The sequence below is a fragment of the Medicago sativa genome, chromosome 5, assembly GCF_051527215.1.
Source record: "Medicago sativa cultivar Bolivia chromosome 5, Bolivia_mono, whole genome shotgun sequence".
NCBI classification, from domain to species: Eukaryota; Viridiplantae; Streptophyta; class Magnoliopsida; order Fabales; family Fabaceae; genus Medicago; species Medicago sativa.
The window spans coordinates 4,243,402-4,295,089 of NC_140753.1; the positions used below are offsets into that span (position 1 = coordinate 4,243,402).

At 33.4% G+C, this 51,688-nt stretch overlaps 1 protein-coding gene, 1 long non-coding RNA gene and 2 pseudogenes across 37 annotated transcripts; 2 read left to right on the forward strand and 2 right to left on the reverse strand.

Moving 5' to 3' along the window:
* The first annotated feature begins 5,234 nt into the window (after positions 1-5,234).
* LOC146919300 (uncharacterized) lies at positions 5,235-22,960 on the forward strand. Of its 34 annotated transcripts, none has more exons than XM_085712589.1 (9): positions 5,235-5,856; positions 7,085-7,200; positions 7,280-9,063; positions 9,710-10,571; positions 10,691-10,982; positions 11,141-11,302; positions 11,823-12,005; positions 12,262-12,318; positions 12,956-13,494. In XM_085712589.1, the coding sequence occupies exons 2-3, from the start codon at positions 7,142-7,144 to the stop codon at positions 9,015-9,017; spliced, it is 1,797 nt and encodes a 598-aa protein (XP_085568715.1). In that variant the 5' UTR covers positions 5,235-5,856; positions 7,085-7,141; the 3' UTR covers positions 9,018-9,063; positions 9,710-10,571; positions 10,691-10,982; positions 11,141-11,302; positions 11,823-12,005; positions 12,262-12,318; positions 12,956-13,494. The 34 variants fall into 34 exon arrangements, with proteins under 34 accessions (XP_085568715.1, XP_085568712.1, XP_085568709.1 ...); XM_085712609.1 differs by lacking the exons at positions 5,235-5,856; positions 11,823-12,005; positions 12,262-12,318; positions 12,956-13,494 and adding exons at positions 6,169-6,548; positions 21,422-21,604; positions 22,226-22,278; positions 22,408-22,556; positions 22,683-22,960 and having other exon boundaries at positions 9,710-10,982; XM_085712590.1 differs by lacking the exon at positions 5,235-5,856 and adding an exon at positions 6,169-6,548 and having other exon boundaries at positions 9,710-10,982; positions 12,956-13,228; positions 13,365-13,494.
* LOC146919301 (uncharacterized) lies at positions 15,395-16,561 on the reverse strand. The gene is made up of 2 exons (XR_015011431.1): positions 16,348-16,561; positions 15,395-15,619 (listed from the first exon to the last, which is right to left on the reverse strand). It is a non-coding gene; the product is annotated as an uncharacterized LOC146919301 (long non-coding RNA).
* A 780-nt stretch (positions 22,961-23,740) lies between the features above and the next one.
* LOC146919302 (putative sodium/metabolite cotransporter BASS5, chloroplastic pseudogene) lies at positions 23,741-29,520 on the reverse strand (annotated as a pseudogene). The gene is made up of 4 exons (XR_015011432.1): positions 29,232-29,520; positions 28,188-29,137; positions 27,714-28,054; positions 23,741-27,502 (listed from the first exon to the last, which is right to left on the reverse strand). The product of XR_015011432.1 is annotated as a putative sodium/metabolite cotransporter BASS5, chloroplastic pseudogene (transcript).
* Positions 29,521-34,387: 4,867 nt separating this feature from the next.
* Positions 34,388-35,300, forward strand: LOC146919303 (dehydration-responsive element-binding protein 1E pseudogene; annotated as a pseudogene). The gene has a single exon (XR_015011433.1). The product of XR_015011433.1 is annotated as a dehydration-responsive element-binding protein 1E pseudogene (transcript).
* Positions 35,301-51,688: the final 16,388 nt, after the last annotated feature.

The window sequence follows — 51,688 nt, forward strand, 5'->3', positions numbered from 1 at the left end:
CCAATGTGGGCTAGTCCACTCCTCATAATCTTGTGAGAGTTTCCACTATGATGCTTGAGATAACCTCTCAAGTCCTGCACCTTACAATCTTTGTTCATCTGAACAATTACAACTCTGTATTCTCTAAGTCTCAGCAGACTTGCACCTTCTTTCTAAGTTAACCACTTAGACTTTTACAACTTTTGCTCAAACTAACACTTTAGTACCCCTAAAGCTAGATGAGACTTTGTTACAAATTGTATGGAGGTTGAATGTTTGTGAATCAAACAGAAGAAGATGAAGAAGAAGTTATCTATAAAAGAGATAACAGAGAGAATTGATTTACACTACAAAGAAGGTAAAAAGAGCCTTCAATGATGATCAATTTAATTGCAAGAGCTTCAAACAAAATCAAGTTGTTTTCTTGTATGCTTTGCAATGATGCAAGTAATGTTGAGCCTTTAATCTCTATTTATAGAGTCTTTGGGATCATATAGCCGTTGTAGGGTGTCCAATGGTGTTACACCATGTGTCCTGGGTCCCACAAGCTTTTACTTGAAATTCTGGGCAAACATTCTGATCACTGATGAACATCAGAATGTTGTTGCGTTCATGATGATCTTCATCTGGGTTCATCATGTATGAATGAACACATGAATTTCTGGGCGTGTCATATGTTTCTCATATGAATTTTTGGGCAATAACCAAAGTATGGGCTTTTCCAAATACATCAGAAAGTTACTTTCCCAAATTTGCCTAGGGACTGGTGCAGGAATTCTGCATCTTCATGCCCATGCTTTGAGGGATTGTGTGGTCCATGTACTGTACCAACTCCCATGCGTGTCTATCTCTGGTGGAGCAGGACGGATTTGCTTTGCTTTGCCTTTTTGCTTTTCACTTATTGTACTGTTCATAAAGTAAGCATGTGCAGAGCTGAACATTCTGACCATCAGAATGTTCCATTTGTTTCACTTAGGATGATTTGTAAGACTACCATTTGATGTAATCAAATCCTAATAGTGAAACAACAATGAAGAGCAATGATATTAACATTTAGGATGATATTTCCTTGTGGAATATTCCTAGTACATCAATGTTCATAGTCTTAAATGAACATTGAATATCCTTTTTGACATAATCCTTGTATGTGCCTATATTGCTTGATTGATCCATGCAAATGTACTTTCCTGGACATATATTCATGTCACATGTGCCTTGCATAACCTTTATCAATGTTCTTGAGATTCTTGGCTTGTATAAGAACAACCTTCTGATCTCTGCCTGAACATTATGATCTTCGAGCAACATTCTGATCTAACTTTCTGACCTCAGTGTTAGATCATGAATTCAAATGTCCTTTGATTTCTTGATTCTTGGTATGATTTAAACCTTGTTTCTGTCTTAGTTAAACACTCAAGAGCACAAGTTAAATACCAAAGAATTAATCAAAGTCCATTAATTATTTAATCATATTGGTTTATTATCTTTAAAATTAATTAGGGATTTTGCCTCAACACTTTCATGTTTCTTTTATTCCTTAATGTGTATATGTAATTTTTTTATGTGAATTAGGAAAATAGGATAAAGGAGGCTTCTATTTTCATTTTTGTTTCATCATTGTTGCTCAAGAAGTTTATGAAAAATGGTTGTTCATCGTCACTTTCTCCAAGCAACTATTGAATGATACACCTCTTCGGTTTTGTATTACTAGTTTTTTCTTTTTCTGTTTTTTACGCTTCATCTCTTGGCTACATTCATTGGTTTCTATGACATGATAGAGTCTCAAGCTACTTTAAGATTGATCAAATAGTTTAACCCTACTTTTTTCATAGATATAATTTTTCATGAATTTATATAGGTATGTAAATACCTATAGCAAAAAATATGTATCACTAAACTTGAGTCATTCTTGAGCAAATAAAGTTCCACATCCTTCTTAATCTATCTACCTATCTTTTTTTGGTTACAATCTATCGACCTATCTACTATATCTAAACTTTTTTTTTCTTCTTTTCTACTATATCTAAACTTGATTAAAAGAAAATCTCGTATTCTCATTCTTTATCTAAACATTTCTATCATCTCTACTAATAATTAAAAATCTCAAATAATGTCTAATAATCAAGTAAATGTACGTTAAAAAGTACTTAAGGTTACTTCACTGTATAATAGTAACTGATAGAAAATTTGCAAGTATACTAACTTATATCGAAGTAATAAAATTTATAAGATTCGTATCCACAGAGTCTGTTTCAACTTCTACTCGGGAATGTCATTATTATTAAGGATGTTGTAAAATGGGGGGTGCACTGATGCAATTGGTTTATATTGCAAATGTAAATAAAATGGTTAAGGAAAAATTGGTTTAAGAAATAATATGGAGAGATGACTAGGTCAATCAATTCATCTGTTCTTCACTCATTAGCAACCTGTTTCTTAAGTTTACGAACACTGTAAAGTTAAGGACAAATTAACAAAATAGCTTAAGTCAATCCCTTGATCCTAAGCCCTCCGTCCTGATTATAATTCCCTAATTCCTCAGGTGAACCTATATTCATTCAAGGTTTAAACACGTTAATTTAAAATTCACAACCTAACAACGTTCCATCCCTAGGTCGTCCGTTAAGTTGAACAGTATAAATATGTCAGAGTTAAACGTTGGTGTTAGTAGTCATCTAAGCTCTATAATCGATTATATTGGGTCAGAATCATAAAAGCATTAAGAACGATTTATACTGAATAAACTAGAATGGCATTCATAAATATTAAGAGTTACAAGTTACATAAACATGAGCTAGAACAAAATCATCTCTTAACCTAATCACAATGGATCTAGCTACTCATGGCTAAAGCACAAATAACTAATATAAAAGAAGGATTCATTACATGAAATTGGCAACCGGATATGAGTTTTGATGGTCTCCCACCTTCTTTCCAGATCTCCAGCTCCAAAAGTCAGTTTCTTTCTCCAAAATTTCCGAACCCTTGGCTCAGAACGCAACTTGGCTTTTATAGGAAAATCTCATATACGCTGAAATCGTACTCCGATGTTGTAAATCGGAGCACGATGACTTCATTAAAGTCATATCCTAGCTGGAGCGTCTGCCAAATCGTAGCCCGATGCTCATAAATCGGAGCACGATTTTTTTACGAGATAAAATGTCTCAAACTTGCAGTAAAATCGTAGCCCGATGCTCATAAATCGGAGCACGATTTCTCCTTTGCTTGCAACATCAAATGTGTCATTTGTAGCTTCTAACTGATGCATAATCACCTGATCTCAGCAAAAAAATACATAAAAACTATAACAAAAGTGCTATATGACCTAGTGTCATCAGTAACCTTTTTAATTGTTGGTTTTATTTCATGTGAGTTCAGTTTTAAATTTAAATGTCAAAAAATATTTTCATAAAAAATTTCAAATAAATAAATGATTTGATTATAGTTTTATGTAGATGATTTAATGTCCACAACTGTAACAATTCCAACATAAGGTTCAGAAAACCAAAGATATATACAATCATTTATAAAGTTTAACCGTTTTTAATTGTTGGTTTTATTTCATGTGAGTTCAGTTTTAAATTTAAATGTCAAAAAATATTTTCATAAAAAATTTCAAATAAATAAATGATTTGATTATAGTTTTATGTAGATGATTTAATGTCCACAACTGTAACAATTCCAACATAAGGTTCAGAAAACCAAAGATATATACAATCATTTATAAAGTTTAACCGAAATTGTATAGCTTTAGATTCTTCATGTATATATTGTGTCTCCAACAAGATAAATATGTGGCTCTCTTTCTTAATGTAAAAAAAGCATCATAAAATCCTATTAAAATTCGTTAATTAATCGGTGTCAGAATTTTACTCACCTTAACTAAATAACAAATTTCTACTGTATTAGACATTTCAAAGACTAGCAAAAATATGAAAATGTAACTGTTCAATTTCTCCGAGTTAGGAAGATTTGGGGGAGGTCAACTTGTTTATCCGTGGAAATAGTCCTCCTCCATTGGAAGACTAAGATATATAATATCTCTTTTAAGTATCTCTTTGTTATTTTCTATAGCATTACTTTTTATTATCTTTAAAACAAAATTATTTTTATCATTTTGTTCTTACATCTATATTACGAAGATTATATCGTACAACATACCTCCTACCTCAAAGGGTGTTCAAGAACTAATATTAAGCACTATTGAAGAATCCATTATTAAGAATATTTGAAAACTCATGAGGAAGATTATGTCAAATAGCATATCTCCTATCTCAAAAAAGTTTTCATTGGAACTAAGTCAATTGTGACAACAATGAACTAAGTCCAAGAAATTATATTTTAGAAATCACATTGTTTGAAATATTTAGGAAATTGTGTTTTGTCTCATTTAAGTGTTTTTCGCAAAGAAGATAAGTTTTCTTTAGGTTATAAGACAATAGAAAGTTTTACACATATTTTAAGTTTTTGTTTTTTAATAAATTTCACATGTGGATAAAGAAACACTTTCCCCACTATAAATTTGATTTTTTTTACATGCATCCATATGACACCGACAATTTTAATTAAAGTAAATATATTTTATGTTTTAAATATTTAATATACTTTTTATTTATTAAATAAAAGAATTGAATTTGTTTTTTCTTTTAAACCAAAATTGAGCGTAATTAAATAAAAATTTATAATAGAGTGGATTATATCAAGATTGTACTTTTTTAATTAATTGTATAAATGTTGTTAATTTTTTTATTATTAAGATTATATATATATATATATATATATATATATATATATATATATATATATATATAGATTTTTGAGTATAACGTGTGGTTGTACAATTTAATTTAAAAACAATTCTTTGATTTAATAAATAAATAATATGCAAGATTTTTAATAATCTTTGATAAAATCAAACAATAGACACATTGTACGAAAAAATAAACACATTTGGATGAAACCCGTGCAACGAAATTACCTTTTTTAGGCACTAAACAAACACAAATAACTTCGGATTTTTTAGAAATCTCAAAATAAAATTTCTAAATTTTCTAATACAAAATCTATTTTTTTTAAAAGCTAAAATAAACATACCCTCAATAAGGTGACCTATTGATCTAATGTTTTTTTTTGTCTTTTGAAAGGACCTATTGATCTAATGTTAAAAATCAAGAACTTGTGTACACTATGAGCCAAAAAAAAAAAAAAGGACAGATACGCAACGCAACAAAACTGAAGAGCAAGTCTATAATGGAAAGACATAAGTTTGCGGTAGAGATGGCGTAAGTACTACAATTATTACGTTTTATTTTTCCTTTGATTTTGAGTTTTGGTTTGTCATCTTTTATTTATCAAGCCACCCAGTGGAAGGAGTCTTCTTCTCCATCCAACTATTACTTCCATTCACCATTAAAACCACCATCAAGAATTATTCAATCTCAAACCAAAACCAGATAGACCGTCTGGAATGCTATCACACCGTACTGCGCTCGTCTGAGGGATGCGACTGACCGGCTTCCCTAAACACCATCGACGCCGACTGCATTAAATATCATGCATGTCCGATGACCCAACAACGGAATCGCCTCGCCCCAATTGCAGAAGACAACTATTAAATCAGTGTTGAAAGGAGAGTGACTGAGCGTTTGTGGTTAGCATTTCTCAAGGTTTTATTCAGTTTTATTAAAAGGGATACGCTTTGGAACACGTTCGTCAAAGGTACAGGCTTGGTCGTGTATCTGAATTTCTCTTTCATCTTCCAAAATATTCACGTCATTTCATTTCCTGCGAGATTCTCGCTGCATCTACTTACATATCTCAAATTGCTCAACGGGAATAACGCAAGCTGAAATTTTCTACCGTCTCTGTCTCTGTTGGGTAAAACCATTTCACTTCACTCTTTATTTTCTTTTTTAGTCAGGCTAAAGTGCATTTTTTTTCCCTTAACTTTCAAAAACTTGCAATTTTGGCCTGTTAAAAACTACAATTTTGACCCTCTATAATTCAACCCCTTTGCATATTTGGTCATTTTGATTAATTTTGACAAAATCAATGCTGATTGGACATGCCACGCGTGTAATTACCTATTTTAAAAATAAAAAAGCCACATGTATAAATGTCAAATTAAAAAATAAAAAAGAATTAACAATTATCTTATGTATATCATCAATCACTACGTGGAGTAAACCTGGGAATGGCTCACATTTAAACCTCTAATTAAAAAAACCTAAACTTTCAATCCTTCTTCAATCCTTTAGTTAATCTCAATTAAAAAACCTCTAATTAACCGGAACAACACAAATCTGGGAATGGCTATGTTTTTTGAGATGAGAAGTAAATCACGTTTCTCACCAAATTAAAAAAAAATCACAAGAAGTACCATGAATCCCTAACTCATTATCATTAGCACTTCATTCTTCACTATTCTTTATCAACATTGTTCACGGTTCTTCACGATTTCCAATCCCTATATCAACTTTATTCATCAATATTCTTCATCAAAATCGTATTCTTCCTCATCAATTTGTAGATCCATACCGTCTGAGCCATAGATTTTCGGATTTGAATTGGTAAGTTTGTCAAAATTGGTGAAAATAGGATTATATTTATGCAGATCTAGTTTGAATCGAAGCCAACGTCGTTGGATTTGATGCTGGCGGTGGTGATACGGAGCCCCGGCGAGAAAATGAACCCGGCGGTGGTGAATGGATTTGTGTTGTGTTTTTTTTATTTTTTTAATTTGACATTTATACACGTGGCTTTTTTTATTTTTAAAATAGGTAATTACACGCGTGGCATGTCCAATCAGCATTGACTTGGTCAAAATTGATCAAAAAGACCAAATATGCAAAGGGGCTAAATTATAGGGGGTCAAAATTGTAGTTTTTGTACTTAGGGGCCAAAATTGCAAGTTTTTGAAAGATAGGGGAAAAGTGCACTTTAGCCTTTTAGTTATTATTATGCTTTTCTGTTGCTACAAAGTGGAACTGTTAATCTACTATTTTCGATTTACTGTCTTGGTATTCTGCTAATATTCTGCTTATTATTGAAAATTAAGATTTTGAGACTAATTAATTATTTATTATGCTTCCATATGTTTTTCCAGACTGCTCTTTTCCGGTACAAACAGCACTTATCTTAAGCTTTTTTATAAAGTGCTTAAATGTTTCTTCTGTTGTGGATTTTAGAATATCTTTACTTGTTCCTAGTGGACAATGCAAGGTAATATTCGTATAACTCAAACCACTGTTATATAGACATGTATTATGATTGTCATCTCATCGTTTCTTGTAATGCGTAGGTTTAAAGAGAAGTATTTTCCAAATGGGGATGTCTACATTGGTTTTGTCAAGGGAAAACGTATGCATGGCAAGGGAAAGTACACATGGTCAAATGGAACAATATATGAGGGTGATTGGGTTGATGGAAAAAGGACAGGGAAAGGGCGGGTGATATATCCATCAGGAGCAAGTTTTGAGGGTGAATTCTTTAGGAATTCCCGTCACGGTCACGGCACTCTTAAAAAATCCGATGGGGGTATCTACGTTGGTAACTTCGAGAATGATCTTTTCCATGGCAAGGGAAAGTACACATGGTCACATGGAACAATATACGAGGGTGATTGGGTTGATGGAAGAAGGACAGGGAAAGGACAAATGATATATCTATCAGGAACAAGTTTTGTGGGTGAATTCTTTAGGAATTCCCGTCATGGTCAAGGCACCCTTACCTTATCCAATGGGCATGTCTACATTGGTAACTTCAAGAGTGATCTTTTCCATGGCAAGGGAAAGTACACATGGCCAGATGGAGAAATATACGAGGGTGATTGGGTTGATGGAAGAAAGACTGGGAAAGGTCGGATCATATATCCATCAGGATCAACTTTTGAGGGTGAATTCTCCAGGAATTCCCGTCATGGTCACGGCACCCTTAAAAAATCTGATGGGGATATGTACATTGGTAACTTCGAGAGTGATCTTTTCCATGGCAAAGGAAAGTACACATGGTTAGATGGAACAATATATGAGGGTGATTGGGTTGATGGAAGAAGGACAGGGAAAGGACGGATAATATATCCATCAGGAGCAAGTTTTGAGGGTGAATTCTCTAGGAATTCCTTTCATGGTCACGGAACTCATACAAAATCAAACGGAGAAGTCTACATTGGTAACTTCAAGAGCGGTTTTTCCCATGGCAAGGGAAAGTACATATGGTCAGATGGAACAGTATACGAGGGTGACTGGGTTGATGGAAGAAGGACAGGGAAAGGTCGGATCATATATCCATCAGGATCAATTTTTGAGGGTGAATTCTCCAAGAATTCCCGTCATGGTCACGGCACCCTTAAAAAATCTGATGGGGATATCTACATTGGTAACTTCGAGAGTGATCTTTTCCATGGCAAAGGAAAGTACACATGGTTAGATGGAACAATATATGAAGGTGATTGGGTTAATGGAAGAAGGACAGGGAAAGGACGGATACTATATCCATCTGGAGCAAGTTTTGAGGGTGAATTCTCCAAGAATTCCCGTCATGGTCACGGCACCCTTAAAAAATCTGATGGGGATATCTACATTGGTAACTTCGAGAGTGATCTTTTCCATGGCAAAGGAAAGTACACATGGTTAGATGGAACAATATACGAAGGTGATTGGGTTAATGGAAGAAGGACAGGGAAAGGACGGATAATATATCCATCTGGAGCAAGTTTTGAGGGTGAATTCTCTAGGAATTCCTTTCATGGCCACGGAACTCATACAAAATCAAACGGGGAAGTCTACATTGGTAACTTCAAGAGCGGTTTTTCCCATGGCAAGGGAAAGTACACATGGTCAGATGGAACAGTATACAAGGGTGATTGGGTTGATGGAAAAAGTACAGGGAAAGGACTGGTCATATATCCATCAGGAGCAAGTTTTGAGGGTGAATTCTCTAGGAATTCCCATCGTGGTCACAACACCCTTACAAAATCCAATGAGGATGTCTACATTGATAACATTGAGAGTAATCTTTTCCATTCGCAGGGAAAGTAAACTTGGTCAAATGGAACAATATATGAGGGTAAATTATCTGACCCAGGTAAATTATTTTATGCTTTTTAGTATTATAGAAAAACTGATCTAGCATATATTCATGGTTACCGGAATTATTACCTTTCTTTCAACAGTTCTATAATTAATTATTTTAAAATCATAGCCTTGTGTAGAAAATCATTTGACTAAGTGTATTCAAGAAGCTAGATGACTTGGAATCATTGAAAATGGCAACGCATGGTTGTTATATGAAGTTAGAGTTTATAAGTGTATTCATGCGTACTTACTTGCTGCTTGGTTCCCAAATCAAATTAATATAAGAATGATTTATTATGCTATAAGTTGAGTGTTTAATGTTGTAAATTGAAAATTCTAAATACTGACAGAAAAACTTCGGTATGGATAGAGGATGTAAACATGTTTTATACATCTATATAATTGATCTATAACTGAGACAAGTAGACTGTCAAAGAAAATTTTAGTCCCGCTTATCGTCTGTTCAGTTACCGACATATTGGGTTTATTTATTAAAAAAAAAAAAAAGAATATTTTTGATACTCCTTCAACCGTACTCTTGTCGTTTCGGGGGACGTATCCGATACATTAGCAAGAATCAAGAATCCGTGCATCACATGTACTGTGTTTATGGCATTTATTCTCATGTTAATGTGTGTTTTATTTCTCCTACGCAGAGATCATGACGACGTGAAAGGGTGTTCTCAGTTGCTACAGGAGATGTAGAGCTGTAGAGCTAGGAGTTCAGTAGCCTGTTGTTTTTGGAGTCTGCTTTCCTGTATTCCTCTGTGTAGACGTTTTACATCAAGTTGAACTCTATTCTAAAATTTCAATTTTTGAAGTTTATTTATTATTGAATGGTACCAATTCTCAATTTCTCACCTTGTTTAGTGTTAGTGGTGATAGACATCTTATTCACATTTTGTTTAGTTGAGACTTCCTTTCATTGCATGATAACTTAAGACTGTCGGTGTTTAATGTTTGCTTTCACATTAATCATTGAGTGGTATTGTTGTTGCAACTTTTCCTTAGTGCATGAGATCGTTATTTAGTGAACTCAGAGAGCTAGCTTGATGCAATTTCTACCTTGATTACATATTTAAATCATTGAATACCTTCACCTTTTGATTGATTTTGCTTTCTTCTCAATTCTCACTATCATAGAATTGAGAATTTTGGCTCCTTTAAGAGAAACACAAGTTATGAAACATTAGTTTCGAGAATTTTGGCTCATAATTTTTCTCTATTGGCTTTCTCTTTTTTCCCATCGCGTGTCATCGTGTTCACCTTGTGCCTTTATTCTCTCCCTGGTTCCGGAACACTACAATCTCAACTCTCCCACTTCATCCATCGAAAGCCCTCTCCACGCCTTCAACTTTGTCGATGCCAGCCACCTCCATCGACGACATCAACACCGCCGAAGATCACGCTGCCACCGTCTGTTTGCCACTTCACAGTGTAGAAATCGACGAAGATCACTCCAGTCTCGATACCAGCGAATATTCTAGAACATTTTAGAATATATCTTAACCGTTGATGGTAACATTTTGCAATCTCTACTTCAGCTTGTTAAAATGTTGTGGTTAAGTAATTTTTTTTGTTGAATTTGTTAAGTAGATATTTCGCAGATTGAATCAGCTAAGGTGATGTTTATACAGATTGTGATGGATTATTTTATTGACGATCATGTGATTGAAGTGGTTGATTCAGATGTTGATTAAGGTGGTCAAGATAAACTGAACAAGAGGGGGACAAGAGAGATTCAGTATGAAGGAGACCTGTATTTCGCCTTGCCTTTGAAGTATTTAGCTAATATGCATGAGAGTTTGGTTAATGAAGTTAATATTTAGCTTGCTTTGTTGAATGGTATTCACGATAAGTTTATTGGTGTTGCTCTTGAAGCTGTGGGTGGATTGGATAGAAGACTCATGAAGAAATTTCCTAAAAGAGGTCATTTTTATATTCAATGTAGATTAGATTTCATTTGCTTTTAGCTATATAGTGTTGGAAGTGGAATTTTTGTACTATGTATATAATGTTTTATTGCTTAGGGTCATATATGTATTGGTTGTGTAACATTTAATGTATTCTATGTTGTTCCTCGACAGGAACATGTACATATAAGAGAAGAGAATTGGCAACTTCAACTGAGACGAGGACCGGGTTTCCATAACTAGTTATACAAGAAGGAAGCGTGTTCGCTTTGTGGTAGTTAATGGATTGAAAATTGTTGAAAGACTGAATTCCTCACCTATTGATGACGCTGAGTGGTGAGTTGCGTGTTGTGTTTATTTTTTATTTGATGGATGTAGCCGACCGCACTTAGTGGGATAAGGCTTGGCTGTTGTTGTACTTAAATATTATTTTAATTGTTCTATCCTGTTTTGATTGGCAAGATTTTGTGGGCCTTTTTTGTTTGGATTTCTTTGTTTGTAGAGATTGAAAATTGGTACTCTGCTGTTTTCACTGTTATTTTTTTGCTATATCAGAATGTGTGACCTAAGAAATAGTGCTTGTATTTTATCTGTATTTCTGTGGTATACCAAAATTCTATTATGTCATTTTTTTATGAAATTATTGTGTCAATTTTTATTGAACATGCCACAGCTCTCTAATGCTATGCTTGCTTGTTCCCTTTTGTTACATTTTAACGAAGGTAGTTTATTCCTAGCTACTACTAATGGGTGCAATGACAAAATCGGTTATGATGGGATAGAGGTTGAGCATCGATTTCAGCTAACGATTACAAGGAGTACAACCTTGGTCTCACTTGTTTGTTTTTGTTTTTAGGTTTAAAAGATTGACAGGTTGGAATGAAGTAGCGATCTCAGATAACGATTACAAATTCTACTCTCCAAGACACAAGCGTAGGCGTGGTGCATCAATTTCACTTCCAAATTTCCCAGATGTCCCTTTAAGCATGGTTTTGCCACATTTTGGAAAATGAAGTGCTGTTTTTAAGATGTTCAATACGTAAGCTACTGCAGTTTTTTGTGCAATGTCTAAATTGTGCCGCTATGGAAATATTTTACTAGCATGCATTGGTTATGAATATGAATATAAATATAATGTGCTTTGGCATCTGCTGCTGCACAAGATAATGATTGATATGTAATGATGTATATTATACTAAATGGGATAGTAATACTATTTAAAGGTTGCATAAATGGTAATTGCTGCAGTTTCTTGTCCAAACTTTATGATGTTGACTTTTGACTTGTTTTTACAGAGTTATCCTGGAGCAGACAATTCTACGACATTGACTACTACTCAAGGATATCGCTCAGTAAGTAATTTAAAGTTAATATATTATTGTTTTTGTTAGTTTGTCATCGCATGGAATGGATAGTGAATGTTGTTTTTTCACCGCAGTTTGACTTTTTGGTTTGTCATTACATGGGATGGATAGTGAATGTTGTTACTTTAAATTTCTAACAATTTTTTATAAGGATGTGAAACTTTATTTCCCAGCACAAAAACCCTCGGCGTCTATTTATTTTGTTTAACTCAGAGGTATACATCTTTGTTTAAGGAAATAATAGTATCTGGTGTGAAAATGAATGTGTCAATTTCAGAAATGACATACACACTGATCACTCTATGTGCAAAGGACTACATGCAGCAAATACTGCAGTAGACAGGATAATCTAGCACCCTAGTTAAGCTTTTACAAGTGCCTTAAAGAAATTAAATAAAAATTATAATGTAAAATATTGATAGCTTAAATATTTTATTTCTAATTTCTAAATATAACAATTCACTTTTAATTCCTTAATTAATACCTTTTGCATGGTGATTTTTTGTGTGCTCAATTATAACATAATCCTATCCTTTGTCATCGATGGATGTCGATGTAATGAGAGATGGTTGCTTGCTGGTGAGTATGATTCTAAAACTCTCCAATTATATGCATCATTTGTTAGCAAATATGAAGGATTGAAGGTTGATGATCTGTTAATGGCTGAGCAAAAGGAGTGGAATACAAAAATTCTGCAGCATTCTGTATTTCAATCAGTGCAGCATGACAGGCACACATGGAAGGTGGAAAACCATGGGAATTATTCAGTGCAAAGTGCTTTTAAGTTGTGCATCAATGAGTTAATTAATGTCGATCATTTGAAAATGAAAGGTGTGGTTGGGAATTGGGATTGTATTTGGTGTTTGGAAGTTCCATCTAAAGTGAAGAATTTAATTTGGTGAGTGTGTCATAACGTGCCGCCTCATAGAATTCGTTTGAAAGATGAGGAGTTGATTGCTCTCCTTTATGTGTGTTTTTTTTTTTTTTTTAAGAATCGGGTGAATATGTTTTTCACTTGTTTTTTCAATGTGAAGGGGCCAGGGACTATAACCTGTTGCAAAATGGTGATTTGTGAAATGAAATATTGGGTATTTTACAGCAGTTAAGAACAAATGTAAAACGGATAATTTTTTTACTGCATTACGATATTTTATCTCCCACAAAGTGTCTCTTTGCGGTCATTATTTGGAGTATTTGGAAGAGTCGTGATATCCACATTTAGGAGAATGTTTGGTAACAACAGCAGCATATTTTTTGGCGCGCTGCGCTGTTATTTCAAAGCTGGTGCAGGTGCAGCGGCACATCAGTGCAGGTTCGACAGCAGTGCAGGGAAAAAAAAACCAGACACGCCACTGTTGAAATATAATAAAAATGCCTCATTCGCTGTTTAATAAAAAATGGGTTGGCATAGATATGTGTATTAGAGACGGGTTTGGGCGCTTGTGCTTTGCTAGAACGGAGTGTCACTCTCCCATTTGTTTCATTAATGAAGGTGAAGCTTGTGGCCTTCTTTCCGCAGTCTGGTAGGTGCACCATTTGCAGTTAGATGTAGCAACTTTTGAGCTTGACCCAGAGCGAATGGTGGACATTAGACAGCCTTCAAGGAAGATGTCTCGAGTTTAGTGCTATTATTTCTTATTGTAGACATTTGTCCTCTTTTTACCTCTAAATGTCGAGTTTACCACGAGACAAGCAAACGGGTTCATGCTTTAACAAAAGTGGTCGCATCTTTATGGATTATATTTCGGTGACATAACGTAACATGACATTGAACAATCCAATTGTGACACGTGGCAATGTAATCTTTTTAAACATAAAAGGATGTTTAAGAGAGAGAGAGAAAATAGTTGACCAACAATGACAAAAGTCATGACAGCACCTAATTTCAATGAAATTGGTACCTAATTACAAATATCAATGAAACCGTTCTCTAAACAATATCGCTAATCATGTTGCATCATTGTTATTTTAAATGCAAGTTAATTGATATATTTTAAAGTCTGCGAAATTTGCATCCCCAATTATAAAAGTCTACTTGAAGTGATCACGTGATCATTTGGTTTAACTGTGGTTTCTATAGAATCGCATGGATTTTCACGTTTTCTCAAAAGCTTGGTTTTTTAGCCTCACGATTTCCGCGTCCAGCTTGCCTCGAGACATGAAAGTTGCATGCAAAAGCTAATCCAAACACTACATCTTACAGACTACTAATATCTCAAATAATTATAAAAATAAAAACATTATGGTAATTAGAGTTCATATGTGATATAACTAAAGTTTTTTTAGATTATTTTATTTTTTAAAATTTGTACCATCTATTTGATTGTTGGGTAACTTAACTAATTTGAACTAATTTAAGTACTATTCTCGAGAACTACATTATCACACCTACAAAACCACATACAACTTTCTTGTTAAAAAAGAAGTGCATCTTGGATAATATATGTCTCTAAATCCTCCCAATCATATGCATAATTTGGTAGCAAATATGAAAGTGGAGAAGGAGTTAAATTCAAATTTGATTCAACACATCATTTAATCATACTGCTGCAAAAATTCTGCAGATTATGATTATTTCGATCAATGTAACATGACAGGTGGAGAAGAATGGAAACTATTCGGAACGAAGAGCTTATAAGTTGCGCATCAATGAGTTAATTAATGTTGATCACTTGAAAATGAAAGGTGATTGAGAATTGGGATTGAATTTGGCGTTTGGATGTTCATCTTGAAGTGAGAATTTAATTTGGCGAGTGTGTCATAACCTGCCGCCTCATAGAATTTGTTTGAGACACGAGGAGTTGATTGCTCTCTTTATGTGATTTTTGTGAATAATTAGGTGGATATGCTAAAAAAATCCGGATGTGTAAAATCCTTTTTTTTTGTTGAAATTCTAAAATCTAAATGTGTAAAAATCCTTAAAAAAAAAAAAGTTAGCCGCTAAATTGGTCGTGGCTAATTTTGCCATCTCTAAATGACAAAAAAACACGCTCCAGATTTTAGAATATGAAAATCGAGGGAATTTTTAAAAAAAGAGGGGCACGCAATAGAAGTAGACCAAATGTATATAAGAAATTATAGAATTACCGATTAGAAGTATACCAAATGTTTGTACCAAAAAAAAATATACACCAAATGTAATAGGAACAAGCACAACCTGTGTAATGCTGAACACAATTCCTTTTACATCTACAGGCAGTTTCTTCAGCAACAATAATAAAAGTGATGTGAGAAAAACCGCAGCAATACTAATTACTAATATTTGCATATATCGAAAAAAGGGACCATCCTCACCTAGGGATGTCAATGTGTATCCGTGGATACGGGTAATATGATATCCGTCCCCACCCCGTTGGATAAATATGATACCCGTACCCGTCCCCATACCCGTGCGGGTATCTCTATACGGGCAATCCACGGGTATTTAGATACCCACGGATATCCGCGGGTACCCATGAATTTTTGTTTTTTTTTTTTTTTTGTATAAAGAAGAATTCAACTTTTAATTACCTACAAAATTCAACTTTTAAAGATCCATACATAACATATTCCATTCAAATTTCATAATCCATACCATAATCCAACAAAAATAAGGATTCTTACATAATCCCAAGCAAATTCATCATACCAAAAAAGATTAAATCAATTCAAATCCATAAAACAATTAGAAAGCCCTAAAATTAGTTTATTCCTCTAAAATTAGAAAGCCCTAAATTCTAAAATCATAAACAAGTAATCGTTATAAGGAGAAGAAGAAAAGAAAAGAGATGAAGAGAAATTTTTGATGCTCTTGAAACCACACTCATATATATTTTAGTAATTTACGTAATTTATTAACGGGTACGGATACCCGCGGGCACATGTATCATCAAATCCGTGTCCATGTCCGTAAAGTAACGGGTAGTTAAATACCCGTTTAATATACTCGTGGGTACCCGTTTAGCTACCCGCCCCGTGCCCATGACGGATTTTATCCGCGGATACCCGCGGGCACATATTTTTTTTGCCACCCCTGACCTCACCTACTGCAGTTGGTAGACCAAATACATGAAGAGGCTTCACCACAAAATGTCCAACATAAGTAGTCACAAGTTCTGCTGGCTGTTAAATGCCTCCATGAAGTCCTCTTCACTTAATTAACCCCAATTGCAAACATAAAATCCTAGTGCAGGTAAACCATATATGCAAATAAATCATATATGTGTCGTATTCAATGTTCAACGTGTAGATTAATTTACCACAAAGGTTGAGTACATAAGGGTAGAATCGTCACTCAACAAAATATAAGCATGCATAATCAAAGATAGATAGGAGCAAAATTGAAACTGCATATAATGGAAGAAACAACTTGTAATTTGAATGCACAAACACAACCTATAACAAACAGAATAACAAACAGAAATTCATTGCAATTACTTAAAGTATTACAATCATTGAAATAGAAATAGATGCTTATAATTATATTCAAAATTATTTGCTTAGAATAACAAGTCTGAAATAGAAACACAAACAAACCCTAATGTCAACTTCAACTGTTCTTGTTGTTCTTCTTCATCTTCCCATTCTACTCAATCTACTTGTTGAAGAACAATCTCTTAATGAAGATGTGAAGAAAAACGAAGAGGAGAAGTTTGAAGATGAGTTTCTTAACATGCAACCCAATGTGAGCTCTCACATTCATCCAACGTCGCTGAACAGAATCCCTGATGATGGTGAATGAGGAGAAGAAGAAAGAAAAGGCCATTAGTTGTTGTTTTGTTGATACGATTTGCTTGCCCTAGTTTCGCCGAGCTTCGTGCTTCGCTGCTGTGTTTGTGTTATTATGGGATCGTATTTAAAGGAAAAAAGTTGCGGGTTTGGGGTCAAATAATTATACCCGACCCGAGTCAATTGAAGTGGTTGGATTATTGCGATCTATTATTTTATACCCGAACCGACCCGAGTCAATTGCGGGTTCGTATTTAAAGAAAGAAAATTGTGAATCGACAATCATGTGATTGAATTGAAGTGGTTGATTTGGATGTTGTTTATGGTGATCAATATAAATTGAACAAGAGGAGGACGAGAGAGATTCGGTATGAAGGAGACTATTATGTATGAGAGTTTGGTTAATGAAATTAATATTACGCTTGCTTCGTTGAATGGTTATTTGCAATAAGTCTATCGGTGTTGCTCTTGAAGCTGCGGGTGGATTGCATAGAAGATTCGCGAAGAAATTTCCTAAAAAAGGTCCTTCTTATATTCAATGTAGATTAGATTTCATTTGCTTTTAGCTATATAGTGTTGGGAGTGGAATTTTTTATCATGTATTTAATGTTTTATTGGTTTAGGGTCATATGATGTATTATTGGTTGAGTAACATTTAATTTAATGTATTCTAGGTTGTTCCTCGACATGACTATGTGCATATGACAGAAGAGAATTGGCAACTTCAACCGAGACGAGGACTGGGTTTCCAGAACTAGTTATACAAGAAGAGACGCGTGTTCGCTTTGTGGTAATTTTTTTTTTTTTTTTTGAAGATCAAATACTTTCATTAGATAACAGAGGAAACAGTAACATTACATAGCAAGTGAGAAATTTGGTATGGGACAGTCCCCACCCAATTTTTAGAGCCAACTACTTTGGACATTTGAACTAACTCATGAGCAACAGAGTTTTGATTTCTACTAATAGCAGTAACCTTAATATCCTCAAACAAATTTAAAATAGAACAACAGTCTTGGATAATTGGATCAATTGCAGCCATTATAGCCTTGCCATTGATACAATCCACAACAGTAGCAGCATCGGACTCCACCACCACCTTGTTTAAACACAAGTCTTTTGCAACTGAGAGACACCATCTCAAACCAAGTGCCTCTGCCAACATAGGACTCAACTCCACTTCTTCTCTTTTGCACGCAGTAAAACTGACAGCACCCATATGATCTCTAATGACTAGTCCCCAACCGGTAAATCCATCATTAAAACAACCTGCATCTACATTCACTTTTGTCCAGTTATTTTGAGGAGGAAACCAGTTTGCAGCACCTGGAATTGGAACAGATTGAGGAACAGGTTTGTGATTGGCTTCATTGAAGTCACAAATGAGTTTTGTAGCACTGTTGGCAATAACTGCTGGTATGAATTTCTGATCCTCAAAAATAAGCTTATTCCTTGCATCCCAAACTTTCCAAAGCAATGAACAGAAGAGTTGTGAGGCAAATATATTACCACAAGAAAGCCAATGTAACAACCACTCACCAAGGTTCATAGATGGGGGTACGTGAATTCCCATAGAACTGCAAAACCATGTCGCTTTTGTCGAGTGACAATCCATGAATAGGTGCTCAGCATCTTCATCATGTAGGTGACAGATTGGGCATTTCAAGTCCAAATTGATTCCTTTTTTCCTTAAATTGACACGAACAGGCAGGATGTTCTTGACTATTCTCCATAGGAAGTTTCGGATTTTGTTGGGCACCGGAGCTTTCCATATTGCTTTCCAGAGTTTACTATTCAACAAAGAGGATGAGCTTGGAACCTGTCTCACATTTTCCTCGGTTAGAAGGTGGTAGGCTGACTTCACAGAGTAACTTCCATCTTTCTCCCAATGCCAAATGATTCTGTCATCTGGGAGTCTAAAGGATAGTTGGATATTTGTGATTTGGGAAGCCTCAAACTGGTTGAAACATGACGCAATGAGGTCTCTCTTCCAATTCTTTGTATCTAAATCAATAAGATCACTAACAGTGGCTGTTGAGGGGAGATTTTGCACCGGGCCATGAACTTTGAAATTTGTTTGGTCAGGAAGCCATTTATCATGCCAAATTTTGATACTTTTTCCATTACCCACCACCCATCTGGTGCCCTTTTCCAGTACTTCTCTGCCACACATGATGCTCCTCCAAGCATAGCTTGGTTGGTATCCTATGGTTGCCTCCAAGAAGTTGCTTCGGGGATAGTACCTACTATTGAAAATACGGCTCATCAAGGAGTTTGCATCAGACATAAGCCTCCAACTCTGCTTGCCTAGGAACGCCTTATTGAAATTGCTAAGACCACGGAAACCCAGTCCCCCATTGCACTTTGCACTTCCAAGGTTCTTCCAACTCATCCAATGCAGCTTACGGTTCTCATCCGTGGTTCCCCACCAAAATTTGGATAGCATCGCTTCCATATCATTGCAGCACCCCTCCGGAAGTTTGTAGCAACTCATGATGTAATTCGGAATTGCTTGAGCCACAGCTTTAATGAGGATTTCTTTTCCTGCCCGGGATAAGCACTTTTCTTTCCACCCTTTAAGTTTCTTCCACACCCTTTCTTGAACAAAGGAAAAAATATCTCTTTTGGATCTTCCAAAGACAACAGGAAGGCCCAAGTACCGAGAATGATGCTCCACAGTCTTTACTTTCATCTGGTTACAGATCATTTGTTTATCAATATCACGCACATTTCGACTATATGACGCTTCAGATTTTTCCATGTTCACCACTTGTCCGGAAGCTCTTTGGTAGGTGTCAAGAACATTCAATATAGATGCTGCCTCATTTGTATTGACTCTAGCAAAGAGTAGGCTGTCATCTGCAAATTGTAAATGTGAAATTTGAGGCGCACTCCTTGCCACCTTAATTCCGTGGATATTTCCCACCTCTATTTCTCTATGAATCAATCCCGACAACACATTAGAACATAAGATAAAAATATAAGGGGATAATGGATCACCTTGTCTAAGTCCCCTCTCCGGGGAAAAGCTCTTGCTTGGCTGACCATTGATGAGGATTTGGTATGACACCGTTGATATGCACTTCATGATGGTCTTGGTGAAGATAGGTGGGAACCCCATTGATTGAAGGACAGCCTGCACAAAACTCCATTCAATACGGTCGTATGCTTTGGACATATCTAGTTTGAGAGCCATCATCCCTTTCTTCCCTTTCGTCTTCTTCTTGAGCCAATGGAAGCACTCCATCGCTATCAAGGCGTTGTCTGTGATCAACCTACCCTGTATAAATGCGCTTTGCTCTTCATCAATCACTTCTGGGAGGATTCTCTTTAATCTGTTGGCAATCGCTTTTGTGGCAATCTTCATCACTACATTGCAGAGGCTGATCGGTCGAAAGTCTTTGGGAGCTGAGGGGTTCTTGCACTTTGGGATAAGCACAATGAATGTCTTGTTAATTGTTGAAGGTGATTCATCCTTGTTTAAAATATCCAGCACTAACCTTTGGACATCATGTCCCACCACATGCCAATATTTCTTGTAGAACAAAGCTGGTAATCCGTCCGGTCCAGGAGCTTTCAGCGGGTGCATTTGGTCTATAGCCTCTTTAATCTTCTCTAGGTGGAAAGGTTCAGCACACCATGCTTTGTGGTCATCATTCAATCTATTTCTTACCACATTACAAGTTTGTTCTAGGTCCATAGGAAGGGAGGTTGAAAACACTTCCGAGAAATGAGTTAAAAGAATCCTTTCGACATTCTCCTCTCCATGCCACCAGTTCCCATGTTCATCCTTCAACTTGCTAATTTTTTGACTTTCCACCTTTGATTTGCTTTCCCATGGAAAAAAGAAGTGTTCTTGTCACTTGGATTTAATCTGTTAACTATTATTTCCTAAGCTCTATAGGCTTATAGGATGAATTATTTGCAGTTATGATTAATCTATTTTCTATAGCTCAGTGGATATTAGTTCCTTCCTCTTTATTATATTTGAATTTTGTGGACCTTTTTTGTTTGGATTTCTATGTTTTTAGATTGAAAATTGGTACTATGTGGTTTTCACTTCGTTATTTTTTTGCTATATCAGAATGTGTGGCCTAAGAAATAGTGCTCGTATTCTATTTGTAGTTCTGTGGTATACGAGAATTCTATTTTGTCATTTATTTCTTATGAAATTATTGTGTCAATTTTAATTGTACATACGACAGCTCTCAAACTCTATGCTTGCCTGTTCCCTTTTGTTACATTTTAACGAAGGTTACTTTATTCTCTAACTACTAATGAGTGTAATAACAAAATCGGTTATGATGGGATAGAGATTGAGCATTTCATTTGAAATTTGCAAGGAGTACAACCTTAGTCTCACTTGCTTTGTTTTTGTTTATAGGTTTAAAAGATTGACAGGTTGGAATGAAGTAGCAATCTCAGCTAACGATTACAAATTCTACTCTCCAAGACACAAGCATAGGCGTGGTGCATCAATTTCACTTCCAAATTTCCCAGATATCCCTTTAAGCATGATGTTGCCTCATTTTGGAAAATGAGGTGCTGTTTTTAAGATGCTCAATACGTAAGCTACTGCAGTTTTTTGTGCAATGTCTAAATTGTGCTGCTACTGAAACGTTTTACTAGCATGTGTTGGTTATGAATATGAATATAATGTGCTTTGGCATCTGCTGCTGCACAATATAATGATTGATATGTACTTATATATATATATATATATATATATATATACACACACACACACACACACTAAATGGCATATCGCTCAATAAGTAACTTAAAGTTGATATACTATTGTTTTTCTTAGTTTGTCATCACATGGGATGGATAGTTAATGATTTTCACCTCAGTTTGATTTTCTGGTTGCACTGCAGAAATGCAGATGAATTCAATGATTCCATTAAATTTATGTTAGCTCATATATAGACTTTGTCCTTGTGTTTTGGTTGATGTCACTTCTTGATTATAAAATGAGAATAAAATTATAATTTAACACTTGATGTTAACTGTTACTTTTCTCTCTTTTAGCATTTCGGGAAATTGCGTCCGTTCATCGTATTTGCGTGTCCATTTCTTGATTCTGCTACCTTTTGCTTGGGGTGGGTCTTGGGGCTGATTTTTTATCTGTTACTTTAAAGTTCTAACTAACAATTTTTTTATAATGATGTGGGACTTTATTTCCAAGCCACAAAGTCAGCGCCAAACCCTCAGCACCAATTTATTTTGTTTAACTCAGAGGTATTTACATCTTTGATTCGGATGTGAGAATGAATATGTCAATTTGAACTCGTGATAGGTTTTGATTTAGGGAGTGGTTCAAGGTTGTTTGGTTGTTGTGCTGGTTTGCCATCATTTTTGGCTTGACAGGAATGATTTTTTGCCTAGAGAGCCTTGCGGACTGTATATGTTGTGATCTCATCATGTTGCTGCTGGACATGGTTCTTGTGCAGTTCATAACATGGCCAGTCGGTTTCTAGCCTGCTATGTGCGGTTTTCCTCTCCTTTTTGATTCAAAGGTCGCAGTCCAGTTTGTGTTTGCTCTGTTTTGGGTTTGTAATTGTTATTGCTTTGTGCAGTAACAAGAGTTGTTTTCGGTCTGTAGGGTCTCAACTTGCCTGTGTTTTGTTGCCTGCTGTCTGTAGGGTCTCAACTTTAAAATGTGAAGTGAAGGAAACCTTACAAATTGGAAGCTGCAGAGTGTGTATCATATGTAAAAAGCTGGTGGATCTTCGCGAATCCGGCAGTGCAGGTGGCATGCCTAGAGATAATTGTATAAGGGATTCAGTCCTTTATAGGGTTAAGGATTTATTGTAATTTAGTTGTATAATGATTGTAAAGTTGACCACTATCATGTCAAATATTGATATTCTTTTCATCAGTTGAATATTAATAAAATTACTTTCCTTCAAAAAAAAAAAAATTACTTTGTTATCAAATTCTTTGATATTCTTTTCACATTTCTTTTGATCAACAAAATAGAGTAGTAATAAGTAATACTAAAAAGTAGTAATAAGCAATACTATTGTCTGTGATACCAATAATTAATACTAAAAAGTCGTTATCAAAACATAGTACCAGTATTATTCAAAATATAGTACCAATAGTAGTCAATGTCAATGAAATTGGCACCTAATTACAAATATCAATGAAACTGTTTTCTAAACAATCTCTAATCGTGTTGCATCATTGTTATTCTAAATGCAAGTTAAGTGATGTATGTGATGAACTATTATATTTTAAAACCCTCCCAATCATATGCATCATTTGCTTGTAAATATGAAGGTGTAGAAGGAGTGGAATTCAAATTTGATCCAACACCTCTTTGATAATCATACTGCTGCAATAATTCTGCAGATTTTCCATCAGTGCATGGCAGGCAGATATGGAAGGTGGAGAAGAATGGGAACTGTAGCGTTCGGTGCTAAGTGCTTATAACTCCTCAGAATTTGTTTGAGAGATGAGGAGTTGATTGTTCTCCTTTATGTGCTTTTTGTGAATATGCTAATCCTTTTTCTTTTTTTGTCAGATGTGTAAAATTGTTTGTTATTTTTGTTCGAATTCTAAAATCCAAATGTGTAAAAATCTTGAAAAAAAAGTTAGCCAAAATGCTAAATTGGTCGTAGCTAATTTTTCTATTTCTATATGGTAGAAAAACACTCTGGGTTTTAGAATCTGAAAATTGAGGGAATTTTAGGAAAAAGAGGGGGGCGCGACGGGGAAAGAATTTCACAATTTTTTAATAATGAGATTTTCAATGATGCTAAGTGGTTGGATTTGAAGATTCTTAGTTGCAATTATTCCTTTTGTAAAAATAAAAAAAACTACAATTATTCCATTCTTCAGTTAGTCACTAACTACTTTGCTCCAAGTTCTGACTAAGAGTCCTCCAAATACCATATGATACCACTTTTGTAGTACAAAAGCTCATTAAGATACACAAGATGAACCAGTTATTGTACCAAATCAGAATTAAAATACAATATGATCAATATTTTCTTCAGCTTCCGAGTTTTGCCTTGCTCTTTATTTTCGACCAAATCAGAACAAGAGAAAATCCCATCAAATACATAAACGGAGACTGCAAGTAAAATTAACCACGTCGACTGAAGAAATCTTTACGTCGAAAGTGAGATTCAAAACCACGTCCTTGTAGAGCGTGATGAGTTAATACTTGGCAACTGGACAAACCTTCATTACACTACATCATTAGGTCTATTTTCTAATAGAAAAAAAAAAAAAACTATACAATTCATGCAGACATTTGTAACGAAAAAAATTCATGCAGATACTAGTCTACACATGCGCGCCCACATGACGATAATATTATGAGTCTTCAAAAAATTTATTAGCAAATGTCAGGGCAAGGAGGCTACTTTGCATTCCAGCAGTTGGACAAATGATTTATTTAACACAGTAATATTTGCTACTACAAACATCCAATGGATGAAAATGGAGAAAAGCTTTACCTGTCTCAAAGGAAATTGTTCTCTGCAGAGGCTTCACATCAGAATAATCCCGAAAGACGAATTCACTAAGAATATAACCAGCTAAAAAATATGACAAATGAAAAGCAACAACAAGCAAAATGATAGCAAAACCACTCAATGTTAAGAGCAAGTGGTGCTCCAGCAGAGAGCTGCTACCAATACGGATAGTGCAGCCAAAAACGGTCAAATAGCATTACAAGTAAGAGCAAGTGGTAGACCAGATGTAATAGGAACAAGCACAACCTGTGTAATGCTAAACATAATTTCATTTACATCTATAGGCAGTTTCTTTTCAGCAACAATAATAAGAGTGAGGTGACAAAAACTGCAGCAATAGTCGATAATGATGTCGTAACTATGCTTAATGATGCCATTTGTGGGTCAGATAGAACAAGCAGCATAGCTTGAGAGCTGCACTCTACTAACGCAAGCCAGCAATACAATTCCTGCGCCTAAGGGCCACCTAAAACTAGCATAACTACTAATAACTAATATTTGCATATTGAAAAAAGGGACCAGCCTCACCTATTGCAGTTGGTAGGCTTCACCACAAACTGATCAGCATAAGCAGTCACAAGTTCTGCTGGCTTTTAAATGCCTCAATGATGTCCTCTTCACTTGAATTAAGTCCAACTGCAAACATAAAAAAATCCTAGTGCAGGAGCATAGTATCTGCAAGTAAATCACACATGTGTCCTGTTCAAGTGCTAAAAAATGGAATTAATGATAAAATTAACAACTATTTATCAACAAATTCGTCCAGAAAATCAATAGACCTGCTGGTAAACCACATAAAAAAATGTGGGAAGACTCGCACTAGCAGTGTGCTAGGAAGTACTACATAAGGTAGAAGTGAATTTGCTTGCTTTAGAATCTCCAAAATGGACATTGATTTTTGCTTCATTATCTGATTGTAGAAACTAAATAACCAAAAAAGAAAGATGTATTGTGTTAACTTTGTTTTCCGATTTCAGTGCAACAGTATAGAAACTCCAAGGGGAGATTTAATAGACTCCACATTAAGAGCGAGTGGCGCTCCAGCACAGATCACTGCCACCAACGCTGACAGAGGAGGCAAAAATGATCGAAAAGCGTTATAAATACAAGAAAAGAGGCTGTGAAAAAACAAATTGTGTGAGAAAACAAGACCTTCAATGGAAACAGTAGCACTGAACTATTGAAAAAGAGGCTGCTAAAATGTTTGCAGTTGAAGAGAACCATAATCAGAGGAGTGATAGGGATGCAGGTGGTTATGGATATGGAAGATTCTAAAAAGAATGTGCTAGAAGTACAAGTTCCAGTTCTATCGTCAGAATTTGAAGACATGCATGATTTGCTTTTGAGTATTGCTAATGAGCCTTTACGTTCTAATCCTCCTTCCCCTACAAATTATTATGGTAGTAGTTATGATGACATGGAGATATTTGACACTCAATTACTTTCATTGTGGAACTTCTCTATTTGACACGCAAGCATTATCATCCTACACTATTATCTTTTTCGCAAGCATTATCATCCTATTATTGGATACACATGATTATATAAAGCTTATTTTTTAGTTGAGTTTGAAATGAAGTCGCATATACATTTTTTTGTTGGATTGAAAATGGATGTTCGAACAGCATGCACAAAGATAAAACAAGCCAGTAGGTAGTTTAGTTACTAGTTTGCTACTAGATAGTTACTCTTCTAGTCTTATACAAGTGATGTAACCTTTCTTGTCATACTCAATTCAATTTCGTATAATTTTTGTATCTTGTGCATTTTTCATTCTCTATCAAGTTTCCTAACACGAGGAATTAGAAGAGTTGAACAATAAGAATGGTTTGAAAAACGTAGCAAGAGACATGAATTTTGAAGAAAGTCTAATTAGTCAATCGAAATGAGAAATGAGTGATTCAAGGTTCAGGGGAATCAGGAGCAATTTGAGTATTGTTCTCGACCGACCCAAGGTCTACAGTTCTCTATATATTAGGCTCAAAAGCACTTTGGCCCGACCACGCTAGTGTGGATCTAGTCCAAAAACATTGAATATATCCCATCTTTGTTGCCTCAACGGTTAGTTGGGATCCCTTTACTATGTAAAGCTGCAACGACATGTAACGCGCCCGTGCTTGATATTGATGGTGCGCCATTTATAACGGTCTCTCATTTACCGTCCAACAGCTCCACACTCATGTCTGTAAAAGGAATCCTTCATCACAAATGCAAGACACAACTTTTACCCTTTAAATACCTCTCACTCTTTTACCCTGTCTTCTTCTAAATTCTAGTATTCATATATACAACATATTTTCACACCATTTTCACTAATATAATCTATCATTTTATATTTTAGAAATCACATATACACTAACCACTCTATGTGCCAAGGACTGCATGCAGCAAGTACAGCAGCAGACAGGATAATCTAGCACACTAGTTAAGCTTTTATAAATGTCTTAAAGAAATTAAATAAAAACTAAAATTTAAAACATTGATAGCTTAAATATTGTATTTCTAAATATAACAAATTCACTTTTAATTTCTTAAGTAATACTTTTTTCTTATGAATTTGACATCCATGCTCTCTGGCAAACCGGAGTTAATCTTGTTCAAGGCGAACCAAGCAACAAGTCTAAAATATTCGCACATGGTTCATCATGTCTAACACGTACATTGAATGAGTTAGCATCCAAAGCGTGTTGTCAACATCCAAAAAAACACCAGCAAGAGACATGCTACATGGCTCACATATATGTCCATAGCTAGTGAGAGAAACTTGTTTTATTTTTCAAGGTAGCAAATAAATTTTGTTTTGTTTGAATAGATATAATGATGGTTTTTATTGGGTGTTAATGGAAAATTGAAATAGCTGCAAGCGAAAAGATGACAGGGAAGTACCTGGGGGATTGGATGAGGTAGCAGGAAACCCGAAGAGTTTAGCAACCTACATTTGAGAGGTAGCTACGAGCTCCTGTACTCTGTGAAACCAACTACAAAAGCAAGTAGGCATAAAATGATCGAGCGTTATTTGTAGATAGAAAGCGTGGAAAAAAGAAATGGTTGTATACACAATAAGAGTACTACGTGGAAAGTGTGTGAACTCAAATGAATATTGGAGAATTTAGAAGAAACATTGGTCGAACATGGCACATAAATTGGATGTGATCAAACATAAAAGAGTGAAAGACGTGAGCAACTAACATTATGCATCTGATTCACTCTGCCTCAAATTGAATACATGTTTTGAAGCAGAGTTTATATTCCACTTGACCAGCTAGATAGAGTGAGGAACTACGGTGCATTAACTGGGATTATAGATTCCATTGAAAACATTGTTGACCAATTATTGTTATTTTGTTTGTTTTCCTCATTGAAAAAAACAAAGGAAATTGTTTGCTGCAGTCGCTTCACATCAGGAGAATCGCAAAAGACAGATCCACTTAGCATATAACCAGCTATAAAAGATGACAAATGAAAAGCAACAACAAGCAACAATATACAAACTTCAAAGAGTGCTCCAACACAGATAGCTGCCACCAACACTGACAACAGAGGCAAAAATGGTCTAAAAGCGTTACAAATATGAGAAAAGAAGCTGTAAAAAAACAAATTATGTGAGAAAACAAGACCTTTAACTGAAAAATCTATTGAAATTTGAAACAATAGTTGTTTTACCGATTCAGAAGCAGGCCAACAACAATTGGTACCGCCACAATATGTGTAATGCCAAACATCATTCCTTTTGCATCTGCAGGGAGTTTTTTTCCCGATGAGCAATTGCAACAAGATTGGTGCGAAAAAACCGAAGAAGCAGGTGACGGTGAAAAATTACACATCAATTAAAAAATTGTTGACTTTGTTTGTCAGGTAATCATTTTTTAATGAATGAATGTCACCATAAGTGAAGAATTTGAAATTGTAAGAACATAGTAAAAAGACACATCATAATGGTGCCATTTGTGGGTCTACTCTAGTAGCATAATTTGAAAGCTGAGCTCCATTAACACAAGGCATCAATACAATCTCTGCGCCTGATTCATTTTGTTTCCAAGAATTAGAAAGCATATCCCACTAGCTATCTCTAATAAATTATTTAGACAAAATTATGTGTATTCTGTTAGAAACTTCAAGAACAATTAAACTATACTCGGTCAATGCAACACAAAAACTTGTTGTTGAATATATGAATCAAAAAACAAGATTAACATACTCACTAAAAAAAAATTCTTATATTATAAATTAAGTGATTAGTATATCAAGAACAAGTCATCGTGACTTAAATTAGAGAGGACACAGAAATTAAATTACAAAGTTTGATGCTAAAATCCTTCAACAAAAAAAAAAAAAAGTTTGATGCTAAAATTAAAATTAGAAGTCAACCTCATATAACAATAACATTACACGTGACTAGAACAATTAATAACTTCAAACAAACTAAATGTATTCCGTATTCTAAATTAAGCTCTTGATAGTTGATATTGAAAAATATCTTTCAATTCATTTCCGTTTACAATCTCTCAAGCAAATCCTAAATCAACTCTAATTAGTTTTTTCTTTTTTTTTTTCTATTTCCTTCGTTTACTCTCTATCAACATCTTCTGCTTCTACTACCACTTGAAAATCACCTGAAAATTAATATAAAAAAAGTAAATTAATACCCAAAAAATAATAATAATAAAATAAAATAAAATAAAATATAGAATTAAATATAAATTAGACCTTCAAAAGAAAATAAATGGCAAGGAAAATTATCTCCTCAAGCACGAAGAAAAAAATTTCTTCCCAGAAGGTGAACTCAGGCAGCCGATTACGTTCCGGTGGTTCTTGTCCTTGTGTGGTGATGAGAGGTTGTGTGGCTTCGATTTTTGTTCTTCCGGTATCCTCAGTTGATGCTGCGGTGGTTTGAGATGTTGTTCCGCCAGTACCTTGCACGTCGGCGTTTTCCGTTGTTCCTTTTGCATGTTTGTCGCTAACTAACTGTTTGAAGACAAACTTTTTACCCGGCCCATTTTACTTTTACCATTGGGTTTGTGTGAAATTTTATTCTTTTTTAAAATATTACTTCTTTCATCTTATTTGTTTTTAGGTTAATGTTAACTTGTGCCCTCAAGGCACATGTTAAGATACTCATTTAAGAAATACATATATCAAAAGGCGTGCATTCAAGTTCTTAAAAGTTGTTATATTGTGTTTTCCAATACAAAATTGCTCTATTTAGGTTGCTTAACATGTGCCCTAAGGGCACAAGTTAACATGACCCTTGTTTTTAATTAAAATACTTCTTTCATTCTATTCTTTTTTCTACGTTTGTTTTAATTTATTTTAACAAAAATTTGCCAATTATTTTTTAGGTTTCAAACATAAAACCAATTCATATTCAACTTGTTTTAAACCAAAAGCAATTCTCTAAAGCTCAATTTTATCAAATTTAAGTATTGTTGTTGCCAGGACCGTCCCTAAAAATTCGGAGGCTCAGCTCTAGGAATGAAAAGAGGTCAGTGATAAAATCAAAACGTATTTTTTTAAAAGAGAAATGATATTTGTACAACCATTTTGTGATAACATTTTGACAACTTTCTCTCATACTCACATTATCTTCTTATTCTCTTTCTTCTTTTTTCTCTCTCCATTGTTTTTAACCAATGAAAAGAGAGAAAAAGAAATTGTCACCAAAAGTTGTTTCATATAGTTGTTCAAATATCACTACCCTTTTTTAAAAGAGCAATGTTCTATTTATATTTTTTAAAAGATAAATATAAGGTGTCGTATATATGCGGTACACCCAAAGGTGAAAATGACTACCGTATACATGAGGAACCCCCACCTAACAGCAAAAGCAAGATGACCTAATTCTAATAGGCCTAAAAGGCTAAAACAAGGGGACAGAAAATGGCTGGGGGTATTAAAAAAAAATTGGAGGGCAGTAGTACTAGTGGGTATTAATTTTTTTTGGAGGCCCATGGCAGAGGGAGGCCCAGCTCTGTTGAGCTGTTTGCACCCCCTCAGGGCCGGGCCTGGTTGTCGCCAAACCAAACACATGCTACATGCAGCTTTTAAATGTAATTTGCAACTGTTCGTCCCTTTTTATCTATTCCTTCGTAAAACCCTAATGGTATGTTTGAAACTAAAAAGACAAAAGTAACCATGTTTTTTTTACTCATTTGATCGTGTAATTTATTACTCGGAGGGCATTGGATACTTGCTTTAAATGGTTGCAAAGACTTTGAAGAATTTCTTTCTCCATCCTCAACACTTCTCGCGCGCCCTTCAAAAAATTCAAAGTCCAAAATTTCATTATTTATACCTTTTTGTATCATATTTTTGTAAAAATCCAAAAATATTTGCTGTAGCTTTGTTTGATTTTTAGATTTTTTTTTGGTATTTTTCTAATTTTTTTCTTGTTAGGTTTTTTAAAAGCAAAATTCACAACAACTAAATATGAGAAGGTTTTGATTGTTGACCATATTGTTTATTATGGAAAATGCTAAAGAGTGTCCTTGATGTGTTGATTAAGATGATAAAAATAAAAATATTATGCTGGGAAATAATAAAAAATGATGAATTTAACTTTTTATAAGTTAAAATATTGTTGAATCCAATGCAAACATATTAATTTTGGTTTCCTTAAAAAGTGCCCTTAGGACACTTGTTATTAGCATAACCCTTTTATAAATGAGGTTTTTGCTCATTTCACATATATTAAGAAAAAATGTATAAGTGAAAGAGATAGAACAATGGTTTTGAGTGTCTTTGTTAAGTATTTGTGCATTCTTCTTTATCATAAAAGTATACTATATTGAATTGGGAGTTGTGAAAGTAATATTAATTAGAGTTATAATTGAAAAAAAGTACACCCTCCGGTCACTAATATAAGCAAAAAACTACATTTTAGGTTCATTCATTTAATGATGTATGTGGTCTATAATAAAGACCATGTGCATCATTAAATGAATGAATCTAAAATGTAGATTTTTGCTTATAATAGTGACCGGAGGGTGTAATTAATACTCCCTCCGTTTCAAAATACATGTCCAATTTTTGCAATGTGCATTATTCACTTGACTTACTTTGACCATACTTTTTAACTAAAGTATAAATACAAATATTAGCATGTAAGATGTTGTTTGATTTGTCTCGACAAATATTTTCAAAATATTAAATTTTTATAATTTTTTACTTTAGATAATTAAAGATATTAACGGTCAAAATTATGTATTGGCATATGTGAAGTGGTTGACTTGGACATGTATTTTGAAACGGAAGTAGTACTATATTGGAAAGTGAATTGAGTCAATTTTTTTTGGACATTTTTTTTTTTGCAAATGGCTCGGTTATTATGGGATGGAGGGAGTAATATGTAATGTAAGATGGTCATATTCAAATTTAATTAACGTTGACCATTTAAAAATGAAAGGTGATTGAGAATTGAGATTGTATTTGGTGTTTGAAACCACTCCTAAACATCTCCTAAACAATCAACCAGTAGGTGCAACCACTCCTAAACATTTAAGAGGTTGAATACTCCATTGATAGGAATCATGAGAAAGTGAATTGAGTCAATTTTTTTTGGACATTTTTTTTTTTTGCAAATGGCTCGGTTATTATGGGATGGAGGGAGTAATATGTAATGTAAGATGGTCATATTCAAATTTAATTAACGTTGATCATTTAAAAATGAAAGGTGATTGAGAATTGAGATTGTATTTGGTGTTTGAAACCACTCCTAAACATCTCCTAAACAATCAACCAGTAGGTGCAACCACTCCTACACATTTAAGAGGTTGAATACTCCATTGATAGGAATCATAAGAAAAATCCTTAACATTAGCCTTAATTTGTGACCATACCAATAGTTTATCCGTTTCAATAAGTGATCCCAATAGACCGTCTTGATTACCGAAAAATCAAAAAGTTGTGATGCATCTAGGTTGACAAAACGTGTGCTAACCAAATCAATAAACTCAATACATTCCATTACTGTTTTCATCGAGATACCAAACCAATAAATTGCACTACTGGACAAGAAAGAAGTGTCTTTCCTTTACTATGACAAGTAAGTAAGTGAGTGAATTGTGTGAAGATTTAGAGTATATATATTGTGTATCTTGCACTGTGAGAAAGAGTATTTTACGGTTGATGACTTCTCGTCAAATGCATTTTTAGAGTCTTTTTAGTTTTTTTTTTCTTTCAATTTATTGTTGATTTTAGATTTATTTTAAATAAATGGTTCTTCTATTAACTAAGATGTTTATGTTTTTTTTTTTCTTTATTAATGAGATATTTTGTGTAGATTTATTGTGTGTTTTTTTATTTATTTTGTGATCTAATGGTATTGGATTGAGTCATCTTATAAAGTGTGTTTTAGTCTCAGATTTGATTCTCTCAATGTAAATTTGGAAGAGCTACTTTAGTTTCTTAAAAACAATGTATTTGGCGGATTGTGATTCACTGCAGTCAAAAAAGTGATGCAGTCACGCAGTCAATTATTACACAACCATTTGATCAGATCAAGGGTGCAAACTCACTTTCACCAATTTTTCCACTTAAGTCCATAATACAGGAAAACACGTCTTCTCTGTCTTCCTCTACCTAATGCATTTCTCGTCATCTTTGAATCTCTTTCATCAGCGTTCCCTACAGAACAACAACAACAACAACAACAACCCATCAACCTAGACGAAGGTAATACGATCCGCCGCCGACGGACCCGCCTACGAATTAGAATTTTTCAAGCTGTTTCGTTGAAATTTGGGTGAATGAAAACAATCAACCCCTTGCTTTGAAATTGATAAATTTGAATGTATTGCACTGGAATTAATTTAAATTCTTGATTGAATTGCCACTCTCTTTCCTTGGAATGAATTTTTCCAGAAAATAAAAACAGAAAGAACAAAAAAAAAACAAAGAAATGGAAAACCTTGATTTTGATTAGTTCCTAAAATCTGAATTTGTTTGATTTGAAATGGTGAATGCTCATTGAAGGAATAGAAAAGATTGTTATTGAAGCTGCAGAGAAGATGAATCTTAGGAAGGGGGAGGAATGAACGAAGGTAAAGCTTCTTGTTTCTTTTTTTTATCCTGTGTTGCGGTATAAAGTGGAACAATTAGAGAAGGTGCATCTGCACCCTTAATTTAATCAGATGGTTGTTTTTTGTTTGACTGTGTGACTGCATCATTATTTTAACTGCAGTGAATCGCGGTCCGTATTTGGCATTTGACAAAGGTGATTATTGATTACTCCCTCCGTTTCAAAATACATGTCCAAGTCAACTACTTCACATATGCCAATGTACAATTTTGACTGTTAATATCTTTAATTATCTAAAGTAAAAAATTATAAAAATTTAATATTTTGAAAATATTTGTCGAGACAAATCAAACAACATCTTACATGCTAATATTTGTATTTATACATTAGTTAAAAAGGATGGTCAAAGTAAGTCAAGTGAATAGTGCACATTGCAAAAATTGGACATGTATTTTGAAACGGAGGGAGTATAAGTTATAACCAAATAAGGATAAAGCACGTTTTAAACCTTTCCTTCCTTGTTGTACTTGTCATAAATCTGGAGCACGGATGGGTAGTGGGAAACACCCAGGTCGATCAAGGAAGGAGTGATATAAAATTCAAATCAAATTTTGTCACGATAATATGAGAGACACATATATACTAGTAATTTTTTATGCATCACTATCTAAGAAAAGATAACAAATTGTAGTGAAACTGTGGCCCCTGGGCCCACATTTAAGATTATCTTATACTGTCCTCGTGTTCGCGTCACTTACGTGGTCTTATTCCTATGCCATTCCCACCAATAAACTATATAACCTCCACACCAACACATTTTCTTCAGTAGCTATTATTGATACAAAAAATTCCTAAGCTAAATATTCAATTCAATCACATAATAAGCAACTTATTTTTCTGATGAATATTTTCATGTCAACTTTTAGTGAGTACTCAGACACTTCTTCATCGGAAAAAAGTTCCTCAGAAGTGATTTTGGCAACTGCAAGACCAAAGAAGAGAGCAGGAAGAAGAGTGTTCAAGGAGACAAGACATCCTGTGTATCGAGGAGTGCTAAGAAGGGACAATAACAAGTGGGTTTGTGAGATGAGAGTTCCTAACATTAACGTTAACAAAAACAATAAGTCAAGGATTTGGCTTGGGACATATCCAACTCCTGAAATGGCTGCACGTGCACATGATGTTGCTGCACCTGCTCTTAAAGGAAAATCAGCTTGTCTTAATTTTGCTGACAAGGCATGGCGGTTGACGTTGTCGGAGTCGAAGGATATGCGGTGGAGATAAGGAGGGCGGCCATGAAGGCTGCTAAAATGTTTGTGGTTGAGGACAAGAAGGATAGTATCTTTATTGAGGAACAAGTTCCGGCTGTGTCGTCGGAATTTGAAAGCATGCATGATTTACTTTTGAATATTGCGAATGAGCCTTTACGTTCAGCTCCTCCTTCCCCAACAAATTATGGTAGTTATAACTGGGGTGACATGGAAATATTTGATACTCAGGTTTCACTATGGAGCTGTAATTCTATTTGATACTCTTCTTGGATGTGGTTGATTTTGTAAAACTTATTTTTTAGTTGAGTTTGAAATGAAGTCACGATTATTTATTTTTTATTGGTAAATTGTTAGATTGAAAATGAACATTTCAAAGTACACAAAGTAGTTAGAGATATTTAATTAGTTAGTAGTCTGTTAGTGATGTGTAAGTTGTAACCCCTTGATGTAACTTTAATTCATTCAATGATTTGATTTATTAATTTTGCATCTTTTCTATCATTTATGAAGTGGTACAATATGAATGGTTAACTTTAAGATGAACAATCCATTGAAAACGTTCGAGAGACGTGTATTTTAAAAAGGTTACTCTAGTCTAAATCATCACTTTAAAACGAAGGATTCAGGGTCTAGAAGGACAAAGCAAATTCAACAAATTCTGATTGAAACTATTTCAAGTTAAGTAAACATGATCATCTTCAATGGTGAGGTCTTCACTATTTAAGACCTCGTACCTAATAGGTACATCTATTTGGATTTTTTTTTTTTTGGTCTCTTAAGACTCAGTGTCTAACTTAAGACCTCATTCTTAAGTGGACTCCACACAAGTTTTTATTAAAATAGTCATTGTTGAGTTGTTTTTGTTGAAATGCAAATGATAAAGAGTTATTGGTGGGACTCATTTAAACTTTTTGTTAGAAGGTATATGTGAGACTCGTTTAAGACCTCAAAATTGAGGATGTGGATACTCTCCTAATATGAGCATGAGCTACAACAAAAGCAATAGTATATACATAGAATAGTAATTCACATTTTCCTATTGCTGACATTGAAAGGAAGTTAAATTCAAAGATTTGGAGGACCATAGACGACCATCAAAGCGAATCAACTTTCGTAGACAAGTTGCATGATCGTAATTTTGAATCAAGATTAAGGAATTAGAAAGATATTTATATCATTCAACCACTTTCATTCTTAGTCTATTTTTTTGACAAATTTGTATGCATGGTATGATTGAAAGATTACACAATCTTAAATTGGTTGTGTTGACCATAAGAGCATTATGTTTGAGACTTGAGCCTCAAATTTATTGCATTTTTTTTGGGTTTTACCATGTCTTTATAATTGATTGATAAAACTTTCGTTTATTTTTTATGTTTCATGTGGTGCAGTTATCAAGTAATTGTGCACCAATTATTGTTGGTTGAAATTGCAAAATTGAACTACAGTATTATTTACTTTTCTTTGTACGATTGGAAAAACTGTTATTTACATTTTTACTTATCTATAAATATATCCTAAAATTTTAACATTTTTACTTTAAATTTATAAAATCCTATCTAAAATCATCATCAATGCTAGAAGATTAATAAGAGAATTGATCTTTTATATAATATTAAACGTCTTTAGAAATTTGGCGAAGACCCCCTAAGTTTTCTATACGTGATCTTAGATAAAAACATAAAAAAAAATATATATCATGTTAATTTTGATAAATTAGATATGGTGACATTTAGTATACACAAGCAACTCTTTTTGTGTATCATACAAAAAATGATTTTTTTACTATAGATATATTAGTATTTTATTCAATGGCTAAGATTAGAGATGAGTTACCTCTTTAATGGGTTTATGTGATACAATGGGTTTATTGCAGTGTCACCCCAAATTGTATGTAATTATATTTATGGATTTTTTTTTGAAGGAATATTTATAGATTTTTTAATATTAACTAAAAAATTGATGAAATTTTTGACAAATAAAAAATTGATTAATTGTTTACTCGTTTTATGACAAAATTTAGTCCATATAAATTTGGGTTAAGTATATTTTGGTCCTTTAAATCAGGGGCGTATCCTTTCAATGGGTAGGGGTAGCCTAGGCTACCCAAAAAAAAAAAATTATTGTAGTAGTTGGTATGTATTTATATCCAGCTACCTCAAATAATAAATATTGAGCTACCCCAAACAAGTTCAATTGCCGAAAAATAGCATAAATAAGAAAGTAAAAAATTATAATATGATTGATAGATTTATTTGTATTGGTTTGGCACTTCCGGTGTAAATAACAATTATAGAGAAAACTTTTTCAAAAATAAAAACTATCAAGACAATAGTCATAATTAAACATAACCTATTTGTGTACATTGGAAAATATATTATTAATCTATTTTGTAAATAGTCATTTATGGAAAAAATTGGCTTCTTGAAACACATTTTGTCAAATTTTTTAAATAGCTATTGTCAATTTTTATCATTTGTTACTGCTCTTAGTTAATTTTCATGCATTGGTTAATTTTTGGATTATTTTGATTTTAGTCTCTACAACACTTGCGATTTTAGTTCTTAATTTTTTGTTATAAAGATGAAATCCAAGACTAAAAACACTTTTTTTTGTAAAATTTTAAAAAAATCGAGACAAAAATTGATTAAATTTGTTTGTAAGGACCAAACCTAAAAAATTAATATATTGGTTTTAATTTATAATTTATAGGACTAAAAATATATTTATCTTTAAAATTAATATATTGGTTTTAATTTATTTTTTTGATTGTTGGCCCCTGCGTAAATTTTTTCCTAGCTTCGCCGCTCCTTTAAATATGTCAACTTTTTGTTTTAGTCCCCCTAAAAAATTTCTTCAACTTTTAGTCTCCCAGAAGTTTTTCCTCTTCACTTTTGGTCTCTCTTTTAAATTAAACTCATATGTAGAATTCAATTTTTTGAATAACTTTTTTCAACAAAAATAAAATTGTTCATATTATAAGAATCTTTCCAAAAATTAGAATTTTTCAACAAAACATGAATTAAATATGAATTTTTACATTTTTTGCGGTTAAAAATTAATTTATCTTTTGTTCAAAAATTCTAATTTTTTTTGGAAGAGTTTTTTACAATATTCTACACATTTCTGCACAATTTCATTAAACAATACAAATATTTACTTATAAATAGGGACCAAAAGTAGTGATTGAAAATTTTATAGGAACTAAAAGTTGAAAGAAAATTTTAGAGGGACTAAAACGAAAAAGTTGATATATTTATTGGGAGGAGATTGTGTGGCTTCAGTGTTGGCCTCAGTTGTTGTTACAGTGCCGGTGTTTTCTGCTTCGGTAGCGTTTTCTTCATTTGCTTGCTCCATGGATGCCGGTGACATTTTCTTCACGGACGGCATCGTTGTTTTCTTGCATTGTGTCTCGCTATACGTCGGCAATGTTTTCTTCGTATGCTTCTCGCTAGAAAACGGTGTTGTTATCATCTTCATCCAAACCGGGAAGGTCGTCCTCGGTGTCTTATTGTACGCCAGCGTTGTTTTCATCCGTGGCGTTGTTGAAGATCTTCTTGGATAAGCTTTTCAACATCTTGTGGAAGAAGCTTCTCAACTTTTGAAAACAAGTCTTCAACATTTGTAAAACTCGTCCTCCAAAGAAGTGGAGGAAGGGGATTACGATTAGAGTCATCACAATATCACAAGGGTACGACGACAAGATGTCATAAAGGTACAAAGATGAAGACGCCGAAGGTGGCGATGGCGGACGTAAAACTGTTGCTTTTGGGTCCTTGAGGTTTCTCCTTTCATAGACTGGAGTCATGACCGGAAAGGGGATTTGAAGTTACGTTGTTCTTTTCACTGTGTGTTTCGCTACAAGAATCTTGCCCTAGGTTGAAGAAGACATAGGTTCAAGAATGCAGTTCAAGAATCATGTTTCCCTAGATTTAGGTTGAAGAAGAAGAAAAGACTCTTGTTTCTTGCCTTTGAAGAAAATTGCAAGCTTGCTATTACTACTATTGGAAGACAGACATCATGGGCTCTCAATTATGTGTTACCCGACCCAATTAACTTTTACCATCGTTTTTTTTACCATTGTGTTATTGTTCTTTTTTTATAAATTCAAAATTCTGTCATTCAAAATTTTATGGTTTTGAAAAAATTCAAAAATATTTGCATTAACTTTATTTTGATTTTTATCTAATTTTATTTTTATCATAACCAATTTGAGGTATTGGTTGAAAAGAAAACGGGCAAAATAACCTTCATTAAATGATGGTATTTGTTACGAGATTTTTATGGTAATAGATACTCATTTATAACTAATTTTAATTAGAATTTCACTTAATCAAATTCAATAGAATTAATTATTGTTTGTTTATTTTTTTATCTAAAATTTTTCATATGAGATATTCAGAGAGATGTCATTAACCAAATATATAACGAACGTCCTATCAGTTGATGATTGTGGAAACAACCGAGATTAAACTCTTTAATGTGAATATGATAGAAGGATGTTGAATTAAGTAACGAACGTCTTATTAAGTTTTTTTATATATAAAATTAAGTATATCAATTAATGTATTATTTTTCAATCATTTTATACTTAAGTAACATATATTACGGATAATGTATTACGAGGTATTTTTCAATCAATTAATGTATTATTTTTCAATCATCTTATATAAGAATCATTTTTCAATCATTTTATTAAGTTTCCCATAAATGTAATAGTGGTATAATTTACAATCATTTTATATTTCTAACATATATAATATTCATTATCCGTAACATATATGAATCCAATAGTCATATTTAATACATGAAAAATTAGAAAAATATATTCAAGAGGAATGCATGTTGTTGGTGGGTGGCATTCTTGGTGATTGATATACATGTATTTAGTGTTTGTATTCCTTGGTAATTGATATCTATGACTCCAAGAGTAATAATTAATGCATGAATGATGAAAAACCAATTGTGTATGATTTAATTGATAGTAAAAAAATGATTTAAATTGAATATTATATATAATTTGTGCTTTCATCATTTTTTTTTAATTAAAATTTGTAACAGTTAATTTTTTAAAATAAAAGTATGTTTCTAAATTTTATATTAAGTTCAATAGTAATTACTTAATCAAGAGTATCCAAGCTTGATCTCTAATTAAAACAATACTTCTGATTGAATTTCATATTACCAAAACCATTTTTCAAATTTCAAAATATCAACAACCTTCTTTCAAATAAATAAATAAATAAATATCAACAACCTAATATGCAGAAGAATTTAAAAATTTAGATAAAATTGTTTCTCAAGAAAAAAATACAATAACAACAAATTAAAAGTTTTTAAACGAAATAAAAAATAATAATATCAATCATATAAAAGAAGTGAAAATAAAAGTATTCAAACAAAATTTCAATCTTCTAATCTATTGGTCTCATTAACATGTCTTAATCTTGTCTAATTCTTGCCAATCTATTCATTTTCGGTGTATTGGAAATTCAATCCAAAAAAGTTAATTTTAATGAATACAATTCCTAAATTAATAGCCGTTTTTTAATTAAATTAAGTGCGTGTGTTTTTGTTAAAAAATTCGTAAGTCTAAAACTCACAAACAAAGTGCACAGAAGAGATACAATATATGGACTCTCGTCTCCACCTCTTTATAAACTTCGGTCAGGATTTTTGAAAACAATATTCAGCATTTGTAAAACCTGTCTTCCAAAGAGGTGGAGGAAAAAGATTATGATTAGAATCATCACGATATGATGAAGGTACGACGACGAAGATAGTGATGGAGGAAGCAAAACTGTTGCGTTTGGGTCCTTGAGGTTTCACCTTGCATAAACTGGAGTCATGACCGGAAAATGAGATTTTAAGTTGCGTTGTTATTTTATGTGTGTTATGATACAAGAATTTTTCCCTAGGTTGAAGAAGACATAGGTTCAAGAATCATGTTTACCCTAGGTTTTGGTTGAAGGAGAATGACTCTTGTTTCTTGCCTTTGAAGAAAACTGCAAGCTTGCTACAACTGTTTGACGACACACACCATGGGCTCTTAATTATGTGTAACCAGACCCATTTAACGTTTACCATCGTTTTTTTTACCGTTGTGTAATTGTTTTTTTTAATTCAAAATTCCGTCATTCAAATTTTATGGTTTGGAAAAAATTCAAAAATATCTGCATTAGCTTTATTTTGATTTTTATCTAAATTTTTTACATTAACTTGAGGTATTGGTTGAAAAGAAAATGGGCAAAATAACCTTCATTAAAGGATGATATTTGTTACGAGATTTTCATGGTAATAGATACTCATGTATAACTAACTTTAATTAGAATTTCACTCAATCAAATTCAATAGGATTGATTAATTATTGTTTCTTTATTTTTTTAATCTAGATTTTTTTCATATGAGATATTTAGAGAGATGTCATTAACCAGTTGATGATTGTGGAATCGGATTGATTAATTATTGTTTCTTTATTTTTTAATCTAGATTTTTTCATATGAGATATTCAGAGAGATGTCATTAACCAGTTGATGATTGTGGAAACAACCGAGACTAAACTCTTTAATGTGAATATGATAGAAGGAGGTTGAATTAAGTAACGAACGTCCTATTAAATTTTTTGTATATATAAAATTAAGTATATCAATTAATGTATTATTTTTCACTTGTCTTATTACTTTAAAATTTTAGCACCGTAAATCAATATGAGGTATATCTTATGGCAAACTTTGAGCAAGGTCGTAATGGGAAACTGCCGATGGCCCATATTTAAGTGATACAAATTGTTTTAGTAGCTAATACGTATAATATGTATAAACATTTAGAGGGGTAAGAATATTTCTTCATAGTATATGTTGAGGGATATCAATTTCTATTTTAATACTTTCATGGTATATGTGAGTTATATGTAGAGGGATATCAATTTCTATTTTAATACTTTCATGGTATATGTGAGTTTGCACAATTGTCTATTCACTTTACGAATGTGTGTAAAAGTATGAATAAAAAAGGAAAATACAAAAGAATATACAAAGAGACTTATGAGATCTTGATATTTTTAATGATATGCTTAATGCACTATTTCGCACAACTGATTTTTAAAATATTGAAAAATTTCTTCAAATCTTAAAACGACCGCCATGAAGACAGCTGAAAAAAAACGACTGACGAAATTGATTATATATGGAAACATATTAGAACATATATTTGTATCAACACTTGCTATTTTTTAATATTAAGAACAGTTGAGAAGTAACCAAGAAGAAATATTAAGAACAAAATACATGAAACAAATACTTAATTTAGAATACATTACCAGGAATGTTATTGTGTTCTGTTTCTAATAGGTTCAACCTTCATTTTTTTTTATCATATTATATAGTATAAGATATTGACTTTTAATTTCAATTTCAGTATCAAACTTGCAACTTTGTTGTAACCTTTCTAAGTTAAGTCATGTTGACTTGATTTTGATACCAATCACTTAATTTACTGTTTTTTTATTGATGAGTATTATAATCTTGTTTTGTGAATTGTGAACATGATATAAAACGACAAATGTTTGTATTGCATTGCCTAAGTAAAATTTAATTTTACCTATCATTTCTTGTTATGTTTCTAATACTTGTAAATGTTATTTTCTATTTAAAAAAATAATTTTAAATCTAACGTCTGTTTTGGAGATCCTGGACAACTCAAATTTAATTAAATTACCTAGATTATAGAATGTTTTGGTGTATCTCTTTAAACTGCAAATACAAATTGAAATGTAATGGTACAAACTACATATATGAATCACAAATTGCAATTAATGATTCTTTTAATAACATAATATATGAAATTGACCCTTAATTTAAAATACATAGCCAATTAATTTAGTTTGAAGTTATTAATTGTTTTTAATAATGTTATCATATTCTCCTAATGGTTTCAACCTTCCTTTTTTATTATCAATGAACGAACAATCATTGAATGTTACCTAGTCATATAATGAATGAGGAACAATGATTGTATCGATGTATGTTAGCGTTGGAACGATTGGAAGAACACAATAACATTACTAAAAATAATCAATAACTTCAAACTAAGTTAATTGGTGAATGTATTTTAAATTAAGGGTCAATTTCATATTTTACGTTATTAAAAGAATAATTAATTGCAAGCAATTGTACCTAGTTAAATTAATTTCATGATCAAGTTATAAAAATTGCTTAAATTGTATTTCGATAAGTTATAGTTTTGATTGTACTTTGTGTTCAAATATAAGTAGTTTGCATCATTACATTCTAATTTGTACTTGCAGTTTAAAGAAATACAACAAAACATTCTATAATCTAGGTAACGTAATTAAATTAGAGTTGTTCATGATATCCAAAACAGACATTAAATTTAAAACTATTTTTTTAGAGAAAAAAATAACATATACAAGTATTAGAAACATAACAACAAATCATAGGTAAAATTAAATTGTACTTAGCCAATGCAACACAAATATTTGTTGTTTTATATCTTGTTCGTAAATCACAAACTATACTTATCTTTTTCAATGATACCAACAATATAACAAATATAATATCTTTAAAAAATATAACGAATATAATATAAATTCTTATCTTTTTGAATGACACCAACAAAATTTCCTTCTTATAGTTATATTTATTTAAGGATATAATTGAAAGGAGAAAAAGTCGGTCAAAAACATTCGATTTTCTAAACTATAGTGTGCGTTTTAGACTCACTATAACCATATTTCTTATCGTTATTATAAAAACATAAATTAATAAAAAAACATTAAAAATAAAAAATTACATTAAATTAATTAAATCTCAACTAGACGAAATTAATACCTTGAGAAGCGAATAAATGCCCAGGGAAACTATCTCCTCAAGCAAATGCAAAATCTGCTCTTCAAGGTCGATGAACTTGGGAAAAGGAAGGGCGTCTTGTGCTTCATCTGCAATTGAAATACGTAGCTCTTGTGGTTGTGCGTCTTGAGTGGCTTCAGTTGTTGTTTGGTTGGCCTTAGTTGTTGTTTCGGTGCCGGTGTTTTATACTTCGGTGGCGTTTTCTTCAATTGCTCCACGGACGACGACGTTGTTACCCTGCATTACTTCTTCAGTGTCAAGATGTACGTCGACGTTATTTTCTTCAGATACTTCTCGCTGAAAGACGACGTTGTTTTCATTAGCGGGGTTGTTACCAACTTCTTCCAGATCGGGGAGGTCCTTGTCCTGTAACGATTTGAGGATCTCTTTGCATAAGCTTTTCAAAATCTTGTTGAAGAAGCTTCTCAACTTTTGAAACCAAGTTTTCAACATTTGTAAAATCTGTCTTCCAAAGAAATGGAGGAAGGGGATTACAATTAGAGTCGCGATATGATAAAGATACAATGACAAAGACGCCGAAGGTGGCGACAAAGGAAGCAAAACTGTTGCGTTTGGATCCTTGAGGTTTCTTGTTATAACTGAAAAAGGGGATTTGAAGAAGAAGACATAGGTTCAAGAATGCGGTTCAAGAAAGGTGAGAACTTGAAAAAGGATTCAAGTTGAAAATGGAAGAAAGGTGAGAACTTGAAAAAGGATTTAAGTTGATAAAGTTGAAAATGGAAGAACGGAAGAATGTAAGAATGAAATCACAACACCCATAAAATTCAATACCATCATCAACATTCTTATATGCAAATATTGTTGTTTGCCATACTGTACGTGAAGCGTGTCAAATTATGATTCACAGTTGGATTATGGATATTGTGAATGGATGAAAGGCAAGCCAAAGCAGGACGACGTTGAAAGTTATCCAGTTGATCAAAAATGAATTGATCACGTGGCTCCAAAATCTTAAAATCATAACATTCCTTAACCTCCACCATAGCATGTATCCAAAAAATGAAACAACAATAAAATATGTTTTAATTGTCTATCATGTTATTCTTAATAAATTTATTTTTAATGCTAAAAAATAAATAAAAAAATAAAACGTGTTATTGTCATCTAAAGCTTGTATGAAAGTGTCAATGTTTAACATGTTAAGAAGTTGTAGCACGAAAAACTAAATTAAAAAGACCATAAACAACTTTCTCCCAAGTTTAGATTGTTTATTCTACAGTCATTTATGACATGTGATTGTGTTGTATGGAAACAAGTTGTGTGAATGAACTTTGAAAAACATAGTATAAAAGTAAATTTATTACCTCATTTTCACCACATAAATTTCCTTCAATAGCTTTGACTGTGGCTGCATTTGTAAAGTTGTCCACATTCTTTGGTTGGGAATTATGTTGGTCAAAGAGACCATAAACTTGGATTCTCGTTCAAATTTTTTCAACTGAAAGTTTTTAGGAACAATAACATTAAAAGCAGACCTACTTTGATCATCCCCTAGGATCCCAAATGACACTATAAAACTCAAGATTCCTTTCGAGCTTTGCAAATCGTCAATAGACTTTGGTTTGAAGTCTGCCAAAATAAAAACACCTCCAAACACTGTTCCATTGAATGTTTTTCCAAAGGTAGGAGACCAGTTTTCCCAAATCCTAGTTTCAACAACACCAGATCTCCCATTGTATGAATGCACATTCTTCTCGAGTGAAAAGGATATCACTTCAGCAAACAGTAAATTAGATATGAAACTCAAACTAGAACATATTTGTGCTCGAGTGTCATCTAGCAGAGGATTCATAAATGACGTAAAATATTAATACTCCATAGGAATGTTGATGATGGTATTGCAGTTGGATTATGGATATTGTGAATGGAAGTTGAAATTAAGATCTCTATTAACTAAGTCGTTAATGGGCCAAGAAAAAATTGTTTCTATGAACTCCATGTAAACTGCTCAACCTAGTAGAAGTTCATAATCTTGAAATGAAGTTGAAAATAAAAGAAAGGTGAAAACTTGGAAAAAGATTTAAGTTGATGAAGTTGAAAATGGTAAAAAGTTGAAAAATTGGAAAAAGATTGAAGTTGAATATGGAAGAAACGTGAGAACTTGAAAAAGGATTTAAGTTGATAAAGTTGAATATGGAAGAACGAAAGAATGTAAGAATGAAATCACAACACCCATAAAATGCAATACCATCATCAACATTCCTATATTCAAATATTGTTGTTTGCCATACTGTACGTGAAGCGTGTCAAATTATGATTCACAGTTGGATTATGGATATTGTGAATGGATGAAAGGCAGGCCAAAGCAGGACGGCGTTGAAAGTCATCCAGTTTATCAAAAATGAATTGATCACGTGGCTCCAAAATCTTAAAATCAGAACATTCCTTAACCTCCACCATAGCCTGTATCCAAAAAATGAAACAAAAATAAAATATGTTTTAATTGTCTATCATGTTATTCTTAACAAAATTTATTTTTAATGCTAAAAAATAAATAAAAAATAAAATGTGTTATTGTCATCTAAAGCTTGTATGAAAGTGTCAATGTTTAACATGTTAAGAAGTCGTAGCACGAAAAACTAAATTAAAAATACCATAAACAACTTTCTCCCAAGTTTAGATTGTTTATTCTACTGTCATTTATGACATGTGATTGTGTTGTATGGAAACAAGTTGTGTGAATGAACTTTGAAAAGCATAGTATAAAAGTAAATTTATTACCTCATTTTCACCACATAAAATTTCCTTCGGTAGCTTCGACTGTGGCTGCATTTGTAAAGTTGTCCAAATTCTTTGGTTGGGAATTATGTTGGTTAAAAAGACCATAAACTTGGATTCCCGTTCGAATTTTTTAACTGAAAGTTTTTAGGAACAATAACTTTGAAAGTGGACATACTTTGATCACCCCCTAGGATCCCAGATGACACTGTAAAACTCCAGATTCCTTTCGAGTTTTGCAAATCGTCAATTGACTTTGGTTTGAAGTCTGCCAAAATAAAAACACCTCCAAACACTGTTCTGTTGAATGTTTTTCCAAAGGTAGGAGACCAGTTTTCCCAAATGCTAGTTTCAACAACACCAAATCTCCCATTATATGAATGCACATCCTTCTCGAGTGAAAAGGATGTCACTTCAGCAAACGGTGAATTGGATATGAAACTCAAACTATAACATATTTGTGCTCGAGTGTCATCTAGCAGAGGATTCATAAATGACGTAAAATATTGATGACCACAACTGAACGAGTCCTTAATATGATTCACCTACATACAAGGAATAATATTGTATAAAGTTGTGATTAATACATACAAACACATATTTAAATTTACTTCAAACAGAGAAAGAAAAAAAAACAGAATCATAAAAACACATCAAGAAAATCAAGATTATAAAAACTTCAAATAGAGCAAGAAAAAACAGATCATAGACTAGAAAAGCAAAACTCAAACATTGCTAACTTTGTCCTAAATGCAGTAGAAAAAAAATACATTATATCAGCTTAAACACTTAAACATTTGTAGCAAACTAAATCAATCGGTTAATCTTACTATAAATACAATACCCTACATACCTTCTTCGCGTAAAGATCTCCATTAACTAGGTCGTTAATGGGTCAAGAAAAAATTGTTTCTATGAACTCCATTTAAACTACTCAACCTAGTAGAAGTTCATAATCTTGAAATGAAGTTGAAAATAAAAGAAAGGTGAAAACTTGGAAAAAGATTTAAGTTGATGAAGTTGAAAATGGAAAAAAGTTGAAAACTTGGAAAAAGATTGAAGTTGAAAATGGAAGAAAGATGAGAACTTGAAAAAAATTGAAGTTGAAAATGGAAGAAAGGTGAGAACTTGAAAAAGGATTTAAGTTGAAAATGGAAGAAAGGTGAGAACTTGAAAAATGATTTAAGTTGATAAAGTTGAAAATGGAAGAACGGAAGAATGTAAGAATGAAATCACAACACCCATAAAATGCAATACCATCATCAACATTATTAACGTTATCAAAAACAATAAGTCAAAGATTTGGCTTGGAACATATCCAACTCCTAAGATGGCTGCACGTGCACATGATGTTGCTGCATTTGCTCTTAAAGGAAAATCAGCTTGTCTTAATTTTGTTGACTATGCATGGCGGTTGACGTTGCCGGAGTCGATAAGGAGAGCTGCGATGGAGTCTGCTAAAATGTTTGCGGTTGAAGAGAACCATAATTAGAGGAGTGATAGGGATGCAGTGGTTATGGATATGGAAGATTCTAAAAAGAATGTGCTAAAAGTACAAGTTCCAGTTCTATTGTCAGAATTTGAAAACATGCATCATAATTTGCTTTTGAGTATTGCTAAAGAGCTTTTACGTTCTAATCCTCCTTCCCCTACATATTATTATGGTAGTAACTATGATGACATGGAGATATTTGACACTCAGATGGTTTCATTGTGGAACTTTTCAATTTGTCACGCTACACTATTCTTGGATGTGGATGATTTTGTAGAAATTATTATTTTTTAGTTGAGTTTGAAATGAAGTCACACATGTTTTTTTATTTGTTGGATTGAAAATGTTTTCGAACAGCACAAAGATAATATTAGAGTAGTGATATTTGAACATGCATTTAAGACAACTCTTGGGACAACTTTTTTTTCTCTCTTTTTTCATTGGTCAAAAATAATGGAGAGAGAAAAAGAAAGAGAGAGAGAATAAGAGCATAATGTGAGTATGTGAGAGAAGGTTGTCATAAAATGGTTGTACAAATATCATTTCTCTAAAATTATAGTTAGTAGTTTAATTAATAGTTTACTAGATAGGTACACATTTATTATTTAAGTGATATAACACATTTGATGTAAACATTTTCTTGTCATATTCAATACAATTTCATATAATATGTGCATCGTTTTTCATTCTCAATAAGTTTCCTAACACAAGGAGTTAAAAGAGTTGTACAATATGAATGGTTTGTAAAACGATCAAGAGACATTTATTTTGAAGAAAGCAATAACTCTAATTAAATCGTCATTTGAAATGAGTGATTGACGATTCAGAGGAACCAAGAGCAATTTCAGTATTGTTTTGGATTGTCACAACGATTAGAAGTCTATATATTAGGCTAAAAATAACTATAATTTGACCCAACATGCTATTGAACTAGGTCCAAAAGCATTGAATTCATAATATCTCATCATTGCCTGGATGACTAGTTGGTGTGCACCATGTGTAATGACCTCCCATCAATCGTCTAACGGTTCCACACCTATGCATAGGGGTGGACAGTCGGTCGGTTAGGTTCGAAATCGGTTCCAAAACTTGAAACCGTTTAAACCGACGGTTGCATATCCCTAAACCATTTCCGACCAACTTAGGCATCGGTTTGGTCGGTTCGGTGTATACGGTTAAGCCGGTCAAATGTGTGGTTTATTTCGGTTAATTCAGTTTTGTATAGAGCATACAAACCTTGATCTTAGAAAGTACAAACTGTGAAAGTACAACAAAGCATATATAACTTATTGACATTAATATAGAGTATAATACAGTGCCAAATTATTCATAGATTCTTCAATGAAAGCCATGGCAAGAGAAGAACAGAGGAAAGATTGCAATATTGAAACGCAAGATGTATGTCTCAAGGATATCCAAACCAATGCTTGACGTTGTATCCTACAGTAGATCGTTGAGTTGTATTGACGAATTGTGAATATAACAGGATACACCTCGATCCAATTTATCTGTTTTCAGGAATGCCGCACCTCGATCCAGTTCCTACCGACAGAATACTCCACAGAAGGTGCAATTGTTTGAAGTTTTTTTCTGGAAAACAAAAGAAAATAATCGATTTTGTGATTTTTGATTTGTGCGTTTTTGAATGATGTTTGATTGAAGGAAAGGAGCAATTTCTGGTGTATGGAAAAGAACAGCAGCCGTTGTGGAGGAACAAACAAACAAGAATGAACAAACTAGGGTTTCAGTTTAACAATAAGTTTATATATGTGGGCTGAACTGGACTTTGGGCTGGACATTAGTGATGTGGGCTGGATCGTTCGGAAACGGTTTTCCGTGGGTTGGATATTACAACCCGTAATCGACCATGATTAGTCACACCAAACCATTTCAACTGGACCGACCAACCGGTTTAACCGCTCAACCCGAACTGGCATGCTTCGGCCCATCCGGTTCGGCCGGTTTGGGCCGGTTTTTTAAATTATGTCCAGCCCTACCTGTGCATATAAAAATAAGGAGAATGTTAACCAGTGCCCCTGGGGCATTGGTTAAGCAGCTAAAAGAGGTAAGATTTTATTAAAAAGTGATGTAATATTTAATTAGTCAAAAGTAACAGTTTATATTTCCAAGACAATTTTTATACTTTTGGATTCCTTAACCCGTGCCCCGGGGGCACCGGTTAACAAGACCCTAAAAATAATTATCCTTTCAAAACCTCTCACTACTGAGTTAAGCGTCGGAGTGCTTGCAACTACCTCCACTTGACATCTTAAAGGATTAATATTCATCATAGGCCATCATTCTGATCACACCAGATCAAGTATGTTCTAGGTAGAACTATTTCGAGATATACAAAAAACTCTATTAAACAATAAAATTTGTACACCTTTTATTTACTAACATTGTTCAACACCATATTTTTTATTTACCTATCTCTGGTATCACATCATGAACATAGGCTAATGTATAATTGACACCTCCAAAATCTCCCTGTCCATGGCCATTTTTTTTACGAAAACAAAATAAAAAATAAAACTAAACCACCTCATCATATCTCTCTCATCCAATCCCACTTCATATTCTGAGATTTGTCATCCACTGCCACTGTCTCCTCCCTCTGCCACTCTAACCTCTACAACTCTCTTTTCCTCAGTCCTCTCCCCTACCTTTTCACTTTACATTGCTCGTCTTCATCTCTCTGCATCCCCAAAGGACTCAAGATTGATGGCGATAAGCAAGATCAATGTCGAGATGCAGGATGGACGATGAGTTTTCTTCAAGTATTGAACTCCATTGAACCGACGAGTATCACTACAAGATTGGTTATACCGATGGATTGCACTTTGCTACAACTTCGGTCGAACATAAAAGGAAGAGGTATTATCAGGCCTGTTCTTGTGTAATCAGAGGCTCGGTTCTCATGTAAAAATAGGCCCTTAATAAATCAAAGCCCTCTCATACTAAAAATATTAATTAAAGAAGCAAAAAGGAAAAGAAGGAAAAAAGGAAGGAAAAAAAACATAAATTATGGGTGATGAGTGTTGAACCCAAGACCCAAACAATGCAATCTTGCATTTGTACCACTAAGCCGCTGCAACTAAAATATAAATCATGTGCCATATATTTTATTACTTGTTTACTGGGCAATATTTTTTCTAGAGGCCCATACCTTGGGGAGGCCCAACTCCATTGAGTTGTTTGCACCCCCAAGAGCCGGGCCTGAGTATTATAATAAGGAAAGAAAGGTGTAGTTGATAAAAAGGTGAACCCTACGATATCTTATAGTTTTGTTAGCATGGTACCTAAAATGCAATCATATAATCAGGGCCGTCCCTAAGAATTCGAAGGCTCGGCTCTGAGAATGAAAAGAGGCCAGTGATAAAATCAAAACGTATTTTTTTTTAAAAGAGCAATGTTCTATTTATATTTTTTAAAAGATAAATATAAGGTGTCGTATATATGCGGTACACCCAAAGGTGAAAATGACTACCGTATACATGAGCAACCCCCACCTAACACCAAAAGCAAGATGACTTAATTCTAATATGCCTAAAAGGCTAAAACAAGAGGACAGAAAATGGTTGGGGGTATTAAAAAAAAATTGGAGGGCAGTAGTACTAGTGGGTATTAAGAAAAAAAAATTGAGGCCCATGGCTGGGGGAGGCCCATCTCTGTTGAGCTGTTTGCACCTCGTCAGGGCCGGGCCTGCATATAATGTCATTTTATTTTCAATATTTAATTATTTTAAAATAAATTTAAATTTTGAATTAAATTTGTCT

Excerpts from the sequence above, each read along its gene's own strand:
- LOC146919300 (XM_085712583.1), top strand. The coding sequence starts at position 7,142 with ATGTTTCTTCTGTTGTGGATTTTAGAATATCTTTACTTGTTCCTAGTG. Across the intron at positions 7,201-7,279 it reads TTCCTAGTGGACAATGCAAG|GTTTAAAGAGAAGTATTTTC; the intron begins GTAATATTCGTA and ends TGTAATGCGTAG.